Source organism: Monodelphis domestica, chromosome 1 (genome assembly GCF_027887165.1).
Source record: "Monodelphis domestica isolate mMonDom1 chromosome 1, mMonDom1.pri, whole genome shotgun sequence".
Lineage (NCBI taxonomy): Eukaryota > Metazoa > Chordata > Mammalia > Didelphimorphia > Didelphidae > Monodelphis > Monodelphis domestica.
The window spans coordinates 469,919,790-469,991,878 of record NC_077227.1 but is presented as its reverse complement, the minus strand read 5'-3'; positions in this window follow the sequence as shown (position 1 = coordinate 469,991,878).

The window sequence follows — 72,089 nt, the reverse complement described above, 5'->3', positions numbered from 1 at the left end:
TAATAAAACACCAATAATTGCTGACCTATAAGCCTACTCTGCCAACACAAAAGTTTTATGAGAACCATCTATATAGAAGTCAAGAGCACCCTAGATCCAATTAATAGGAAAAAATTGAGATTTCTCAAGCATTAACCATCAAGTATATCTTTGCCATTTCATAATTAACTGAAATGGAGAGAATACAAGAATGCATTGTACTTATTGTTTGTTGGCTACAAAAAAAATAATTTAGCTTCTTAGAACAAAATTCTACCTTGCAGTCTCTCTTATAACAAGAAATTTCCATCTAAACCTCACATACATTTCAGAATCATTGGAGTATTTAACAACAACAAAAAAAATCCTGTTCAGTGACTCCCTAGTAACAAATATTAAGTAATGCATAAAACAAGTAAAGTATAAAACATACTTGCCAAAGGTATTTGCCAAAGTGATAAATGAGATCCAATGCAAAGCATGGGTGTAAGAGGAATTGCCGTGTCTTCAGTTGAGCTTTGAGCTTTGTAATTGTTCAAGGAGTTTGGGGTGTCCATCCACATAGGAAAGTCTGAGCAGATGAAGAATATCTATTGCCCAGATTTCAACCCATATTTAGATGGACACTCTATAGTGCTTGTCCATCAACACATACATCTGGTATGAATGGTACCATTTGGGAAGAGAGGGCTAGATTGCCTTCTAGAAATTGTAAGTTCCTTTCCCAACTGTAAACTTCACATGAAAGCAAAGGTGCATCTTTTTTAATTCAAATATTCTATAGATGGTGCTATATGGCAATGAGATATGGGATGCAATTGTCTCCAGATAATTGAAAGTGAATATCACACAGAAGGCAATGGAGAGTTTAATGATGGATGTGAGCAGACGATAACACCAAACTCCAAAGGACAGGCGAAAAACATGTCCACAAAGAATTGTATAATAAATAGTAAGAAAACAAGGGAAGGTCATATAGATCTTGTGGTCTGAGAGGGTGATTAGATAGAGAGCCAGAGTGCTTTAGTGGTTCTTCACAATGTAAGGTGAAGAAGTCTCCAGCATATTGGATAAAATCCCTGTGGTGAACTTATGGAAAGACACACATGAGTCACTGAGGATGAGAAGGCATGAGTAGATTGAAGTCTGAATGGAGGGAATTGTACAATCCTTGAGATCACAGTATCTGAGTCTAAGCTGGGTATCATACTGAACCCAGTCTGTGATGGAAAGAATTCCCCCAGCCTTCTCAAACGTTCACAGGGTCACAGATGACATTTAATAACAGCACAGAAGTTCCCAAATCCTGCATGCCCAACAAATACATTTTAATGGGGGTCATAATTTGCTAAGCAAAAATCATTAACAATCTTGCATTTGCATTAATGATTTACCTCTAACAATTCAGCTGATTTTGAATGGTGATAAAAGGTATCTGGGCAGGGCATAAATGGTCATCTGCAAATGATATATGAATATATTTCCATTTATAGACCCAAACATAAAACACCTCCCTAAGAGCTCTCTAGATAACACCGTGCACTATAGAGAAGAATTCTATACAAGAAAGGCCCACCCTGCCTCTCAAACTTAGTAGTTTAGTTCCTGGGTTTCCCCAGAAGCATTCATTATGAGATGACCGTAAAGTTGAGGCACAGACCTGTCCTAATTTCAGTCCTCCAGGCAAGAGGTTGTTATGGCTTTAAGTTGAGGCTATAAGAATGGGAAGGAAGGGGAAGATTTGAGAAATGACTTTCATATAGTTATTAGCAGCTACCTATGCAGATCATTCTGTTGCTGAGGGTAATACAAAGATAATAAGTAAGATAGGGTCTTTAATGTCAGAGAGTTTACAATCTAATTGGGGAAGGAGGATGATAAGGCCCGCACAAATATATAGCAATTTTAATGCAGGTAAAGCATGGGTGCAGATGTCACCCAAGTCATCTTTGCAGGGGAAGAAGACAATAATGTTATATGGAGATAAGAATGCTGAATATACTTTCAGAAGTACTCCAAAAACTAAGGACCTTGAATAAGACATCTAACTTCCTAGGGTCTCCATTTCCTAACCAATAAAATGAAAAAAAAGCATAATAGATTATATCTTGAGTCCCCTCTAGGACATGTAGATGGCATAACAGATGGAGCATTAAGTTTGGACTCAGAAAGACTTAAATTCAAATCTAGCCTCAGACACTTCCTAGCTGGGTGACCCTGGACAAGTCACTTACCCTCCATTGCCTAGCCCTTAACCACTCTTCTGAGTTGGAACACATACACAGTATTGATTCCAAGACAGAAGGTAAGGTTTAAAAAAAAAAAAAAGCTACCTTGATTGCCCATTGCCTAAGGCAAGGATACACTGGTCTATAACTGCACCCAAAAAAAAAAAAAAACAGGGGCTAGTTCAAAAGTCTAAAGAAAGGTGTCCAACACCTACCAGCTTCCCACCAAGTCCAAAGGTGTATTTTTCTAACTCTGTTGTTTTCTTTCCATTCTCCAACTTGTTCTCACTTTCTGAAATGAGTCTTTGGCCTCCTCTGCCTCTGTGTTTGTACATGCTTTATTGACATTTTCCTAATGTGATTAAAATGTCACTCGTCCTGCCAGCCCATGACTTAACCAAGAACAAGAGGTTTTTTCCCCTTCTTCAGATTTTCAAAAGGGCACATGAGGTTCTGTCTGCTGCACACACCCCTGTGAATGATTCCAACTGCAGTTTGGACCCAAGGGTTACATCCAATCCACCAGACTGCATGGGCAACACCCCAGAGCAGGACCTTTAAATAACAGGATTCTGATGTGGGCTCTTCAAAAGTCAGTCAGTCAGCAAGCATTATTAAGCACTTACTTTGAGAAAGGTTTTCTCTCTTTTCCGTCTGTCACTCTCCCTCTTACCTTGGCTATATCATCCCCTAGAGGGGAGCAGCAAGGGGAGAGAGGAACTTATCTTTCTCTATCACTATGCAAGCCTCCAGGGATAAACACGGAAGTTAACTGTGGGGAAGCCATGGCAACTCAGTTCTATTCATTTGGGACCCTTAAAAACAAAAAGTTTGACAAGTTGAATTGAACTGAAGAACAGAGTAATAAGAAAGAAAAGGGCCCTGGGTTTGGGGTAAAAGGACCTTGATTTAAATCCCAACTAATCCCAATAGAGGAGCATGAAGTAATATTTTAAAAAATTACATCTGGAGTTAGATTCAGGTTCGATTCCTAGTTCTGCTACTTATTATCTTGAGTAAATCAACAAATTGATTGGTTTCATGAATTTTTTTGCTATTTCTTTTTTTCTTTAAAAATATTATTTGTCATATGGGATGGCTCTCTGGGAGGGAAGGGGGAAGGAATCCTAGGAGAAAGTCTAGTGATGACGTCAAAAAATACAAATAAAAGTATGGTTTTTTTAATCTCTCCTCACACCCAGCAAATTAAGAAATATGGCAAAAAATGGGGCTAGTCAATGTTGGAAGAGTTGTAAAAAAATAGGTACACTGGGGTATTGTTGATGGAGCTATGAAATAGTAAAACAATTTTAGAAAGCAATTTGGAATCATAAAAATAAAATGGCTAAAATGTCCATATCCTTTAACCCAGAGATTCCACTACTAGGCTTATATACTAAGGTCATATTGGCAAACCTATGGCACATGTGCCAGAGGGGGCTGCTCCATTGCCCCTCTCCACTGCAATTGAGGACATTTTTCACATCACCCACCTTTCTTCCCAGCAGCCCAATGGGAGTGCTTCCTTCCTCCCCTGTCTGGGATAAGGGCGTGACTCACAAGTGTCATGAGTGCAGTTTAGGTACTTTGTCTCTAAAAGGTTCATCATCCCTGTACTAAGAAGATCATTGATAAGAACAAAGTCCCCATATACACCAAATTATTTTTAATGATACTTTTTGTGGTAGTAAAGAATTGAAAGCAAAGAAGTGCCCACTGACTAGAAAATGGCTAAACAAATTGTGGTATATGGATATACTTACCGTGAGATAAAAAAACAACTGAAATGGTGAATATACAGAAGAAACAAGAAAAGACTTATAAGAGCTGATGTAGAGTAGGGTAAGCAAATGTAAATAGAAAAGAACAGCCGCCATACATGAAAAATGATTGTGAAATTCCAAAGAACAAGCATGGTCCCAAAGAAGATATGAGGAGTCAGCCTTTCCCTACTTCTCCACAAAGGTGGGAGGTCTATGTATATGGAATATTGCATTTATTTTCATGTTGCCTCAATTCATTGATCTGTTTTGCTTATTTTTTCTCCCTCTTCTTTTTTAATATGATATTTCATATAGATAATGTGTTTGTATGTGGAATATTGCTCTCAGTGGAGGGGGAGAGGGGATGATCCTGGGGGAAATTCTGGTGATGAAAAAAATAGCAATAAAATCTACTTTTATTTTTAAAACAATAGTTGATATTAACATGGTTGGTATAAATTTGCTAAGAACTACCCCTCATAACAATGCTGTGAGGCAACAATAACAAAGGCATTATGTTCCTTTTCTCATCTACCCCTGACATTTCAAACCTTTGCAATCTGGCTTCAAGTCCTGCTACTCACACACAACTATCCTCTCCAAGATCATCAGCAATCTCTTTATTGCTGAATCCAACAACCCTTTCTTAGGCCCCATCTTTATTGACTTCCCTGAGATATCTGACACTATTATGCCATGCCTTCTGTCTCACTTTTATCTTTAAGTCCCTATTAATTAATGCCAGTGCTTATCATATAATAGACACTTAATAAGTTTTTGTTAATTGAGACTGAGAAGATAAAAGATTTTTTCAACGTGGTCCACAACTAGTATATATCTGAGATAAGAATCAAATGCCATCCTTCTAGATTCTCTCCCCTTCCTGAGTTTTAACGCTATTTCTGTCCTGATTCTCTCACTTCCAGTCAGTTCCTCTCTACTCATTGTTCTCTGCAGGCTCATCATCTATGTTCCTGTAGGTGGTTATACCTTAAAGCTCTATCCAAGTCTTTTTCCTCTTTTCTTTCTTGCTGATTCTGCCAGAAGCCATATGTTTAGATATATTTAGCTATCATCTCTATGCAAATGACTCCCATCTTTCATCTCTAACTAGAGCTCCAGTACTGAATATCTAAATGTCTACTTGGCATCTCCACTTTGATGATGATGATGATGATGATAGCATCTATGTAGTACTTAAATATTTATAAAGCACTTAACAAATATCATCTCATTTTATCCTCACAGCAATCCTGGTAAATACTGCTATTATTATCTCCATTTTACAGATGAAGAAACTGAGGCAAATAGCTGTTAAGTGACTTTCCCAGGGCACAAAGTGTCTGTGACTGAACTTGAAATCAGGTGCTCATGATTCTTAGTCTTGTTCATACTCTACCATACCACCTAACTGCTACATGCATATAGATGTACATACAACTTGGATACTTCACACTTAACATATCAAGAAATGAACTCAGGAACTTCCAGGTAAGCATGGCGGCAGTCTAGACGCGGGACACTACCTCTCCCCAGTACCCAATGAAATAGACTACCTCAAAAGAACATGGAAATCACTTTCAGAAGAACAGAGGGACTCAACAGTAGGGCACAGCATTGAAGGTACATGGGGTTTGAGCATTTCCACATTATAAGGGGGTGAAAAAGCTCCCACCCAAATATGAGCTGATCTACCCTCCCCCACCACACCTACAGAGCCAGAGTCAGAGCCAGCATACCAGAATCAACGAGTGAGTGAGGGACACGTCTAGAGTGAGCAAGGGGCACCTCTAGGTCCTTGGGAGCTGACTAGGACTACCAGGGATGTACCCCTGAGATCAGTTACACTGGAAACCCCTGCATACTGGGGAGTGCAGACCATGGGTGCTCTTGCGAACAGTGAAGGCTGCGGAGATTCGAGAGCTTGCCTCAGGCAAAAACCTTGCTCCTTAACTCCATGAACAGAGAACCTGCCAATCTCACTCAGATTTCTGAGTAAAAAGGGAAGGAAAAATGACCAGAGGGGTGGCTAATTATGCCCAGGACCAGCAAACATCATCCAAGAAAAACAGGAAGAAGACATTGACCCTGGAAAATTTTTACAGAGGGAAAACCCAAGCTACAGAGGAACAAGAGGAAGAAATTCAAACAAAATCAAAACTTTCCCCCTAAAATGGAAATTGTCCACAAGCTCTGAAAGAAAACAAATTGGAGATTATCAAAAAGACGGAAGCCTTCTGACAATAAAAGTGGTAAATAATTCAAAGAGAAAACAACAGTCTAAGGGACAAGAACTCCAAATTGGAGAAACAGCTGGAAGCCACAAAAAGCAGGATAGGCCAAACTGAAAATGAAAAGCAGTCTTTAAAGACCAGAATTAGGCAACTGGAAGACAATGGTCTCAGAAAACATCAAGAATTAATAAAGCAAAGTCAAAAGACTGACAAAATAGAAGAAAACATAAAATATCTCACTGACAAGGTGACAGATCAGGAAAACAGAGGAAGGAGAGACAATTTGAGAATCATTGGTCTACCTGAAAAGCCAGAAATAAACAGAAATCTTGACATCATAATACAGGAAATCATCCAAGAAAACTGCCCTGATGTTCTTGAATAAGGGAGCAAAATAGACATTGAAAGAGTTCATAGAACACCCTCTACACTAAATCCCCAAAAGACAACTCCCAGGAATGTAATTGCCAAATTCCAGAGCTTTAAAGCTAAGGAGAAAATTCTACAAGAAGCTAAAAAAGAGACAATTCAGATACCAAGGAGCACCAATCAGGATCACACAAGACCTGGCAGCTTCCACACTAAAGGACCTCAAGACCTGGCACACAATATTCAGAAAGGCAAGAGAACTGGGTCTTCAAAAAGAATCACCTAACCATCAAAACTGACTATATACTTTGAGGGGAAAGTATGGGCATTCAACAAAATAGAAGATTTCCAAATATTTGTAAAGAAAAGACCAGAACTCAGTGGAAAATGTGATACCCAAGCACAAAGAGCAAGAGAAACATGAAAAGGTAAATATAAAAGAAAGGGAAAAAGAGAAAAATGTGGCTTTTTTAATTCAAACTCTCTTCTTTAAGGGCGACAATTAGATCAAATTACATATATTAATATATAGGGAAAATATTATTTGTAACTCTCAAAAATTGTATTCATTATTATAGTAATTAGAAGAATCACTCATAGGAAAAGATTGGGACATTAAGGGCTATAAGATGATATACAAAAAAGAAAAAGAAAAGGGGGGGGGAATTGATGACAGTACCAAGAGATACTTGAAGAAATAAAATAAATACAATAATCTTTTATACACAAAGATACACATGGGAAGGGGAGAGGAAGAGTACTCTTATAAGAAGGAGAAGAAGAAATTGCTAATAGGTAATACTTAAACCTCACTCTCAGTGAAATCAACTCTGAGAGGGAAGAGCATCTAGATCCATTCTGATCCTGAATTCTATCTTATCCTACAGGTAAGGGAGAAGGGGAAACTGGGGAGGGGAGGGGATGGAGTAAAAAAATGGAGGGTAGGAGAGGGGGGGTAGGGAACTTAATAGAACCTAAAAAAAAGAAAAAGGGAAGAAAAAGGGAGGGACCAGAAAGAGAAGCATATCAAGGGAATAGAGGGATTGATTAAAACAAAACCACTGGTTTAAAAGGATATAGCAAAAGAAGAAAGGACAGAACTAGGAGAGGATAACAAAATGCTGGGGAATACACAAGTGACAATCATAAATTTGAACGTGAATGGAATGAATTCACCCATAAAACATAGATAAATAGGAGAGTGGATTAGAATACAAAATCCTACTATATGTTGTCTACAAGAAACACACCTGAGGTGGTTAGATACTCACAAGGACAGAATTAAAGGTTGGAGCAAGACCTATTGGGCCTCAACTGATAGAAATAAGGCAGGAGTCACAATCATGATATCTGAAAAAGCCAAAGTAAAAATAGACCTGGTTTAAAGGGATAGGGAAGGTACATAAATCCTGATAAAAGGGAGTAGAGACAATGAGGAAATATCATGAATCAACATGTTTGCACAAAATGGCATAGCACCCAAATTTCTAGTGGAGAAACTAGTAGAATTGATGGGGTAGAACTATACTAGTGGGAGACCTGAACCTACCACTATCAAATTTAGATAAATAAAATCAAAAAATTAATAAGAAAGAGGTAAAAGAGGTGAATGAAATCTTGGAAAAATTAGAGTTAATAGATATATGGAGAAAAACAAATAGAGACAAAAAGGAATAAACCTTCTTTTCAGCAGCACATGGTACATTCACAAAGATTGACAATGTACTAGGTCATAAAAACATGGCATACAAATGCAGAAAAGCAGAAATAATAAATGCTAACTTTTCAGATCATGAGGCAATAAAAATAACGATCAGTAAGGGTACATGGAAAGTCAAATCAAAAATTAATTGGAAATTAAATAATATGGTTCTCCAAAATTGGTTAGAGAACAAATCATAGAAACAATTATTAATTTCATTGAAGAAAATGACAATAATGGGACATCCTTTCAAACTTTATGGGATGCAGCCAAAACAGGACTTGGGAGAAAATTTTTATCCTTGAGTTCATATAGTAAAAATTAGGGAGGGCAGAGATCAATGAATTGGACATGCAAATCAAAAAACGTAAAAGCGAACAAATTAAAAGCCCCCAGAAAAAACCAAATTAGAGATCCTAAAAATTAAGGGAGAAATTAATAAAATCAAAAGTGATAGAACTATTGAACTAATAAATAAGAGTAGGAGCTGGTATTTTGGGAAAAAAAACAAAATACACAAAGTACTGGTCAATCTAATTTTAAAAATGAAAGAAGAAAAGCAAATAAACAGTATTATAGTAAAAAAGGAGGACCTCACCTTCAATGAAGAAGAGATTAAGGCAATCATTAAAAACTATTTTGCCCAATTATATGGCAATAAACAAGGCAATCTAGGTGATATGGATGAATATTGACAAAAATATAAATTGCCTAGATTAACAGAAAAAGAAGTAGAATTCTTAAATAATCCCACATCAGAAAAAGAAATCAAAGAGGCTATAAAAGAACTCTCAAAGAAAAAATCCCCAAGGCCTGATGGATTCACAAGTGAATTCTATCAAACATTCAAACAACAGCTAGTCCCAATACCATACAAACTATTTGATATTATAAGCAAAGAGGGAATTCTACCAAATTCCTTTTATGACACAAATGCGATACTGATTCCAAAGCCAGGCAGGTAAAAAACGGAGAAAGAAAACTACAAAACAATCTCCTTAATGAACATAGATGCAAAAATCTTAAATAGGACACTAGCAAAATGACTCCGGCAAGTGATCAGGAGGGTTATTCACTATGATCAGGTAGGATTTAAACCAGGAAAGCAAGGATGGTTCAGTATCAGGAAAACCATCCACACAATTGAACATATCAACAAGCAAACCAACAAAAATCACATGATTATTTCAATAGACCCAGAAAAAGCCTTTGACAAAATACAACACCCATTCCTATTGAAAAACACTAAAAAGTATAGTTATAGAAGGGTCTTTCCTAAAAATAATAAACAGTATATATCTAAAACCATCAGCAAACATCATCTGCAATGGAGATAAACTAGATGCATTCCCAATAAGATCAGGAGTGAAACAAGGATGCACATTATCACCTCTATTATTTTGCATTGTACTAGAAACACTGGCAGTAGCAATTAGAGAAGAAAAAGAAATTGAAGGCATTAAAATAGGCAAGGAGAAGACCAAGTTATCACTCTTTGCAGATGATATGATGGTCTACTTAAAGAATCCTAGAGACTCAACTAAAATGCTAGTCGAAATAATCAACAACTTTAGCAAAGTTACGGTATATAAAATAAACCCACATCAGAAGTCATCAGCATTTCTATATATTTCCAACACAGCTCAGCAGCAGGAATGAGAAAGAGAAATCCCATTCAAAATCAACTTAGAAAATATAAAATATTTAGGAATCTATCTGCCAAGACAAACATAGGAACTATATGAACACAACTACAAAACACTTTCCACACAAGTAAAACTAGGTCTGAGCAATTGGAAAAACATTACTGCTCATGGTTAGGATGAGTTCACATAGTAAAATGACCATCCTATCCAAACGTATTTACTTATTTAGTGCCATACCCATCGAACTTCCAAAAAACTTTTTTACTGAATTAGAAAAAAAAAACACAACAAAGTTCATTTGGAATAACAAAAGATCAAGGATACCCAGGGAAATAATGAAAAAAAAAATATAAAGGGAGGTATCCTTGCAGTCCCAGATCTCAAACTATACTATCAAGCAGTGGTCATTAAAACAATTTGGTACTGGCTAAGAGACAGAAAGGAGGATCAGTGGAATAGACTTGGGGTAAGTGACCTCAGCAAAACAGTCTATGACAAGCCCAAAGATTCCAGTTTTGGGGACAAAAATCCACTATTCGACAAAAACTACTGGGAAAATTGGAAGACAGTATGGGAGAGAGTAGGTTTGAATCAACACCTCACACCCTACACCAAGATAAACTCAGAATGGATTAATGACTTGAACAAAAAGAAGGAAACTATAAGCAAATTATGTGAACACAGAATAGTATACATGTCAGACCTTTGGGAAGGGAAAGATTTTAAAACCAAGCAGGACTTAGAAAGAGTCACAAAATGTAAAATAAATAATTTTGACTATATCAAATTTAAAAGGTTTTGTACAAACAAAACCAATGTAACAAAATCAGAAGGGAAATAACAAACTGGGAAACAATCTTCCCAACAAAAACCTCTGACAAAAGTCTAATTACTCAAATTTAAAAAGAGCTAAATCAATTGTACAAAAAATCAAGCCATTCTCCAAATGATAAATGGGCAAGGGACATGAACAGGCAGTTCTCAGCCAAAGAAATCAAAACTATTAATAAGCACATGAAAAAGTGTTCTAAATCTCTTATAATCAGAGAGATGCAAATCAAAACAACTCTGAAGTATCATCTCACACCTAGCTGATTGGCCAACATGACAGCAATGGAAAGTAATGAATGCTGGAGGGATTTGGCAAAGTTGGGACTTTAATTCATTGCTGGTGGAGTTGTGAATTGATCCAACCATTCTGGAGGGCAATTTGGAACTATGCCCAAAGGGTGATAAAAGACTGTCTGTCCTTTGATCCATCCATAGCACTGCTGGATTTGTACCCCAAGGAGATAATAAGGAAAAAGACATGTACAAAAATACTCATAGCTGCACTCTTTGCAGTGGCAAAAAATTGGAAAATGAGGGGATGCCCTTCAATTGGGGAATGGCTGAACAAATTGTGGTATCTGTTGGTAATGGAATACTATTGTGTTCAAAGGAATAATAAAGTGGAGGAATTCCATGGAGACTGGAACAACCTCCAGGAAATGATGCAGAGTGAAAGGAGCAGAACCAGGAGAACAACGTACACAGAGACTGATACACTGTGGTACAATCCAATGTAATGGACTCCTCCATTAGTGGTAATGCATTGATCCCGAACAATTCAGAGGGATGTAGGAGAAAAAAAAAACACTATCCACATTCAGAGGAAAAACTGTGGGAGTAAAAACACCAAAATACCCAGTGGAATTGTGCATCGGCTATGGGAGGAGAGATTGAAGGGGAGGGAGGAATAGAAATGATTTTTGTAACCAAGGAATAATGTATGAAATTGACCAAATAAAAAATGTCAAAAAAAAAAGAAATTAACTCAGTCTCTACTTCTCTTAGAACCTCTTCCTAAATTCCTTATTTTTGGACAGAGTAGTACCATTCTTCCTTTACAACCTGGGGATTCATCTTTAACATTCCACTCTTTCACTCCACAGGTCTAGTAAATTGCCAAGTCTTATTGATCTCTCACCAGTGCTATTCTAAGAGCCTCCTACTTGGTTTTCTTTTATTCAATCTCTTATTCTTTCAATCCATCTTCCACACAGCTGCCAAGTTACTAATTACAAATTACTAAGTCGAAAACTACTCATCTGACTTCTCACTGTTATCAGTGTCCCTACTCCCAAGAAACTTCAATGGCTCCCTATTGCTCTTAGAATAAATGAGAAACCCCTTCTACACATAGAACTCTTCACAATTTACCTACAGCTTATATTTCCAGACTAATTACTAAGAGAGGTATCATGGCACAGTGGATAAAGAAGTATCCGTGAAATCAAGGAGACAGGTCCTCTGACATAAACTGGCTATGTAACCTTGAGGAAGTCACTTCATCTCTTAGTGTTCTAAACAATTCTCCAAGAAAATAAATTTCATAGAAGGAGATGCCCTGAATTGGTAAAAAAAAAAAAAAAAAAGCCTTCTCATATTGAAGTTCCATATATCAAGGAAATCATGGGCTTAGTCTCAATCTTTATTCCAAATTACACATCAATCTCTTTTATGTGCTTCCTGTACTATTTTCTTTGATGGTGTCTGTGTGTATATAACATCAGTGGATTTTTTATTTATTTATTTTTATTTTTAAATTTCATTCTCTATTTATTTATTTTTAAATTTTATTTAATCAATTTAGAAAATTATTCCTTGGTTACAATAATCATATTCTTTCCCTCCTTCCCCATCCCCATAGTCAATGCACAATTCCAGTGGGTATTACATGTATCCTTGATCAGAACCTATTTCCATGTTGTTGATGTTTGCACTAGGATATTCATTTAGAGTCTCCATCCCCAGTCATATCCCCCTCTACCCAAATAATCAAGCAGTTATTTTTCTTTGGTGTTTCTACTCCCACAGTAGAACAGTTTTCCTCTGAATGTGGATAGTATTCTTTGTCGTAAATCCTTCCAGGTTGTTCGGGATCAATGCAGTGCCACTAATGGTGAAGTCCATTATATTCCATTGCACCACAGTATATCAGTCTCTGTGTACATTGTTCTTCAAGTTCTGCTCCTTTCACTCTGCATCAATTGATAGAGGTCATTCCAGTTCATATGGAATTCCTCCATTTTATTATTCCTTTAAATACAATAATATTCCATCACCAACAGATACCACAATTTGTTCAGCCATTCCCCAATTGAAGGACATCCCATAATTTTCCAATTTTTTGCCACCACAAAGAACACAGCTAAGAATATTTTTTACATATCTTTTTCCTTATTAAATCTTTAGGGTACAAACCCAGCAGTGCTATGGCTGGATCAAAGGACAGACAGTCTTTTAGTGCCCTTTGGGCATAGTTCCAAATTGCCCTCCAGAATGATTGGATCAATTCACAACTACACCAGCAATGAATTAATGTCCCAACTTTGCCAAATCTCTCCAGCATTCATTACTTTCCATTGCTATCATGTTGGCCAATCTGCTAGATGTGAGGTAATACCTCAAAGTTTCTTTTGATTTGCATCTCTCTGATTATAGGAGATTTAGAACACATTTTCATGTGCTTATTAATAGTTTTGATTTCTTTAACTGAAAATTGCCTGTTCATGTCCCTTGCCCATTTATCAATTGGGGAATTGACTTTTTGTATAATTGGTTTAGCTCTTTATAAATTTGAATAATTAGGCATTTGTCAGAGGTTTTTGTTATGAAGATTGTTTCCCAATTTGTTGCTTCCCTTCTAATTTTGGTTGCATTGGTTTTGTTTATACAAAAACTTTTTAAATTTGATGAAATCAAAATTATTGATTTTATATTTTGTGATTTTTTCTAGTTCTTGCTTGGTTTTAAAGACTTTCCTTTCCCAAAGATCTGACATGTACAATATTCCGTGTTCACATAATTTGCTTATAGTTTCCTTCTTTATATTCAAGTTATTCACCCATTCTGAGTTTATCTTGGTGTAGGGTGTGAGATGTTGATTCAAACCTACTCTCTCCCATACTGTCTTCCAATTTTCCCAGCAGTTTTTATCAAATGGTGGATTTTGGTCCCAAAAGTTGGGATCTTTGGGCTTGTCATAGACTGTTTTGCTGAGGTCACTTACCCCAAGTCTATTCCACTGATCCTCCTTTCTGTCTCTTAGCCAGTACCAAATTGTTTTGATGACCACTGCTTTATAGTATAGTTTGAGATCTGGGACTGCAAGGCCACTTTCCTTTGTATTTTTTTTTTCATTATTTCCCTGGATATCCTTGATCTTTTGTTCTTCCAAATGAACTTTGTTATGGTTTTTTCTAATTCAGTAAAAATGTTTTTTGGTAGTTCAATGGGTATGCCACTAAAAAAGTAAATTGATTTGGGTAGGATGGTCATTTTTGTTATGTTAGCTCATCTTACCCATGAACAGTCAATGTTTTTCCAATTGTTTAGATCTAGTTTTAATTATGTGGAGAGTGTTTTATAGTTTTGTTAATTTAGTTCCTGTGTTTCTCTCGGCAGATAAATTCCTAAATATTTTATATTGTCTAGGGTGATTTTAAATGGAATTTCTTTTTCTAATTCTTGCTGCTGAGATGTGTTGGAGATATATAGAAATGCTGATGACTTATGAGGGTTTATTTTGTATACCGCAACTTTGCTAAAGTTGTTGATTATTTTGACTACGTTTTGGTTTGATTCTCTAGGATTCTTTAAGTAGACCATCATATCATTTGCAAAGAGTGATAGCTTGGTCTCCTTATTGCCTATTTTAATACCTTAAGTTTCTTTTTATTCTCTAATTGCTACTGCTAGTGTTTCTAGTACAATGTAAAATAATAGAAGTGATAATGGGCATCTTTGTTTTACTCCTGATTTTATGTGGAAGGTTTCTAGTTTGTTCCCATTGCAGATGATATTTGTTCATGGTTTTAGATATATAGTGTTTATTATTTTTAGGAAAGACCCTTCTATTCCTATGAATTCTAGTGTTTTCAGTAGGAATGAGTGTTGCATTTTGTCAAAGGCTTTTTCTGCATCTATTGAGATAATCATGTGATTTTTGTCAGTTTGCTTGGTAATATGGTCAATTATGTGGATGGTTTTCCTAATATTGAACCATCCTTGCATTCCTGGTATAAATCCTACCTCATGATTACTTGATGGAGTCTTTTTGCTAATATCCTTATTAGGATTTTTGCATCTATGTTCATTAAGGAGATTGGTTTATAGTTTTCTTTCTCTGTTTTTGACCTGCCTAGCTTTGGAATCAGTACCATGTTTGTTTCATAAAAGTAATTTGGTAGAACTCCTTCTTTGCTTATTCTGTCAAATAGTTTGTATAATATTGGGATTCATTGTTCTTTGAATGTCTGATAGATTTCATTTGTGAATCCATCTAGTCCAGGGGATTTTTTCTTAGGGAGTTCTTTGATGGCTTGTTCAATTTCCTTTTCTGATATGGGGTGTTTAAGTATTCGATTAATTACTCTGTTATTCTAGGCAATTTATATTTTTGTAAATATTCATCCATGTCACCTAGATTGCCATATTTATTGCCATATAATTGGACATAATAATTTTTAATCATTGCTTAATTTCCTCTTCATTAGAGGTGAGGTCTCTCTTTTCATCTTGGATACTGTCAATTTGGTTTTCTTCTTTCCTTTTTTAAATTAGATTGATCAGTACTTTGTTTATTTTATTTGTTTTTTCAAAGTACCAGCTTCTAATCTTATTTATTAAATCAATAGTTCTTTCACTTTCGATTTTATTAATTTCTCCCTTAATTTTTAGGATCTCTAATTTAGTCTCCATCTGAGGATTTTTAATTTGTTCACTTTCTAGTTTTTTTAATTTGCATGCCCAATTCATTGAACTTTGCCCTCCCTAATTTGTTAATATATTAACTCAAAGATATAAATTTCCCCCTGAGTACTGCTTTGGCTGTATCCCATAGATTTTGAAGGAATGTCTCATCGTTTTCATTTCATTCAATGAAATTATTAATTTTTTCTATGATTTGTTCTTTAACTGATTTTGGAGAATCTTATTGTTTAATTTCCAATTAATTTTTGATTTGCCTCTCCATGTACCCTTACTAGTTATTATTTTTATTGCATTGTTATCTGAAAAGGTTGCATTTATTATTTCTATTCTTTTGCCCATGTTTGCCATCTTTTTATACCCTAGTACATGGTCAATCTTTGTGAATGTACCATGTGCTGCTGAAAAGAAGGTGTATTCCTTTTTTCCCTATTTATTTATCCACATATCTACAAACTCTAATTTTTCTAAGATTCCACTCACTTCTCTTACCTCTTTATTATTTATTTTTTCATTTCATTTATTTAGTTCTGATAGAGGAAGCTTCAGGTCTCCCACTAGTATAGTTTTTCCTTCTATTTCATCCTTGAGCTCCACTAGTTTCTCCTTTAGAAATCTGGATGCTATGCCATTTGCTGCATACATGTTGAGTACTGTTGTCATTGTCTATACTGCCTTTTATCAGGATGTAATTACCTTCCCTGTCTCTTTTAACTAGATCTATTTTTACTTTGGCTTTGTCAGATATTATGATTGCAACTCTTGCCTTCTTTTTATCAGTTGATGTCCAATAGATTTGGCTCCTTCCTCTTACTTTTACCCTATGTGTGTCTGCCTTCCTCATATGTGTTTCTTTTAGACAGCATAGGGTAGGGTTTGGGTTTCTAATCCACTCTGTTATTCGCTTGTGTTTTATGGGTCCATTCATTCCATTCACATTCAGAGTTATGATTACCAGCTGTATAATTCCCAGCATTTTGAATTCCACTCCTAGTCCTGCTCTTTCTTCTTTCACTTCTACACCAATGTTTTGTTTTTAATCAGTCCCCCTAATCCCCACCTTTATTTGAGTTCCCTTTCTACCTCCTCTCCCTTATTATTCCCCTCTTATTTTCTTTACAGTCTTTTTAAACAACCCCCTACCCTCTCCTCCCCTTGTATTGCTTCCCTCCCCACCAGTTCATTTGCTACCCTTCTACTTCCCTATAGGGTGCAAATCAATTCTCTGCCCCAATGTATTTGATTGTTCTTCCCTCTTTGAGTCAATTTAAATGCACAGAAGAATTGAGTATTTCCTATCTCCAGCCTCTTTACCCTTCCAGTGTATTGATGTTCTCCTCCCTCCCTCCATGTGCTTCTTTGTGACATAGAAATTCACCCCATTTTTTTCTTTTCCCATTTCCCTTAGTATTAACCTCTTTTTAAAACTCTAACTGTATATATATATGCATTTATGAATACATATATCTCTATACCTATTTATGTCTTGACATTTCATCCTATACACTTTGTCATTGTTCCCTCTAAGTGTAATTCTTCTAACTGCCCAGGTGATAATAACCATTTTTTAAGAGTTACCAATGACCTCTTTTCTTTTGGGGATACATAACACTTATATACATATATAAACACATATATTTATTAATACATATATATATGTGTGTGTGTGTGTGTATGTACATATTTATGTCTTGGTATCTCAACCTCTACAGTTTGTCACTATTCCCTCTAAGTATAATTCTTCTAGCTATCTAGGTGATAATCACAATTTTTAAGAGTTACCAATATCCTCTTTTCTTATAGGGATACATATAATTTTAACTTATTGGGTCCCTTAAAAAAAGTTTTGGGGTTTTTTGTTTTGTTTTGTTTTTCTTTCCCCCCCCCCCCATTCTTAAATAACTTCTGATGATTCCCTTGAGTTCTGTTTTGGGGCATCAAATTTTCTGTTCAGGTGTGGTCTTTTCTTTTAAAATGCTTGGAATTCTTCTATTTTATTAAATGACCATACTTTCCCCTGTAAGAATATAGTCAGTTTTGCTGGGTAGTTGATTCTTGGTTGTAGACTTAGTTCCTTTGCTTTCCAGACTATCATATTCCATGCCTTTTGGTCCTTCAGTATAGATGCTGCCAGATCCTGTGTTATCCTCACTGTGGTTCCATGGAATCCAAATGATTTCTTAGCAGCTTGTAATATTTTTGACTTGGTCTGATAGTTCTTGAATTTGGCTATGACATTCCTGGGTATTGTCAGTTAGGGATTAAGTACAAGTGATGATCTGTGGATTCTTTCAATCTCCACTTTTCTCTCTTGTTCTAGAATATCAGGGCAGTTTCCTTGGATAATTTCCGGTAGGATGATGTCCAGGATTTTTCTTTTGTCATGGTCTTCCAATAGACCAATGATTCTTAAGTTGTCTCTCCTGGAATTATTTTCTAAATCTTCTGTTTTGTGGATGAGGTGCTTCATATTTTCCTCAATTTATCAATCTTTTGATTTGTTTTATGGTGTCTTGCTACCTTGTGAAGTTGCTTGCTTCTAATTGTTGCATTCTGGTGTTTAAAGTCTGAATTTCATCTCTGGCTTTTTGGTCATCCTTCTTCTGATATTTCATCTCCTTTGTCTCATTTTCAAGCTGATTAGTTTTGGCTTTCAAGACACTATTCTCTTGTTTTAGTTCAAGTGCCTCTGTTTCCAGACAACTTATCTTGCTTTTTAAGTTCTTTTCCCAGTTGTCTTTAACTTCTCCTAATTGTGTTTTGAATTGTATTTTGAGTTCTTCCAAAGCCTGTGTCCAATTCACTGGAGTTTGTGTTTTTGCTTGGTGTTCCTTGATCCTACTCTGTTTCATTTGTTCTTTGTTCATTGCCTGGATTGAAGCTGTTGATTGTAATTTAGTTTTTTCTTTTTCTGTTGTTTGCTCGTATTTGCCTTTCCTTTTCCCCCTCTAGTTGCCTCCACTCTTGCTCCTCTCATTGTGTGCTGGATCTGTGGGTTTGGGCTTTTCTGTCAGCCTTCACTTTTTGAGCTTAGCAAGGCACTCAGAGCAATCTGTGGGGACAGGGTATTGAAGTTTGAACTTCCCTGCCCTCTAAAGGCTTGATGAGATTAAGCCCAGTTGAGTTGAAATTGCAGAACTTGGTGTGCCCTGAGGCCAATACCTGGGGGTGGGGGTGGGGGCAATATGGAGTGTCTCTGCTGCTGTGACTAGGCTGCCTCCTCTGTGCTTCTCCTAGAGCTGCCTCCCAGCCACTAGTGTTTGGAGCCCTGAGCCTGCAACAGCTTTGCCCGCAAGGTCCTCCCTCCAGGCTAGTGCCCTTGCCTGACCAGAGATTACAGTCACTGCTGGAGGCTCAGTGATGTAGGTGGATGTGGGGTCCTGAGACCTTCCTTCTTCCTTCCCCTTAAACCTGAGTGTTCTTGAATTCAGACTTCTGGGAGTGTATCTTTTAAGTTGAGTCCAGCAGGAGGGTTCCTTTGCTCTGTCCTGTTGTTAGGTTTGGTTTTTAGTCCCCTAGGAGCATTTAGTTTTTTTATCAGTAAGGAAGGGTTTTCAGAGGTCTGAACTTTCATTGTCTCTATCCCCCCCATCTTCTCCTATACTATTTTCTGAACATGACATCCCATCCCCTACCTTCAGGTCCTAGAATGTTCTCTTGCCTCTCTTCTATATTTTGTAAGTCACACTTCCCTTTATGATTCAGTTTGTCAGCATTGGCAAACATTTTCAAGATGACGTGCCCAAACTGCCTCTTCAAGTTGACTGTGAGCCTTGACATTACCCCAGACAGTGGAGAGAGGAAGTTCTCACATTGGGTGGCTGGACAGAGGGCCAAGGCATACAAAGAATATCCTCAGGCACTGTATAGAGGAAGAATGGAGCAGCCCCCTCCATGATGCCCTAGTACCTGTGCCACACCTTTGCCATCATGGGCTTAAGTGCTATCTCCTTCAAAAGACCTTTCCTTATTCCCACAGTTTGTAAAGTCCCCTCAACCTAATCACCATGTGTTTATTTTGTATAAATCCTGTATTTATCCATGTATGTGTTATATGTATTAGTTAAATGCAAGCTTCTCAAGGCAGAATTTTTGTCACCTTTGTTTTCGTATCTCCACTCCTTAACCCACAAAAGATGACTTTAAAAAAAAAGATTTACAAGTATATGTTTATAAAGATTTAAATGCAAACCAGTAAATTATAATCATTGCTATATTCTCCCTGATGCTTAATATTTATATTATATTACATGTTGTGCTTCTATATTAAAAACCAGTCTCTTTTAGTAGATCTGTTGAATAGGCATTTCAAGTTTTGTTTTAATTATCCACTGCTTGAACAGTTCCCTAAGGGCATATCTTCTGGCTCACCAGGCCAAGGCTTGGGCTCATCCTCCTTCCAGGGAGGTCATATTTTCCAAGGCTACCAATGAAGGTATTTCCACCAGGTTCCCCTCCAAAACTAGGAGCATCCATCTCAGGATTACTGTTTAGTACTCTGATGCTCAGAGAAAACAAATAAAAAAGGCTTCCAAGGACCCAGAATTAGTCTCTCTTAGTTAGCATGTGTTTAAAGCCACTGTAACAACCAGGGAGAGAAGGGTGGGGGTGGGGGAAGATTAAGAAATACCAGAGAAAGAGAACTACATACCACACATTCCAGAGATAGGAAGGAAAAGACAGAACCCCAAGGGTGAAGTCACTCCTTTTAAGATCTATGGAGTGGGGGTGTTCTTCCTAGCTCAGTAGCCAAGACTGTGACATAATTCTTCCACCATTAGAAAGTAGCACATGGAACCCAGCTAGAAATCTGTGGTTGCACTTATCTTTCATCAAGAAACACACCAGAAAAGGCAAGGGAAAACATGTCACCAAAAAAGACTCAGATCTAAGGTTCCAATTCCAAGCATGTTCAATGGGGGATATACTCCAGTTAGAGACAATGTGATAGGGTTCATCTAATTATGCCCATTATACAGTGGTTAACATTTTATGGAGTAGATAGAGAATTATTTATTGTTATTATAACACTGTAGAAAAAAAAATAACCTTTCTCTTACCTCCCTCCATTCCCTGCCCTATCTGTTTCCCAATGCTCATGAATGGATTTTGTTTTCTAGAAGACAAAGTTTTTCATTCTTCAATGAGAAATCTTCAAATGTTGATACCCCTGTAAGAGGAAACACTCTGATTTTGACTCCAAATCAAATTACTTTTGGCCCTGGACTAAATCTTAGAATTTAAAATAGATAGAATTTTGTTCAGTCCCATTTTTTCTTTAATTTTCTTTATTTGTTTGTTGGTTACATTAAAATAACTAATTAACTCCTTCCTGTTCCCTCCCCCAATAGATAAGGCATCATTTGACAAAAAAAAAAATGATAGATGTATATATAAAACAATGTCTTATTTATTTCTATTTATCAGTTCTTTCAATGGAGATGGGCATACACATTCTACAAACAGTATTTATATTATTGTATATTATGTTCTCTTGGTTATGTTCATTTCAGTCTTCATGATTTCACATAGGTCTTCCCATGTTTTTCCAAAATTAACCTGCTTGTCATTTTTTACAGAACAGTAGTATTTCATTGCAATCATATGCCATAACTTATTTAGCTAGTCTCAGGTTGATGGGCATCCCTTTGATTTCTAGTTCCTTGCCACCACAAAAAGAGCTTCTATAAACAATTTAGAGTATATGTATTTTTTTTTCATTTTTTTTCCTGATCACCTTAGGAAATATTATTTAACAAATGAGGAAACTGAGGGCAAGCAAAGAGAAAGTGATTTGGTATAGATTATGTAATTAATGACCGAGCTGGTACTAGAACTCAGAGCTAGAGTGAAGTCTAAAACTTTATTATTTACTACCCCTTTGTTCAGTGTGATTCATAAAAAAAGAGTAATTATCTCATTTCAGATCTTTTCTTGAGAGCAGATAAATAAGAGGAAGGAAGGAAGAGCATTTCAAATTGGATAATCAAAGTTAGGAATGAAGAGCATGGAAAGTGGTAAAGATGGAAGAGGGGGAAATGGAAACACCTAAGATAAACTTTGGTTGTGAGCTGTAAGCAATGTCTCAGGCACCCATCAATTCCAGCATTTAGAGAAAAAAAAGATCTAATTCTACATTTTACCCTCCAAAAGTTACAAAATGAAGAAACCCACCAACCCATTCTTCACTTCTAAGGGGGCCAACGTACAAACAGACTCACTATTTATTTCTGAACTCATAATTAAGAACAGGGAACTTCCCTTTGCTCTTTTCATTTAAGGAAAGAAATAAATGGTCATTTGGAAGTGGTTCAAGAGGACCTGCCTTATTTGAATTCTTAAGCTTACAAAAGGGGGGAACAATTGCATGTCTATTCACACGCACCAATCATCTGAATCCCCTGACAGGGAAATCGAAAACTCCATCTGAAGCATTTTTCAATATATGTCACAACTGTTGTAAAACTTAAATGTGGTTAATTTCAACCATCTGGTTTCTGTATTTGCAAAGTAAACCTTCACAAAGGCTCAGAATTCTTTCCCCAATTCCAAAATGTTCTCACAAGCACATTTGGAAAGATGAACTAAGCCAAACCAAGGGGTGGGAGGGAGTGGAAGGGAAGAGAGAGACTAACACAGACTAGAGTGTTAGAAACACAGGGGGGGACAGATAGTAGAGAAAGAAATTAAGACAGAGAAGGCATCAGCCTTCTCTGGGAAGGAAGGAAGGAAGGAAGGAAGGAAGGAAGGAAGGAAGGAAGGAAGGAAGGAAGGAAGGAAGGAAGGAAGGAAGGAAGGAAGGAAGGAAGGAAGGAAGGAAGGAAGGAAGGAAGGAAGGAAGGAGGGAAAAAATTTAATCCTAAAAGAAGAGAAACTAAATGAAGTCAAATTTCACCAACTTTAGGCATTTACCACTTTTTCAGCTCCTTTGGATAGACAGTGGAATCATGAGCCAAAGATAGTGAAGTTCTCTCCAGATGTAGGGCATGATTTCTATTTTAGTGCAGAGGACCCAGTAGAAAATCATCACCCACCATCACCATGTGTCCCACGAACAGAAGGAAGGAAGTAGTCATAGCCAAAGTTAGGCTCAAGTTTGCCAAAAGGCTGACTACAAATCTCTTGCTGACACTGAAAAGCATTCCTCTGTGCTGGAAGGGACCTTGGAAATCACCTATTATAAGCCCTTCATTTTACAGATGAGTAAAGTGAGGCCCAAAGTCACTTAACATCTCTGGTCTCCACCATATGAGAAGGAGGGTGATATGTGGCAACAAAGAGAGATTCCCATTTTTTCTCTTTGGAAGGATTTCAGACCCATGATTGGATTGAAATATAGTTTCACAGAATTTTTCTTTAGTGGTAACCCAGATGCTAAGCACATTGTACAATCTGGAGACAAGGAGGCTCCCCTTGGCTTACATGATGTCTTAGACAAATCTGAGCCAGGGCAAGATACCCTGCCCCTGCCTTTATAGTGAATATAAGATCTAAACCCACTAACTTCCCTGGAGAAGAAATAAAGCTGAGGAGATCTGCTTAGGGTCAATAATAGCATGTGATCAGGTTAATAGAGTTGTAAGATAGCCCAGAAAATGGGTCATTGGGGCGGAGTGGGGTTAGGGAAGAAATGTAGTTGCCTATGGTCCTCCTCCATAAACCCAGTGAAAGAGAAAAGCCAGCCCCTGGCTGCCTTTTGTGAATAGTGCAGCTTTTACAGAACACAGAGATGCTCATTGGAGCTACAATGTACCCAAAAGCACGTCATGGTTGAGTGGGAGGGGGGCATTGAAAGAGGAGTGGGGAAAGAAAGAACTTGAGCTAAAAGGAAGATTAGAGGGAGAAATTACATAGCTCCTGTCCCAGCCAGCTGTTCCCTCCCTTCCACTAGCCATTCCCAGCAGTCTGCCCAGGAACATCCACCCCCGTATCCCCAGAACCTATCTGGGGAGTTGCTCACAGACCAGAAGACCACAGAGAAAGCTGACTTGTGTCTCTCCTCCCACAAGCCCTTCATACTGGCCTTCCCGGGAAGCAACCCAGAAAGGACATTTAAAAAATCATTTCCTGAACACATGCAAAGAAAAAAAAAATATGCAAGCTGTGTCCACGTGGCAGGATTTCCAAATGCCTTCCATCAGCAACACAACCCACCCCCCATACTTTCAGTTGGCCTCCATTGCCTGTGGGGTCTTCTTGAAGCAAGTATCCCTTTCCCCCCATCTCTGTCTCTATGTCCACTTCCTCTCTCTTACTTTATTCTTTCAACTTCTTTCTATTCCATGTTTGCCTCCCTAGCTTGGTATCCCCCCTTTCTTCTCTCTCCTCCCATTTCATTCTCCCCTTCTCTTTATTTTCCTTTCCCTGTCTCTCCTTTCTCTCCCTCATCCTCTTTTATCTCTTTCAATAACTACCACTGTCCTTTTTATAACAGAGGACAAAAAAAATAAATATGAAACCTGGAGACAGGAGAAAGAGAAAGATTATGCACCATTAGCTTAAGAGTCATCAACTGATTTGCCATGTCTTATCATCCAGATTTCATATATTGTGTCAAAATTTTCCTTTGGAAGGAGAGACAACTCTTCAAATCATTCTGGCCCCATCCCCTATTACTACTTGATAAATGTTTTCACATTATCAGAACCCCAAAGGATAATTCTTTTCCTAGTATGGGGAAAAGTTTTGTCTATCATTCTCTATTGTAGACAAAACAAGAAAAATAGGTGTTAAGTAGTTCCGACTTCTTTGTCATCCTTTATCATCATCTCATCTATGCTTAGCAGTGTGTCCTGGGTTCTTAAATATTCCTCTTGTCCCCAATAAACCTAAAGAGCTCCTCTTTTGTAGTCCTTGACATTTATCATCCTCAGGCAGTTCATTTTAAGAAGGAGGAGGAGAGAGAGAGAAGGAGGGAGGGAGAGAGAGAGAGCTTACCTAAGTGGTGTAGTAAGTAAAGGAAGATTGCAAAATGATTCTGCCAAATAAACTGCATTTGATTGACAGGGACATATGACAGAGAATCACATGAGAGCTTGGGTCAAGATTCTAAGGTCCCAGCTGAAAAAAAAATGGACTTCTGGGGGAAGTTTGGAGGTAGCTGTGATTTCCATCTTTCTACAAGTTTTCTGGCCCTTTTTGGAGATACCAGCTGAAGAGGAGAAAACCTGCTTGAATTGGCAGCTGGCAGCTAGAAGGAAGACCAAAGAAGAACCATCACTTCTCCTCTGGACCTACTTTGGACTTTACCTCTTGGATCTTGGCTCATTTACTGGACTCTGTTTGTGAGGTTCTGTTTGTGGGAAACTTAACTTATCCAGCCTAGATAAGTTAGCCATTAGGCTATTATTAAGGGAATTTAGGTTCGGGAATAATATTAAGAACTTTTCCTACTACTTTGTTACCCTCCTTCCTCTCCCTTTCCCCATCAATGAACTTAAAATATTTAGATGTTTCCCTCTTGTCTTTTCCCCTTAAACAATCCCATACTCACAGTGGTAAATGGTGGCTATCTATCAATGAATTGGCAATCAGAGGCATCTTAGAACAACAGCTCCACCCCAAAGGTCTCTGGTTCACTGACTTCAAATACAAGGGCATACCTGTGGCTTCAGGTTAACAAACTCAGATTTTCTATACCCAGTTTGCAGAGAAGTATATCTGAAAACAATATTGCTTGACTTGGTGGAAATCTTAGAATGCCAAGGCACCCCTATTTGGGGACCAAAGCAAACTGAAAAGAAATCAGGACAGGTTTTATATATGTATTCTTCAGTCATTTCAGATGTGTCCAATGGTTTGTGACCCAATTTGGGGGTTTCTTGGCAGAGATACTGAAATGCTTTGCCATTTCCTCCTTCAGCTCATTTACAGATGAAAAAACTAAGGCAAACAGGGTTAAGTGACTTTCCCAGGGCCCCACAGGTAATAAGTGTCTGAGGTCACATTTGAACTCAGGAAGACGAGTCTTCCTGACTCAAGGCCCTGCACTCCATCCACTGTACCACTTAGCTGCCCTATTTTACACATAATTAATAATAATTATTATTATATTATATATATTATTATATATATATTATATAAAAATATATAAAATTAAATGTCCACTACATGTCAGACACTATGTCAAATCCTGGGGATTCAAATAAGAAAAAGACAGTACCTACCCTCAAGGAGCTTATTCTCTGGAAGAGGAAGACAACACTCAAAAGGAATCTGAAAAAAGGGAAGAGGTATGGTGAAGTCTAGTCCAGGAAGTACATCCTGGCAGGAAATGAAGGAAATGAGCATTTGCCTGCTTTAAAAAGAGGCTTGAGGATTAGTTCTTTCCTCAGCCTTCCAAACTTCTAATCACAGAGGCCAAAAGGTACCGAGAGGATACTGATGACAGACGTATGAAAGCTGAAGCAATCTCACTGGATGATGCATTTCTGGATAATGAAGTTTCTTATGAAGTCCATTTCAAAAGAGTGTGTATGGCTTAATAATAGGCTCCAGTCACCAGAATATTTCCCCATTTAATCAATGATACTGGCTGGTTACTTCCTGCATTTGTGAATAGGCCAAAGTTGCATTATGTCTCTGGGCCTCAATTTCCTTATCTGTAAAATAAGATGTTTGAACCAAATGCCCAATGTACTTCTTTCTAGCTTTAGTATTCTGACCCTACAACTGCATGTGAACTAAGAAGTCAACATGCAACTAACAATGTATCCTGGTCTCCAGAACAGGCAAGCCAATCTAGCTAGCTGAAGCTACAAGATATCCTAAGCAAGAGAAAAAGGGAAGACAGGATGTGCCATCATGCAAATCAAATCACTAGGAGTCCCATCTCAACCATCACTTCCAAAGACTGGTCAGATGCCACCAATGAGCAGGGGCGATAGTCCCTGAGTCCTCAGAAATCAAATTCTTGCCATCTAGGTCCTTGGTACCGTCAAATGTTTCAACATCAGAAATAGATATGGTTTTGTAAGTGAAAATGACATTAGAATATTTTTTCAGATGACTATTGATGACTGATTGCTCCATCTGAAAACTGCCTGTCCATATCTTTTGACCATTTGTCAGTTAGAGAATGACTTACAGTTTACAAATTTGACCTCTACATATCTAAGAAATTAAACCTTTATCAAAAACACTTCTGTAAAAAAAAAATCCCCAGCCTTTTGCTTTCCTTCTAACCTTAGGTGCATTGGTTTTATTTGTTTAAAACAAACTTCTTTTTAAAATGACAAACAGGATAATTTCAGAAAAATTAGGAAGGACTTAAACTGAAGCAGAAGTAAGTGAGTAGAGTCAGAAGAACACTGTATAGAAGATTAGCAATATTTTTTGATGAACAACTCTGAATGACCTCATTAGTTTCAGCCATGTAACCATCCAAGACAATCCTAGAGACTCAGGATGAAAAATGCCACCTGCCTTCAGAGAAAGAACTAATGGAATCTGATTTCAGACAAAAATATACTATATTTCACTTAAATTCTTCTTTGCTTTTGTTTGCAATAGCTTCCACAAAATGACTAATATGAAGAAACATTTTACATGATTGCACATGTAAAATCTCTATCAGATTTATTACCAACTCCAAAATTGAGGAGGAGGAGAAAAGGGAGGAAATAGAGAGAGAATTTAAAATTCAAATTTTTAAAAATCTAATTTTAAACAATGTTTTTACAAGTAATTAAGAGAAAATAAAATATTTTATTAAAGAAAAAAGATATTAGAGAGGCAAGTTTTGGCCTGCTTTGTACTGTAAAGATCATGGGACTTCCCCATTTGACTTGAAGTTGAAAACTCCCATCTATATTGCTTTCCCCTTTAAATTGTAAGTTCCTTGAGTACAAGGATCATCTCCAGTTTTCAATTTATATTACCAGTGCTTACTACAGAACTTTATATATGGCGCACATTTTATAAATATTTTTTCATACAATCTTTCATTCATGAATGACAGAAAAAATAACTGTCATCCTAAACTGAATTCAAAATTAGACCTTAGAAGCCATCTATTTCAACATCTTCATTTTATAGAGGCCAAATGTCCAACATGGGGGGAAATACTTTCACTGTCTCTGGTTAGATCACATCTGAATTAACTTGTTTCCTCCTGGGAATCACATTTTAGGAAAGACGTTGACAAAGTAGGGTATTTCCAGAGGAGAATGAGCAAGGTAGTGATAGAATGGAAGATCATGACAAATAATGAACTGATATAGAAGACAAGTCTTTTGAGGAACATAATAATTGTCTTTAAGACTTTGATGAGCTATTATATGTCAGTCAATAAGTATTTGTTGTGTTTACTGTGTGCCAAGCATTTTGCTAAACAAAGAAGACACAAAAAGGGGCAAAAATTGAAGGAACTGACAGTCTAATGAGAGATAATATAAATAACTAGATGTATATAGAATATATCTCTATATTAAAAAAGACAGAGAAAGATAAGGAGGAAAAGCAGAAGGAGGAGAAAGAGAAGGAGAAGGAGAAGGAGAAGGAGGAGAAGGAGAAGGAGAAGGAGAAGGAGAAGGAGAAGGAGAAGGAGAAGGAGAAGGAGAAGGAGAAGGAGAAGGAGAAGGAGAAGGAGAAAGAGAAGAAGGAGAAGAAGGAGAAGAAAGAGAAGAAGGAGATGGAGGAGGAGAATTAAAGTTAACCCCAAAGAAGAAGGCACTAACTAGCAGTAGAAGGTCCCAAGAAAGATTTCCTACACAAGGTGAGATTTTAACAGAGTCTTAAGAAAAGAAAAGTTGAAAGGCAGAAATAAGAAGGAAGAGCATCCCAGAAAAAAAGGGGGGGGGATAGCCCATACCAAGGCATTAAGGTGGAGATAGAGGGTAATGTTCAGTTCAAGGAGCATCAAGTAGGTAAATATAGCAGAATTTCAGAACGTTTGAAGGAAAGTAAAATATAAGGACTAAAAAGGTAGGTGTGAGTCAGATTGTGTAGGGACTTAAAGGCAGTAGAGGATTTTTTATTTGATCTTGGTAGTAAAAGTCAATGGAATTTATTAAGTGGGGATGTGGGTTGACACAATCAGACTTGGTCTTTAGTGAAAAAACTTTAGCATGTGAGTGGAGGATGGATTAGAATGAAGAGAAATTTGAGGAGCAACGACCAATTAGAAGGCCATTGAAATAGTCAAAGCAAGAAGTAAGAAGGACCTTTATCAAAGTTGGTAGCTCTGTGTATATAAAGAAACAAATGCATGTGGAAAATGTTATGGAAGTAGAAGTGAGTGAGAGGAAAGAAAATGGAGGAATAATGTAGGTGGATTTCTCTTCTTTCTTTTTTAATTAGATTATCCAGAACTTTATCTTTTTTATTTGCTTTTTCAAAGTACCAGCTCCTAGACTTATTTATGAGTTCAATAGTTCTTTTACTTTCAATTTGATTAATTTCTAGGATTTCCAATTTAGTTTTTATCTGGGGATTTTTAATGAGTTCTTTTTCTAATTTTTTAAGTTGCAAGCCCAATTCATTGATCTCCCTCTCCATTTTGTTGTTATAGGCACTCAGAGATATAAATTTTCTCCTGAGTACTGCTTTGGTTGAATCCCATAGATTTTGATATGTTGTCTCCTCATTGTCATTCTCTTTAATGAAGTCTGTAACTGTTTCTATGATTTCTGCTTTGACCCACTAGTTTTGAAGAATTAGATTATTTAGTTTCCAATTAATTTTAAATTTGTCTTTCCATGGATCCTTAAGTATAATTTTTACCACATTGTGATCTGAAAAAGTGGCATTTATTATTTCTGCTTTTCTGCATTTGTTTTCAATATTTCTATGCCCTAGTACATGGTCAATCTTTGTATATGAACCATGTACTGCTGAGAAGAAGGTATATTCCTTTTTATCCCTGTTCAATTTTTTCCAGATATCTATTAACTCTAATTATGCTAACATTTCATTCACTTCCCTTATTATTTCATTCACTTCTTTCTTATTTATTTTTGGTTCAATTTATCTAGTTCTGAAAGGGGAAGGTTGAGATCCCCCCACTAGTATGGTCTTACTATCTATTTCCTCCTTAAGCTCCTTTAATTTCTCCTTTAGAAATCTAGATGCTTTAGAAATATTATGCTTATTGAATAAATGTTTAGTAATGATATTACTTCATTGTTTATAGTACCCTTTAACAAAATGTAATTTCCTTCTTTATCTCTTTTAATCAGATCAATTTCTACTTTGGCTTTGTCTGGTATCATTATTGCTACTCCTACCATTTTTACTTTAGATGATGCATAATAACTTCTGCTCCATTCTTTTACCTTGAATCTATGTGTGTCACCCTGCCTCAAATGTGTTTCTTGTAAACAACATATATTGGGATTCTGGTTTTTAATGCACTCTGCAATCCACTTCCATTTAATGGGTGAGATCATCCAATTTACATTCAGCATTATGATTACTACTTATATATTGCCCTTCATCCTATTATCCCCTTTAGATCCTACTCTATTCCATTTCTCTCTGTTCCTCCTCACCAATATTTTGTTTTTCATCACCCTCTTCCCCCTTCCCTTCAATTACCTCCCTCTTCCCTTTTCTTATTCCCCTTCTACTCCTCCATTGAGTAAGATAGAATTCTATACCCCACTGAGTATACTTGTTTTTCCCTCTCTGAACCAATTAAGATGAGAATAAAGCTTAACCATTGCCTGTCACCATCCTTATCCTTCCCTTTCTATAATGATTTTTCACACCTCTTTATGTTATATAATTTACCCCATTCTATCTCTCCCTTCCCTTTTCTCTCAGAGCAACCTTCTCTTTCAGCCCTTGAATGACTTTTAAAAATATTTTCATATGCATACATATCATATCATATATACATATCATTCAATATTATCACATTTATATACACATCATATTATCATATACCATCATATACATCATATCAGCAGCAGCAGCTTATTTCTCCACCCGCTTTCTGAGTAAATCCCTTCTATCTTCTCTACTACCAAGAGTAATTTTTGAGAATTATAGAAATACTTTTTCCATGTAGACATATAATCATTTTGACCTTAAAAAGTCCCTTAAATTTTCTCTTTCTTATTTACCTTTTGGAGCTTCTCTTATGTCATGTGTTTGGACTTCAGATTTTTGGTTTATGTCTGACTTATTGCTCAGGAATGCTTGGAAACCATTTATCTTATTGAATGTCCATTTTTCCCCCTGAAAGAATAAACTCAGTTTTGCTGAATAGGTGACTCTGGGTTATAAACCCAAATCTTTTTGCCTTCATGATATGATATTCCATGCCTTTTGATCCTTTAATGTAGCAACTACTAGGTCCTGTGTGATCCTGATTATAGTTCCATGGTATTTGAATGGTTTCTTTCTGGCTACTTGAAGAATTTTCACCTTATCTTGGTGGCTCTTGAATTTATCTATTATATACCTGGAAGTTATCATTTGAGGATTTCTTTCTGGCGGTGACCTGTGAATTCTTTCAATTTCAATTTTATTTGCTTATTCAAGGACCTCTGGGCAGATATATTCAATAATTTCTTGTAATATGATGTCCAAGGTTTTTTTCTTGATCATGGCTTTCATGTAGTCCAATAATTCTCAAATTGTCTCTCCTAGATCTATTTTCTATGCCAGTTGTTTTTTCAATGAGATATTTCATGTTTTCCTCTGATAATAAATACATTTCCTCTGATAAAAAATACATTTTTATTCCTTTGATTCTGCTTTATTGTTTCTTGATTTCTCGTGAAATCATTAGTTTCTAGATGGCCAATTCTGATTTTTAAGATCTTATTTGCCTCTGTCAGTTTTTGGTTCTCCTTTTTTAATTGGCCCATTTCTTTTTGCATCACTTTCATTTCTTTCTCTTTGTATCATTTTTCTTTCTTCTTGAATCACTTTCATTTCTCTTCCCACTTTTCCTCTGCCTCTCTTCAAGAATTTGTGTCAAATCCATATTTTTCTTTTGAACTTTGCATGTATTTCCTTTGCTTTCACTGTCCCCTTCAGTGTCTGTACCTTGCTCTTTGTCTCCATAGAAATTTTTCAAAGTTAGGTGCTTTTTTGTTGTTTTCTCATTTTTCCTATCTAATTATATGTAAGTTCTGTTTTCTGGGAAGTTGGGGTACCCTCTTAAATTTCAGTCCTGCTTGATGTTATTCTTAGCTTATTTCCTTAATCTGAGGGCTGAGAGCTCTTTAAGCCCATTCCCCCTGATGATTCAATATGTACATGACATTCTCAAAGAATTTAGCTACGAAAAAGGAAAAAAGATAGAGGATGATAATTACAGATTGTTGAAACAATCTAGGTGGTTTTTAAGGATGGGCGAGACATAAGGCATCAAGGAAAGAACCAGTAGATAAAGAAACAATGAAGATTATAGAGTGGGTATGACAAAGAGAATAATATGCTTGAGATAAGGGGATGACCTGGGATCCTGGGTAAATGTAGAGTGGTTTGCCTTCACAAAGAGAAAGGTTACTTTCTTTAACAGAGGCAGGAGTGAAAGGACAGATGGTACAGGAAGATTTCTGAGTGGTGTTAAATGAGTAAATGAGGAGAGGGGAAAAGGGAACTCTTAACAAATAGTCTTATTTTCCCCCTGAAGTTGGAGACAAGCCCCTCAGCTGAAAGAGTAGAAGAGACTATGGTGGGAGATTTGAAGAAGAATAAAAGGGTATGCAATAGCCACTGTGGTACATAGGACAGCAAGCCAAAGAGGAAGATACAAAAGGATTACCTTGTTATCATGAAGGTCTCATTTAAATTATGTAACATAAATTTGTAGTGGACCAAATAATTACTGTTTTTTTTATTTTTACCCGTCTCTGTTCTGGAAAACAAGATAGAAACCAAGGATATGCTGTGCAAGTAATCCAAGATTGAGGCTTGGCAAAGTGTGAAGAGTGGCAGAAGAAAAGAAGAAGAGATTTGAGAGTAGTGAATAGTGAAGAGTTGAACTAGTTCATTAAGAGGTTGAGCCAGGAAAGGGAGGAAAGCCTAGCTAGTATAGACATTATGGTCTGGGAAAAACACAAGATGTGGAAGAAGTGAAGATCATGGTGAGAATGAAGAACAGGAAAAGGGATGGTAGGGCACAGAAAGGGATGGAATGATAAGAGATTATGATCAGATAAAGGCATTTTGGAATTCATGAACATGAAAGTAGAGAACTTAATGGTGATGGAAGATCAAGAACATGAGCAATTCTGTGTGAGACTGAAATGGAATAGAAGAATCAAATATGAGTAGCAGCTCATAATTGAGAGCCAGACCCAATGATGTGAGGTCCTCAGTTTAAATCTGGCCATTTACATATATTATCTCATAGACCAGCTAGGTAACTTAATGAATAAAGAACCAGGCCAAGAGATGGGAAATCCTGAATTTGAATCTGGCCTCCAACACCCTTGTCTGACACACAGGTCACCTGTGTGACCCTAGGCAAGTCACTTAACCCCCATTGCCTAGTCCTTATGACTCTTCCACCTTGGAACTTAATACACAGTATTAATTCTAAGATGGAGGGCAAGGGTTAAAAAAAGGATCATTTATGGACTTTGAGTGATTAAGGACCTGGGAAATTAAAGCATTTGGAGGGAGATCAAAATGTATAAGTTCCCTAGTACAAGAGCAGAAATTAGAGGGATGAAAATGACTGTGAGCCAAATGCTGGATTCCCTGAGGAAGAAAGGAGAATACATCAAGGATCCATAGATAATGGTCACCAGAATCTGGATTATATAGCATGAACCTCAAAATATTAAGCTATTGCCTAGAGATGGTAGAGGGAGAATTTGGACGTGGCAAAATAAATTCTCATTTCTCCATCATAATTAGTGAGTCAGAGATTATGAATGAAAGTATAAATAGTACTGGAAAGAGTGATCAGGGATTCAGGAAGGAATCAGGGCTCAGTGAATTCCAGAAGATAGAAAGAATAAGAATATAAAATGTTTTAAGACAAAAAGAAGTTTGTTCATTTTGGAGCAGGCATACAAGAAGGAACAGTGGTAAGGCTGTGAAGACATGGCATGGAAGATTGTGGGGTTGAGGAGAAAGGAAAGAAACATAAGCATTTATTAAACACCTACTCTGTACTAAGTGCTTTACAAGTATTCTCACTTTTGATCCTCACAACAACCCTGGGAGATAGATAGATGATGTCAACCTGGAAAAACACAGAACTACTAAAGTAGTCAGCAAAATCATATCTTTAATCAGGAAAGAGATAGGTCCATAATAATCAATCACTACACAGAGCCAAGCTCCAAATAGTACACAGAATCGAAACCAAGGGGCTCTATGGACAATATCTCTGGAAGAAACACCAAGGCAGATGATTCTCCAAAGAGTGACAGAACTTGGGGTCTTATATACCTTTTGAGGAACAAAGGACTGGGAGGTATGGTTGATTGACTTTACAATGGCTACAAGAATATGAGAATTCCAAGATAGGATTATCAAGGAGAGATCAAAGCTTTACAATAGATAGCCAAGGGCTGGGCTCCCTGGGAGAGGACTTTAATACAATGGGAGAAACTACTAAGACAAAAAGGATACCTAAGACTTGATTGCATGCTAATCTTAACTAAAATGGGATCATTAAAAAGGTCTGTTGTTCAGTCTGAAACAGGTGAGCCTGGGACTTCCCTCCCATCAAGTTCTCAGGGGACAGGGGCAGGTTATGAAAAACCCAGTTGACAATGACATTATTATACCTATATTACAGGAACTTGAGGCAGTAAGAAGTTAAGTGACTTATCCAAGGTCAGGCAACTAGAAATTAAAGTGAATGGGGAAAAAAGAGAGTGAGCAATTGGGATAGAAAATAAGGTTCATACATTGGCAACCAGAATAGTAAGTGTTATATAAATGTTAGGTATTATTTTCTTCATCATCAAAGCCATTATTGGGATCAGATAAGATGCCAACCATTGAGGAAAGAGTCCAGGCAGAATGACAGTATTTGGAGAGTTCTTTTGATAAAGGTAACCTGATCAGATTGTTCAAAGTCTTCCCTCAAGATTCAACATGCTGGGTGTGATGTTCCCATGAGGTCCTAGAAAATCTATCTAATAGAAAGCAGAAGCAAGCAAAGTCCGAAGAGAGATCAGAAAGGAGGCAGGAGATGGCAATGTAAGATAGACTAGTTGAAGAAGCCTCTGGAGACAAGGATGGAATTGAGGACATAGGTAACCAGCCATATAGAAGCACCTCTGAGTGCTAGTTAAGTTACCTGGTGGGAAAAGATTCTGCTTTTTTGTTGGGAAGACTATAAAGGGGATTCTTGGTCAGATACCATATCATTTTGCCTAGATGTCCTCTAAGATCCATGCCAATTCTGACAATCTCAAATTCCTTTAATAGCAAGATAAAGGCCTTTTACTTCACATTTAGAGGGTAGGATCGGACCCTGTGATTTCCTTAGCAGAGAGAAATCCTGATTGAGAAATCTCTATACTAACGCAGGTAGGCACCTTCCTTACAATTTATAATTTCAAGGTTATCTAATGCAGGAGGGTCAGTATCACTGCCAGACAAAAATGTAATTGGGAAATGTTTAACAGCATAAATAAAAAATACAACTGTTTTTGTTATTGCTGTCATTTAATTATTTCAGGTCAAATCCAACTCTTCACAATCACATTTGGAATTTTCTTGGCAAAGATACCAGAGAAACATTTCCTTCTCCAGCACATTTTCCAGGTGAGAAAACTGAGGCAAACAGGTTAAGTAATTTGCCCAGGGACACAGCTAATAAGAGTTTGAGGGACTTCCGGTTAAGATGGCGGCTTAGAGAAAGCTGAAGTTCAGATCTCCGGAAAACCCTTCCCGACCGATCTCAAACTAGAAGCTCCTAAGGCGCCGAAATTCAAAACGATCAACAGCACAGACCCTGGGAACCCTCCTCCTGGACCTGGACCCGGTTCAAAAGGTACGGCTCCCCTTAAAAGCCAGAACCCGAGATCCCTCGGACCTCAGGGGTAGGAGCGCAGAGTCCAAGGCTCCCGGAAGCGGCAGCCGCGCCGGGCTCAGAGAGCAGGGTCTGAGGAACAACAACCCTCAGGGTCTTCTACCCAAGTCCCAGTCCGGGTGAAAGTTACTGCCTGGGGCTTCCGCTGCAGAGAGCCGGTAGGTCCGGGTGAAAGTTACTGCCTGGGGCCTCCGCTGCAGAGAGCTGGTCAAAACAACAGCAACCCTCAGGGCGGGCAAGACAGCCTCACGGGCTGGATCCTGCTATCCAAGTCTCAGTGAAAGTCTGTGCTCTCCGAGCTTGGGGAAGCGGCAGCCCATCCCCCCGCAGGCCCACGAAACAGCCTCACGGCCAGGGATTCTGAAGGCAACTTCCGGAAATCGAGCCAGGGGGAGAGTGTGGCCTCGTGGTCCGACCCTTCCATTCCAGTTCCAGTGAGGCATATTCAGTTTAACCCAGGGAACGCTCATAGAACCAACATCTGCCCAGGACTAAAGCCACTGATCACCAGACAAAGACAAGAAAAGCCAATCCTCCACGTTCAGAGATGACAAATTCCACAGAAGCACAGAAGCCCCAAAATACCAAGAAAAATAAGAAGAAAGGGGCGACTCTGGACACATTCTATGGAGCCAAAATACAAAATACAGAGCAGATAGAAGAAGATATACAAGAAAATTCTCCAAAATCTTCCAAAGGAAATAGAAACTCTCCACAAACCCATGAAGAATTTGAATCAGAAAGGACCAAAAAGATGGAAGCCCTCTGGGAGGAAAAGTGGGAAATGATGCAAAAGAAATTCATGCATCTACAAAACCAGTTTGACCAAACTGTAAAAGAAAACCAGGCTTTAAAGCAAGAACTAATAAAGCAAAGCCAAAACACCAAGAAATTAGAAGAGAACATAAAATATCTCACCGACAAGGTGATAGATCTGGAAAACAGGGGGAGAAGAGAAAATTTAAGAATAATTGGACTCCCAGAAAAGCCAGAAATAAACACCAAACTGGACATGGTGATACAAGATATAATCAAAGAAAATTGCCCAGAGATTCTAGAACAAGGGGGCAATACAGCCACTGACAGAGCTCACAGAACACCTTCTACACTAAACCCCCAAAAGACAACTCCCAGGAATGTAATTGCCAAATTCCAAAGCTATCAAACAAAAGAAAAAATCCTACAGGAAGCCAGAAAAAGACAATTCAGATATAAAGGAATGCCAATCAGGATCACACAAGACCTTGCAAGTTCTACGCTGAATGATCGTAAGGCATGGAACATGATCTTCAGAAAGGCAAGAGAGCTGGGTCTCCAACCAAGAATCAGCTACCCAGCAAAACTGACTATATACTTCCAAGGGAGAGTATGGGCATTCAACAAAATAGAAGACTTCCAACTTTTTGCAAAGAAAAGACCAGAGCTCTGTGGAAAGTTTGATACCGAAAATCAAAGAGCAAGGAATACCTGAAAAGGTAAATATTAAGGAAAGGGGAAAAATGTTATCTTCTTTTACTCAAACTCTCTTCTATAAGGACTACATTTATATCAACCTATGTATACTAATATGTGGGGAAAATGTAATGTATAAATAGGGGGTAAAGAAAGACCAAATAGAATAATGGTTCTCACACAAAGATTCACAGGGGAAGGGGAGGGGAAGAAAACTCCTATAAGAAGGAGAGGAAGAGAGGGGGGGGGGGTTACTTAAACCTCAATCTCAGGGAAATCAACTCTGAGAGGGAAAAACATCCAGATCCATTGGGATCTTGAATTCTATCTTACCCAACAAGGGTAAGGAGAAGGGAAAACCAAGGGGGGGAGGGGGAGAGGGAGAACAAAAAGGGAGGGAAAGAGAGGGGGGAGGGGGAGGGAACAAAAAGGGAGGGACTAAAAAGGGAAACATCAAGGGAGGGGACAAGGGGGACTGATTCAAAGTAAATCACTGGACTAAAAGGTAGAGCCGAAGAAGAAAAGGTTAGAATTAGGGAAGGCAATCAAAATGCCAGGGAGTCCACAAATGACAATCATAACTTTGAACGTGAATGGGATGAACTCACCCATAAAACGTAGACGAATAGCTGAATGGATTAGAATCCAAAACCCTACCATATGTTGTCTTCAAGAAACACACATGAGGCGGGTTGACACCCACAAGGTCAGAATTAAAGGATGGAGTAAGACCTTCTGGGCCTCAACTGATAGAAAGAAGGCAGGAGTGGTAATCATGATATCTGATAAAGCCAATGCAAAAATAGACCTGATCAAAAGGGATAGGGAAGGTAATTATATTTTGTTAAAAGGGACTCTAGACAATGAGGAAATATCATTAATCAACATGTATGCACCAAATAATATAGCACCCAAATTTCTAATGGAGAAACTAGGAGAATTGAAGGAAGAAATAGACAATAAAACCATACTAGTGGGAGACTTAAACCAACCATTATCAAATTTAGATAAATCAAATCAAAAAATAAATAAGAAAGAGGTAAAAGAAGTGAATGAAATCTTAGAAAAATTAGAATTAATAGACATATGGAGAAAAATAAATAGGGATAAAAAGGAATACACCTTCTTCTCAGCACCACATGGCACATTCACAAAAATTGACCATACATTAGGTCACAGAAACATAGCACACAAATGCAAAAAAGCAGAAATAATGAATGCAGCCTTCTCAGATCACAAGGCAATAAAAATAATGATTAGTAATGGTACATGGAAAACCAAATCTAAAACCAATTGGAAATTAAACAATATGATACTCCAAAACCGTTTAGCTAAAGAAGAAATCATAGAAACAATTAATAATTTCATCAAGGAAAATGACAATGGCGAAACATCCTTTCAAACCTTTTGGGATGCAGCCAAAGCGGTAATCAGAGGCAAATTCATATCCCTGAAAGCTCATATTAACAAACAAGGGAGAGCAGAGATCAATCAATTGGAAATGCAATTGAAAAAACTCGAAAGCGATCAAATTAAAAACCCCCAGCAGAAAACCAAATTAGAAATCCTAAAAATTAAGGGAGAAATTAATAAAATCGAAAGTGATAGAACTATTGATTTAATAAATAAGACAAGAAGCTGGTACTTTGAAAAAACAAACAAAATAGACAAAGTACTGGTCAATCTAATTAAAAAAAGGAAGGAAGAAAAGCAAATTCACAGCATTAAAGATGAAAAGGGGGACAGCACCTCCAATGAGGAGGAAATTAAGGCAATCATTAGAAATTACTTTGCCCAATTATATGGCAAGAAATACACCAATTTAGGAGAAATGGATGAATATATACAAAAATACAAACTGCCTAGACTAACAGAAGAGGAAATAGAATTCTTAAATAATCCCATATCAGAAATTGAAATCCATCAAGCCATCAAAGAACTTCCTAAGAAAAAATCCCCAGGGCCTGATGGATTCACCTGTGAATTCTATCAAACATTCAGAGAACAATTAACCCCAATACTATACAAACTATTTGACATAATAAGCAAAGAGGGAGTTCTACCAAACTCCTTTTACGACACAAACATGGTACTGATTCCAAAACCAGGCAGGTCAAAAACAGAGAAAGAAAACTATAGACCAATCTCCCTAATGAATATAGATGCAAAAATTTTAAATAGGATACTAGCAAAAAGACTCCAGCAAGTGATCAGAAGGATCATTCACCATGATCAAGTAGGATTCATACCAGGGATGCAGGGCTGGTTCAACATTAGGAAAACCATCCACATAATTGACCACATCAACAAGCAAACTAGCAAGAACCACATGATTATCTCAATAGATGCAGAAAAAGCCTTTGATAAAATACAACACCCATTCCTATTAAAAACACTAGAAAGCATAGGAATAGAAGGGTCATTCCTAAAAATAATAAACAGTATATATCTAAAACCAACAGCTAATATCATCTGCAATGGGGATAAACTAGATGCATTCCCAATAAGATCAGGAGTGAAACAAGGATGCCCATTATCACCTCTACTATTTGACATTGTACTAGAAACACTAGCAGTAGCAATTAGAGAAGATAAAGAAATTGAAGGCATCAGAATAGGCAAGGAGGAGACCAAGTTATCACTCTTTGCGGATGACATGATGGTCTACTTAAAGAATCCTAGAGATTCAACCAAAAAGCTAATTGAAATAATCAACAACTTTAGCAAAGTTGCAGGATACAAAATAAACCCACATAAATCATCAGCTTTTCTATATATCTCCAACACAGCTCAGCAGCAAGAACTAGAAAGAGAAATCCCATTCAAAATCACCTTAGACAAAATAAAATACCTAGGAATCTATCTCCCAAGACAAACACAGGAACTATATGAACACAACTACAAAACACTCGCCACACAACTAAAACTAGACTTGAACAATTGGAAAAACATTAACTGCTCATGGATAGGACGAGCCAATATAATAAAAATGACCATCCTACCCAAACTTATTTATCTATTTAGTGCCATACCCATTGAACTACCAAAATACTTCTTCACTGATTTAGAAAAAAACATAACAAAGTTCATTTGGAAGAACAAAAGATCAAGGATATCCAGGGAAATAATGAAAAAAAACACATATGATGGGGGCCTTGCAGTCCCAGACCTCAAACTATATTACAAAGCAGCAGTCATCAAAACAATTTGGTACTGGCTAAGAAACAGAAAGGAAGATCAGTGGAATAGACTGGGGGAAAACGACCTCAGCAAGACAGTATACGATAAACCCAAAGATCCCAGCTTTTGGGACAAAAATCCACTATTCGATAAAAACTGCTGGGAAAATTGGAAGACAGTGTGGGAGAGACTAGGAATAGATCAACACCTCACACCCTACACCAAGATAAATTCAAAATGGGTGAGTGACTTAAACATAAAGAAGGAAACCATAAGTAAATTGGGTAAACACAGAATAGTATACATGTCAGACCTTTGGGAGGGGAAAGGCTTTAAAACCAAGCAAGATATAGAAAGAATCACAAAATGTAAAATAAATAATTTTGACTACATCAAACTAAAAAGCTTTTGTACAAACAAAACCAATATAACTAAAATCAGAAGGGAAACAACAAATTGGGAAAAAATCTTCATAGAAACCTCTGACAAAGGTTTAATTACTCATATTTATAATGAGCTAAATCAATTGTACAAAAAATCAAGCCATTCTCCAATTGATAAATGGGCAAGGGAAATGGATAGGCAGTTCTCAGATAAAGAAATCAAAACTATTAACAAGCACATGAAGAAGTGTTCCACATCTCTTATAATCAGAGAGATGCAAATCAAAACAACTCTGAGGTATCACCTCACACCTAGCAGATTGGCTAACATAACAGCAGAGGAAAGTAATGAATGCTGGAGGGGATGTGGCAAAGTAGGGACATTAATTCATTGCTGGTGGAGTTGTGAACTGATCCAACCATTCTGGAGGGCAATTTGGAACTATGCCCAAAGGGCGACAAAAGAATATCTACCCTTTGACCCAGCCATAGCACTGCTGGGTCTGTATCCCAAAGAGATAATGGACACAAAGACTTGTACAAAAATATTCATAGCTGCGCTCTTTGTGGTGGCCCAAAACTGGAAAACGAGGGGATGCCCATCAATTGGGGAATGGCTGAACAAACTGTGGTATATGTTGGTGATGGAATACTATTGTGCTCAAAGGAATAATAAAGTGGAGAAGTTCCATGGAGACTGGAACAACCTCCAGGAAGTGATGCAGAGCGAGAGGAGCAGAACCAGGAGAACATTGTACACAGAGACTAATACACTGTGGTATAATCGAACGTAATGGACTTCTCCATTAGGGGCGGTGTAATGTCCCTGAACAACTTTCAGGGATCCAGGAGAAAAAAAAAACACCATTCATAAGCAAAGGATAAACTATGGGAGTGGAAACACCGAGAAAAAGCAACTGCCTGAATACAGAGGTTGAGGGGACATGACAGAGGATAGACTTTAAATGAACACTCTAATGCAAATACTATCAACAAAGCAATGGGTTCAAATCAAGAAAACATCTAATGCCCAGTGGACTTACGCGTCGGCTATGGGGGGTGGGGGGGAGGAAAAGAAAATGATCTATGTCTTTAACGAATAATGCTTGGAAATGATCAAATAAAATATATTAAAAAAAAAAAAAAAGAGTTTGAGACCAGCATGCTATCTGCTGCACCACCTAGCTACTCTAAAAATACAATGCAACATAGATAACATTAATTCGTGGATTTCTAAGTCTATATGAGTATAGCAATCCTTGCCCTAAGTGATTAAGTAATTTGCCTCTAGTCACACAGCTATTACAAATCAGAGGCAGGACTTTATCCCAGGTCTTCCAGACTAGCTGCCTTTACACCACAGCATGCAGGCTTCCTATAAAGCTTAAAAAGGCCCCTGGGAAAAGATGAAAGTAACTGATGTTAGCTTTAGAATGAGTTTGAGTAGGCAGCTAGGTAGATGGAGAATCAGAGGGCACTTGACCAATGAATACTGGGAGATATGGAATGTTTATTTTTCCAAGAGAAGAGAAAGAGAAATAGAAAAAGATTTCTGGGGCTTGATAAAGACAAACCACCAATTTTTCAATCTGCCACATATCTTTTTCAGGCTTTTTGTAAAGTTCAAAGGTCAAAGAAAATTTTTTTTTCAAAATTTTCTCCCATGTTTTATCATTGTTATTAATCTACCCTTAGTTTCTCTCTGCATCTTAAGAAAGGGAAAGTTCCATGTTTGTGTAAAGACCTTCCTATACACATCTTTGTCTTGGTAACTCTCACCAACTCCATCTGATACACTCATCCCACATTCCTTTCCCAAGACCTTTTGACACAATCATTCCCTTTACTGACCATCCATCTAATAATCAGTTGTTCATCTTTCCTTGAACTGCCCAACTTCCTGAGAACTGTAAACCCCAGAGTGAAAGATTTTCAACCATCTAAATACCAACCTATACAGAGTTCAACCTATTTTAGGAGACTTCTCCTTTAAGAATCTGGTTCTGTGAGCTTCTAAATGAATAGCTGTCTCTGCACTAAATTTAATTCTCATCAAATTGGACAGTTCTGGTAGAATAGGTTGAATTTGTTGGCAAAATATTTGGAGCTACAGGGCAAGAATGAGTTTGAAACAATGTCACTTTGACTCTGAAAAAGAGAATTCAAAGCATCTTAAGAGAATATCCAGACATGAAAAACATTCTTTTCCACATATGGGGGTTTTGACCTGGATGAAGATCTGTTTGAGGGGAAGAGAACTTCTCTGAGAGCTGTCAACCTGCTTATACTAATTTTGAAATGCTAGTCATTCCATCACAGGGAAATTGATAGTCCATGTGGCCCACCCACAGGAAGTCATTTGAATGTTGTAATAATGAAGTTACATCCTAATCTTGGAAAACCATAAAGATAGGATTCAGGTCCTTGTCATCTAAACAAGTTCTCAGGGAGAGAAAACACTGGAATTGAAACTAGGAATCTGAGGGCCTAGACTGTGTTGTCAAACCTATGGCATGCATGCTGGCAGGAGCTGCTCCCTTCCCCCTCTGCACTGAGCCTGAGAACATTTTTCACATCACCCACCCCTCTTCCCAACAGTCCAATGGGAGCATATCCTCCCTCCTCTGTCTGAGATAAGGGGGTGTCTCACATGCCACATGAGGGTGCCGTTTGGGCATTTAGTCTCTAAAAGTTTAGCCATCACTGACCTAGGACAATCTTCACAAACTGTATTGAATCAGGTAGCTTAGACTACATTGTGCCATTGGTTTAACTATTATCTCTAATACACACACACACACACACACACACACACACAGATAAATACTGATTAGTGGAAATAAAGTGGTTGTATGCATTTGAATTCATACTATTTCAAGTTATTACTATGTAAAATATGGTATCTGATGTTATCCAGTCTAAATATTCAGGGATAATTTGAATAATGCACTCAATTCAGGGGATTCATTATCTGTGTTAATAGTACCAATCTGCATAAATGTATATGTTTGTGTGCATGTGTGTGTGCATGTGTGTGTGTTTGCACCTATGTGTTCAAGTCCAAGGTCTCCCCAGAGCTTCATTCCTACAGCACCAATCATTGTTGTTCAGTTGTTTTTCAGTCATGTCCAACTCTTCATGACCGCATTTGGGGCTTTCTTAGTTTGTCATTTCCGTCTCTAGCTCATTTTATAGATGAAGGAACTGAAACAAACCAGGCTTAAGTGACTTCTCCAAGGTCACACAACTAATAAGTATCTGAAGCTGAATTTGAACTCAGGTTTTCTTGACTCCAGACCATTGTGCCACCTAGCCACTACGACTAAAATATACTCTCTCCTCACCTTGGCCTCATAGAATTCCTCTCTTTTTTCAAGATACAGTTCAAGCACAATCCTTCCTGATCTCTCCCCTCAATTGCTAGTACCCTCCCTCTCAAACCATCTTGCATTTGGCTAATTTGTATGTGTTTATATTTGGTCTCTTTTCATTTAGTATGTTTATCCTCACAGATGCCCTTGTTATCCCCTTTTTTGGAATATAAGCTTTTAGTATAGCGGGTGTTTAATTCTATATATTAGTGTTCCCACTGCCATCTGTATAGTGGTAATATCCAAAGGATATAGGGGCTATGCCCTAAGGGTTCCAATGATAAGAGACCTTTGTATATATAGAGAGACCTGAAGAGAGACCTTTGTATATATAGCATGTGAGCATACGGGCTCCCAAAATAACCAGGTGATAGTGACTTCAGGAGGGAATTCACTTAGGTTGTCTCCAGAAGTTCTTCATCTATAAAATAAGGGCAAAGGAATGCCTTTTCTACTTTCCTTTCAGTATCAGAAGCTTGCCAACATCACTGGGCAAAGAATACTGAGCTTCTAGTCCTTGGTCTGCCTCTATCTTGTTCTGTGACCTTGGGTAGCTCATTTAATCTCCTCTGGACCTCAGTTTCCCCATCTGCAAAGTAAGAGGTTTGACTAGATGAGTTCTAAGCTAGGAGGTAGCTAGGTAGTATAGAGGATAGAACACTGAATTTGGAGTCAAGAAAACTCAAGATCAAATCTGATCTCATTCTCTTACTAACTGTGTAACCTGTTATGCCATCAGGTCCTAGGTACCTATCCCTGGGAAATTTCACCGTACTGCAGAGCCAATCAGCCTTGTTATCAATACTCCCTAGTTCTCTCTGAACCATGAACTCTTTAACACCTCCATCTCTTCATCTCTCACCTGACTGCACTGTTTTGACCTTCTATGAACATCACAGCCCCAGAACTGGGTACCTTCTTCTCGCCCTGCCTCCTTTGACTTCCTTTTGTGTAATATTTTCTTCTATTAAGATCCTTGAAGGCAAATCTTTCTTTTCATATTTGTTATTTGTATTACAAGTACTTAGCACAGTGCCTGGCACACAGTAGGTACTTAATAAATGTTCACTGACTAATTGAATGACCTTGAGTGAGTAATTTAACTTCTGTATGCCTCAGTTTCCTCATCTATAAAAATGGAGGGTAATGGTAGTCCCTATGGCCCAAGATTGTTGTAAGGCTAAAATGATACCACTATTTGTAAAGAACATTGCAAACATTAATGTACTATATTCAGGATAGTCATTATCATCCAAAATCCCTTCAATCTCAAACAGCCTGACTCAAGAAATCTTTCATCTAGCTAGGAATGGGTTATATAGGGAGTGGTCCACCACAGGATTAAGGGAGCAAAGTCAGCCCTTGAATCTGATCCTGAGGACCACAACACAATCCTGCAATTTGACTGGGAGCTGTGTGAGGTTTCCTAAAACACAGTTCCTATCCCCCAACCCTCTTCCCACTCAACGTGACTGGCCCCTGAGTTTTAGAATCTAGCACAGGGTGTGAGCAGGCTACTCGCCCCTCTTCCCTCCCATGGTTCTCTGCTGTGGTGACTCAGGACCCTGGGAGCCTGGGCTCCCCAGTGCTCATCCCTCCCTGTCAGTGTGGTTCTTTTTACATAGGCTTACTCTGCCCCCTAGCGGCCCTGTTTCCACTCCATCGGGAAATGCTACTTATTCACATCAGAAGCTTCATGACTTCTGGGTCTCACAGTCCTCATCCAGCACTGGGATAATTTGGAAAAGATCATGATCTCTTCTAGTTCTGAAAGATCACACATCCCTCTCCTCCCCTCACGTGTTCAGACCTTGAATAGTGCAAAGAATATTAAATTTTCAAGTTCCAATTCCATTACTTCTTATATGTATGGCTTGGGAAAGTCTTTGGCCATCAGTTTCCTCTTCTGAAATGAAAGGGTTGAACTAGATGATCTCTAAGGTCCTTTGAAGCTCTGATCAAATTTTTCTTGATTCCACCGATATTGTCTTCAGCCAATATTAACATGCATGGCCTCAGACAAAGCATTTAACTTCCTTGGACTTCAGATTGCTTGTTTGTAAAATATGGGCATTGAAATAATTGTCTTCTAAGATCTCTTCCAACATTAAAATTATGATCCTTCAGTCTGGGGAGAAAAAACATGGGACTTATCCCTCAAACAGGAGGTTTTCTGAACTAGACTTACTTATATAGAATTAGCTAGGTTGCTTTGTACATAGAATCAAGAAGACTTCAGTTTGAATTCTGTCTCATACACAGAATAGTTGTTTTATGCCTCAGTGTCCTTATCTGTAAAATGGAGAAAATAATAGCACCTGCCTCTCAGGGTTGCTATGAGGATCAAATGAGTAACATATGTAAAGCAGTTTGTCAACCTTAAAGTGCTATAGAAGTGAAAAATATTTATTGTCATGGTAGTTGTTGTTCATCCTTTGTTTCAAAGAGGACTTGATAAAATCACAGGTTGATGTCTTGACTTGGGCATGAATTGGATTTAAGTGAGGCAGAGTTGCCCAAGCCTCACTTGCCCTCCCAGAGTCATTGAAGTCCAATGATAAGATGGAAGTCTGGATGACTGGTGATGGCACAGGATGCAGTGGATGACCTTGGAATCTTCCATGTCTGACCAAGTTCTAGGCCCTCCATCCAACACCTGCTTCATCCACTTTCTTGGCCATTGGAAGAAATTATTCTCATTTGCCCATTCCACTAGGATTAGTCTTTACAGCCTTGGGGCACATCCTCCTCTAACACACCAGTAAGTTTGAGGTCTGTTGGTTACCTTCAACTTGGTTTAATCTATCTACCAAGATGGGTTTTTTGAGGTGTGGTCACTGAGCATGCTACGGCTTCTTGGAGCCACAGGTGAGAGTTGGGTGAGAGGTAGACACCAAAGATAAATGAACACTCCTGCAAAAGACTTGGCAGACAGACATGCTAGTCCTCCCTGCACACTCCATATACCCCAATAGGAGTAGTAGTGGTAGTGGTGGTGGTGATGGTAGTGGTACTAGTTTCCCTCTCCATATTAGAATAACTCTCCATTTCTTGGTTATATTTCCTGATCCTAATGGTATACCTCCTGAATATCCCTCTAGAAATATTAATCATATCATAGGTCTCTTACTTTGCATTCCCTTTCATGTGCCCTTCCTCCAAAGAAAAGCCAATCTAGTCTAATCTCCTGGGATGGGGCCTGGCACAAGAACTTTCCAAACTCATCATGTACTTATCACAAGGTATAACAGAAAGGATATCAGGTGTTAGGGGGCCTGGATTTGTTTACCACCCAGTTATATGCTTATTTCTTACAGAGAGGACTATTTGTATACCTTTATTACATGAGAAAATTTTCTCAGGTTAGACTGGTGCCTGTGTAGTGTTGGGCCTAACTCTTCATGTTGTTTCTCAGCATAAGTGCTTGGGATTTGAGTTAAACATCCTAGTTTTGCCCCATCCCCAAAAATTGTAAGGCCATTAATGAAATAAATCTCAATGTTATAAAAAACCTTCATTTTCCTTCCCACCCCTAGAGTATTCTTTCTCTTTCTTTCCATTCTTTTTTCTTTTTCAAAAAATTATTTTTAATCATGCAAAACACACTTACATATTGCTCACTGTTATAAGAGCACATGCATACATAACCAAAACCCCAAAATAAGACCATAAATACACTGATGAGAAAGATGACAAGATGACTCCAGCAGTTCTAATCCTGGATAGCATTCCTCATCATGTCTTTTTGGATTATCCCAGATTACTGCATTTCTGAGAGTAGCCATGTTTTCAGTTGATCATCCTGCAATAATGCTGTTACTGTGTACAGTGTTCTCCTGGTTCTGTGTATTTCTCTCTCCATCAGTTAGTTCTTGCAGATCTTCCCAGCTTTTTCAGAAACGATCTTGCTTATTATTCCATCACTAACATGTACCACGATTTGTTCAGCCATTCCTCAACTAATGGCCATCTCCTCAATATCCAATTCTTTGCTACCACAAAAAGAGTTGCTATAAATATTTTTGTACAAGTAGGTCCTCTCCCCTTTTTTTGTGATCTCTTTGTAATACAGACTCAGTAATGGTATTACAGGATCAAAGGGTCTGAAGAGTTTTATAAGAGGGTTCTGGATTTAAACAACTGGCCCTACCATTTAATACCTCTTTGATCTTGGACTTCACTTTTGGGGAATCTAAGATTCTTAAACTATATAATGATACAATTGGACTAGATTATCCCTAAAATCCCTTTAAACTCTTAATTCTATGAGCAATGTATGCTACTACTATGAATCTCTGTGTCTTAATATTGTACTGTTTAGTGGCAGGGGAGATAGAGGAATAAAACACTGCCCCTGCCCTCAGGAAAATGTCTGAAAGTAGGATGGCACCCATTTCCCCAAACCGTAGGCCAATTTTCACTGTGTTTGATTCCTCAATGGAAGGTCTCAGGCAAACCAGCTAGTCTCAGTCTCTGAAGATATGGGATGAGATTAGGGGTACCTTTAGCTCACGTATAGGTTCTCCACAAACCTTATGCACTTAAGTTTCACATCAGAAGCCAATATCCTATACCTCTGGTTCCATTTGAAGTCTTACACTTTACAGCCCTGGAATGCTCAGCTCTGGTTTGAGCATAGGAATTCTGAAGAAACATGATTTGGAGTCAGATAAGTCCTGGTTCTCTTCCTTATCACCCAGGAGGCTGGGAACACATTGCTTTCCCTCAGAACTGTGATTATGACAGAACGATCAGAGCTTTGCTTCAGTTGCAAAATTTAGAGGGCACTCATACTCCTTTAATGGCTAGAAATACACATGTTTTATAACAAAAGAACAAAATATTTAGTTAAAATAGGAAATTATCAGGTAATAGTCTGTGCCCAAAGATATCTTTCCCACCCCCCAAACTCTGCCTCACCCCACCCCTCCCCAGACAGAAATCTGCCTCAAGGTTCCCTTGAGTCTCTTTTCCCTTTTCCCTACAACTGCCTTGTCTTCAGAAAGGGGCATATAAAAGAGAGGGTCTTTCTTCCTACCCCAGAGCCTTATGTCTCAAGGTATGGGCCTCAAAAATGGGGCTCAAATTTTTTAAAAATAATTGATTTGGAAAAAAAATAATTGATTTTAGGTCACTTTTCATACTCCATACTCTGGGTGCATTTTGTGGTATTCAACCTGGGAACCAAAATTGCTAGTTATGGGTGTGCCCCTCTCTGGACCTTGATTTCCTCATCTGTGAAAATAGGATTCTATTCATTTCTAAGGTCCCCAGACGATCTAAGTCCTAGGACCCTGTGAAGGAAGAGCATCATTAAAATGAATTTCCTTCTAATCACAGCTAAGACTCTAGACAAAGGTGATTCTGTCCCCTTTCCAAAATGGTCATTCACCAGATTCTCTCTCTGCAGCATCCCCTTGTTCTCAGGCTAGAAGCCTGTTGTCTTTGTCACACTCCCTCAGTGTAGTTCTGATTCCTTCTTTGCTGCCTCTAGTTGTCCTGAAGCAAAAGCTACTGCATGCTTGTTACTTAGCAGCTGAATCTAGAAGCTCTCCAACAGTTTTTCCTAGAAGAGATGTCCCCAGCCCAGCCTTTACCAACCACCTTAGAAAGGATCCAGCATCACAGCAGTTTTACAATGACCCTGATTGGCTCAAGAAGACTTCTATCCACACAATGAGTAGATCAGCATGCCCAGAACAATGCATAGCAAAGAGCAAAGGCATTCAGAAATAAGGGAAGGCTGAATCAAGAGGAGAACTCTAATCTCATGTCTCCATTTCCTGACCTACATAGGATCAACCATTTGTTGGAGGATATCTGGAGGCTGCCTAGAAGCACCAAGTATTACAGCACCAAGAATTACAGGAGGACATAACACAAGAGCACAGGAATAAACAAAAGAGGACTGGAGGACTGTTCAGCTATTTGAGGGAAAGAAGATTAAAAGAAGGTGAATAATAATAACAAATGGTGGAAAGAAGGCAGAACCACTCGACTTCCCTTTTTTTTTTTCTGATTTCCATATTAAAAAGAATAACATTTGGGCTCTGAAGGTCAGAAAGAGAAAAAATGGTTAGTAGAGTTAATACCCAAGATAAATAAGGAGATAAGAGAAGCATTTAGTACAAGAAGTTCACACGCCTTTAAGTGACTCTCATGTCCAAGGAACTGACTTGGCCCTGAGTTTACAAAGGCAAAAGTAAATCCATTTCTACCCTCAAAGAGCTTCCATTATATAAAGAGAGACAAACTGTACTAGACAGACAAAAGAGATGAATATAAAAACTGCATGTAGAAGGTGGCATTTAGTATGAATCTGGAAGGAAACCAGAGAAAGGAAGAGGTAGAGAAGAAGAAGTAGGGGGACTATTCTAGATATGCCTGGCAGAGCCAGTACAAAATCTTGGATGAAGGAAAAGGTGTGTCCTATGGGAGGAATAGTGAGACCAGTTAGAACACAGAGGTAACTGGTGACACAAATAGAGTACTAGGCCTAGAGTCAGGAAGACTTGAGTTCAAATGTGACCTCACACTCTAATGATATGATCCTCTAGAAGTCACTTATTGTCTATTTACCTCAATATTCTCGACTGTAAAACGAGGATGATAATAGCCCCTCCTTCACAGAATTGGTCTGAGGATCAAATGAGTTAATATTTGTAAAAGCACTTAGCATGGTACCTGGCACATAGTAGGTGCTATTTAAGTGCTTATTCCCCTTCCCTATTTGGGTGGACTGTGGCATCAATGGGAGTATTGTGTAATAAGGCTGGAAAGATAACATTTGGCCATGTTGCTAAGAACTACAGGTACCAAATAGAGTTTGTGTTGGATCCTGGAGGTAAATAATTATTGGAATTTATTGGTTAGACCTTTATCTGTAGCTGTGTCGATATTGCCTTGGAGAGGGAAGAAGCAAGAGGATCAATTTGAAGGCTAGTGCAATAATCAAGGCAATAGGTGAATGAAGTCTTGAATTAAAGTAGAGGTCAGATGAGTAAAGAAAAGGAGTGTTGTAGAGACAGAAAATGACAAAATTTGGCAAATTCTCTTTATCATTTAAAGCCATCAGGTCCAGAACTATTTCCCAGGATATTAAAAGAATTGACAGGTATGATTACTGAGCCCCTAAGATCTTTGGAAACTGGCATAGAAAAGAAAAAGAGCCACAGTTTTTTTTTTTTCTGATCTCTAAGGTCCTGTATGACTCGAAATCAGTGATCCCATGATTTGAGGAAGGACAAATATTCTTTTTTCAAGAAAATAAATGAGGGTGGAATCTGAAAACTATAGGCTATTGAGTTAAACTTGGGTTCCTAGTGAAATGATACAATGTGACCTCTTGGAAAAGGAAAGGAAAACAAAGACTACTAAGAGCTCACATCATTTTTAAAAAATTGTATCTCCCTATCTTATTCAGGCTAGAAGTTCAAAGACCACTCATAAACCTGTTCCCTTTTGTTAAGATTAAAATTTGCCAAATTTGTGGCAGGTAAAAATTAGTTTCTCTCTGCAAGGAGTATTATATTTTTAGAGGTTTATTAAAGATTAAGAACTTAAGAAAATACAAGTAAGAAAAGCACGTGCCTAGCTGGGCCAAGAGGCCCGTTCAATTTCACTTACATCATGAGAGACTCGTCTGCAGAAGCAGAAACAAGAAGAGACCTCAGTAGGCTTTTACAACCAATTAAATTGAAATTTTGATCTCACCCAGGTGAGGATCTCAGTGAAATTAAAAAGCATTCTGGGACGTGGCCAAGGACTTCTGGGGATTGGAGTCCAGGGTTCAAATCTCCATTTTTAAACTTTGTTGATTAGCCTAAAAGCTTTGGCCTGCTTCATTTCAGACCTGGATCAGTTTCCTGTCCATAAACAACTTAGTGCCCCTTCCTCCTGTTTTTGCTCCTGAGAGCTCACCATTTTGGTGCTGATCTTAGTGAAAATACCTGATCAACTTTGGCCTTTCTGCAGCTCAGAACTGAGCTCAAGCAATTCTATCAGTGTCGCATCCTAGCAGTAAAAATTATAGGTATGCACCACCACTCCTAGCTAGCATTATTACAAGTGCACATCATGTCAGACTAGCCTTGATTTCTTTGATAATGAATTTAATAGATAACCTGGTATAACAAGGTAATTAATGAGCATCTATTAAGTCCCTATTATGTTCTCTCAAGGAGCTCACAATCTAATGGAAGAGACAAAATGAAAGCAACTAGTTATAAATAAGCTAAGCTATATATGTAATAAATAAGAAATAACATATGGAAAGTATTACAGTTAAGAAAAATTGGGAATGGCTTCCTATAAAAAGGGTGGGAGGGGGTTAGCTAAGACTTGAAGGAAGTCCGAGAAGTCAGGAGGCAGAGATCAGGATGGAGAACAATTCCAGACATTTGGGACATCCAGAAAAATGACCAGAGCCCAGAGACAGAATAGCTTGTGTGTGGAACAACAAAGAAGGCAGTGTCACTGTATCAAAGAATGTGTATGGGAAGGCGGAAGTAAGATATAAGAAGATTAGAAAGGTGAGGAGAGGGGAGCCAGGTTATAAAGGGCTTTGAATATCAAGTAGAAGAATTTTTATTTTATCCTAGATGTGAGAGAGAGCCAATGCAGTTTATTGAGTTAGGGGAGAGTGACTTGGTGGTTTACCTCATTTGTGGGGAAACTTTTTATAAAAATCGTCCGTCCTTTTGGACAAAATAGAGAAATGTGAGTTAGTTGCTCTCGGTGGATTTAGAGTTGGGTGAATAAGCAAACCCCAAAAATAGTCATTGATGAGTCAACCTCAGATTAGAGACAAGTAGAATGTTCTAAGAATGTAAATCAGCCTGGACTTACTCAACATTTTACTTAATGACTTGAATAATGGCATAAAGTACCAAATTTGAAGATAATGCAAAGCTAGGAGGCAAAGCAAATACATTAGAAGATGTAGTCACAATCCAAAGAAGCCTCAATAAGATAGAAGAAGGAGCCAAATATAATTGGATGAAATTTCATAGGGATAAATGTAAAGCCCTAACCTTCAGCATCAAAAAATCAATTTCACAGTTTCAACATAGAGAACATTTAGCTAGAGAAAAATTCATGCGAATACAAGCTCAGGGTTTTTTGAAAGTGTCCATGATTGTGTAAACATGAGAATTGCCACATGAGCAGAGAACCAGGATCCATTTAGTCAAATATCAATTTGTTCAGCATTAATTCTGTATCCCTATAATGTGCTTACCACATCATTATAATTGTTGCTGTTTGTAGCTTATCTCCTTGATAGAATTTAGGCTGCCGAAGGGTTATGTCTTAGTTAAACTTCATATCCCTAACTGCACTGATCTTAAAAGCCCTGCACAATGGAAGATGTAATAAATGCTTAAATGAATTAGTACTTCAAGTTTACACAGTAGCTTACAGTTTACAAAAATATATTTATACCATATCACCTTATTTTATCCTCATGATAGCCCTAAAAGAGAATGAGGTCAGGAATTACTATTCCTCATTCTACAAATACAGAAATTGAAACTCAGAAACATTAAGTAATTCACCCATGGTCATACTGCTAGTGATGGAGCCCAGACTAGAACCCTAGTCTCTTTACTCTGATTCTATTCTTCAAAGCCTAACTCTAATCACAATGCTTCCATTAAGCCTTCTTTTCCCATTCTCTCCCACAATAATCTTGCCTTTAGCTTCTATCTACAGAAAAGAACATTATTGCTAAGACAAAATCTTGCACACAAAATAATTAGAGAACAACTTAATATAGAATTGGATTGTACGTTCCTCTTGTCTCCCCAACTATTCCCTAAATTCTATGAGAGCAGTATAAGGATGATATTAGAAAATAAATATTATTAGTTTCGAGATAAGAAGTAGAGTGGGTGGCTTGAGAAAGAATTGAAGTTTGAAGCAGAGCTGAGAGTGTGTCCATTTCAAATGTTGACAGTTATAGCCATTTTTCTGTGTCAGTTACTCTCTCTGGCAGTTGGCAGTTGGTCTCTGGCAGTTGGCAGAAACACACACTCAGAGACTCTCACTCTCAGGGCTAGCGGAGGTAACGTCTTTGCCTCTCTCTGTGTGTCTGAAGGAAAGAAAGGAGCTTAGTGTTTTCTTTTTCCAACTTGGGAAACACTATTGACTATCTATTTTTGTCTTCATAAATTGGTTTATATCTGAGAAGACCAAAGAAAGATCTGGTCTTTTGTCCTAATGTGATTCTTGTTGAGACTCAACCAGCTAATCTTTGTTATTTTATAACTGGAAGGCAAAGTTAAGAATTATAAGGATAATAGTGGTAGGCTTATTTAGAATAGTATGAATTTGGGTTAGTCAGATCAGGGAGGATTAGTGTAGCCTGTGAAACACAGAAGAAGTGTTTCCTTGTGGAACCAGGGAGTTTATTTGGGTGGATTTAGAATTCCTTAGAATTAGAAATCCTTGTTTTCCTAATATATTTCAATAAATATTTTTTTTATAATAACAGTCTCTTTAGAGTCCTTCAACCCGGCCCTGAAGGGAAGTTCACATTTGGGCTTCACTTCATCACTGAAGATACTTTTTATTACATCTGTCAAAAGTATCTGAACAGTTTTGAAACTGTATTGGCATAGTTTTCCCATCTATTTTTTATAACTCACCATTATTATTTTTGTATTCCTCACCAGTCCCAGAACAGTGCTGAGCAGATAGGAGATGCTGATAAATAACTACTGAATTCATGGATCATCTTATTTACCACATAACAGATATATAAATGCAAAAATGCAACATAGAATTTAGATTTGGAAGGACATTAAAGATCATACCCAAACTTCAACAATGTCAAAATGAGATGGTTAAGCTCTCTATTAGCCAGACAGGTCTGACTGATATTTAAACCTAGAGAAGCAAAGAGATGGTCATCACATGAATACTAAGTTTGCACTATTAGAGCTCCTTCACCAACAGTATAGTTAGTATGTGGGTGACATTTCTATATGATTATTTAATGAGCAGAACCTCCATTAGTTCTTTATAAGACAGGTCAATCAATCAACAAGTTTATTATGGAACAAAGCACTTTGTTGGCATTAATCATGATTTGGCCTCTAAAATGGGAAAATTTGGACTCTAAAATGCAAACACTGATTATACAAAAAATAGGTGTTTTTCAGACATGGAACTTCTATGAACCCCAAAGATCCAGGAGTGCCTAATCCTGGGATATAGACATTGAGGCAAAAACATAGGGAAGGAGAAGGGGGGGAAGACCAAGCATCCAATAGGTAAAGTGAACCAAATGTTTCACAAGGTGTTGCCAAGATCATAATGGAGAAGCCAATAAATATGGAATCAATGAGGAGTTAGTTTTCAAAATCATATGGTTGATAGAAATATAAACTCTTAGTGAGAGTGGATAGAGTTAGTGGAGAAGAAGGAGGCAATGTGGTGACAAAAGTTGTCTGCTAATCATTGCTTGAATCAAAGACTGAGTTGACCAGATGATAGGCATATAAGATTAAGAGCTAGAAGAGAGAGTATAGTTCAACCTCCACATTTTACAGGTTATGGAAATGACTCTCAAGCTTCTGGCCAAAGATGACTGCTCAGACATGGACATAAAACTCAGCTTTCACATATTTAGTCCAGGAAAGCTCTAAAAATCTTACTAAATCATATAATGATCAAGAAATTCAATGAGAAACTATAATAAGTGATTTATTCTACCCCAGAACTACACAAAATGTAAGCCAGAAGCCCATGAACAATAGAAAAGGAAGCTACTCAGCCAAATCAATGCCCATACTCAAACAAGTCTACAACTTCCCATCTTGATGAGAGCCTGGCCAGAGATTCTTACAGCCTATATGGCTTTGTATACTGAGACACAAGAGTAGAATGATCTCTCCCCAAAAAGTCCTTGGCTGACAGAAGTTCACAGGATGTTCCTTGGAAGAAAATAAAAATGGCAATAGTTCATGTGGTACTGGCAGGATTTAAGGCTAGAAAATTCCAGGCCTAGGACTCTGTGGTCTCAAGCACCCTGTTCTGAGATGGCATAAAAGTGTCTTGAAGATCCAGAACTCCAAACTTCAAAAGATCCGGGAGATCTAACACTGGGAAGTAGAGATCAGTGCAGAAACATAAGAGACCTGAGGGAGATCAAATAAATTGACTATCCCACCCTAGAGCATAACAAGAGTCAAACTCTAGCACAAAGCCCCAATTCAGGAATTAAAGCTGGAGAGATGAATATCTGAAGAAAATATCAATCCCTAAAAAGACTCATAATAGATCCAAAAATACTCAAAAATCTAACCAAAAAGGAGAGATTTACTACACAACAACTGAAGGTTCAGATTTGGGAGTGGAGGGAGAGTGATTAATTTTCCATAAAGACTATATAAATATCTAGAAGAAATGAAGCAAGAAATGAAACTTAAATAAAAGATCTGGAGGAAAAAAACCTTAAAAAAGAATAAATAAATTAAAACAGAAAGTCTTAACTTTACTCAAAAAACAGATTCCCTGAAAATTAGAATGGATTAAATAAAAATTACTGACTCTATGAGGCAGCAAGAAATATGCTAACAAAATCAAAAGTTCGAAAAATGAAAGGTATATGCTATTGAAAACAATTGACCTAAGAAAGCAGGTAAGGAGAGATAATTTAAGAAGCACTGAATTCCTTGGAAGCTAATATGAAGGAAATATGAAAGAGTTGATTTCAGAGAATCCTGGGAAGTGTGAACTGATGCAGAATAAAGTGAAGCAAACCTGGAAAACAATTTAAAAATGACATGACTATTATAAAAAATAATTTGAAAGGTTTGATAACTCTTGTCAAATCAGTGACCAAACACATCTACAGAGGGCCTATGATAAAGCATTCTATTCATGTCTTGACAGAGCTGTGATGGAATTGAAGAGAGGAATGAGGTATCATTTTTGGACATGGACATTGTACTGTGTTCAGTTATGCTTATATGTTACAAGAGGTAAGGTTGTTTTTCTCTTTTAAGTAAAGCATTGAACGTAGGGAAAAGAAAGGTGCTGATGACCATGACAAAAAAAATAAATAAAAAGAGAAAGGAACAAACAAACAAACAAAGGAATGAAGGAAAGAAGGACAACCAGGTTAGAGTCATAGACTGTAAAATACTGCCAGGAAGAGTGATAATACAAGAGCTAATTATGTAGTCAATGCTCAAGTGGATCGATTACAGTAAGAATTAGAAAGTATCTATAAATAGAGAAGAACAAATAAAAAATCTGGAAAAAAAGAAAAATTTTTATGACTTGATGCTAAGGGCCTCAAGGAAGATCAGGGGAAATGGAGAGATGAAGACAGAGGAAATTCCCTTCTCTGGGCATTATTTCCCTATCTGTAAAATTAGAGAAGTGTACCAAATCATCTCTAAGTTCTCTTCTAGTTCAAATCCTATAAATACAAATCTCCAGTTGACCATATGACTTTCCTTTATTTACAGAAAAAGAGAAGTCTCTTGAAGGACAGTAGAACATTTCCAAACTAGTCTGTGAAGCCCTTTCCTTCTTTTTTAACCAAGTCAGAAGAGAGCACAAATAGAGAGACCCATTCAACTCAATTCAACCAGATCCAGAAAAGGAACTTCTGTGACTTATGATCTATATGGCTATGAAATGAAGAAATGGAAAAGGAACATGTTTAATTTTCCAGGTCTTCACCCAATACTTTTTCTTTTTTTTAAAAAAAAAAGATTTATTTATACACTTTGTTTTGACAGTTTCTAACAAATATCCAAACCAACTCCACTACAAAGTACATTTCCTAAAAATAACCTTTTGCATTGGCAACATACTATTGATGCTGTGTTTTTTAAATTTGCTACTGATTAGGTACATTCATTGTTATTTAGAAACAACATTGTTGCTTCTCCATGTTGACTTTATTTACTTTGTTTACATTGTTTACATTTTTTTTTACATTGTGCACATCGTTCTCTTGGCTCTGCTTTTTTCACTCTCCATCCCTTGATACAAGACTTTCCATGTTTCTCTGAATCCCTATTATTTTTGGTTCTTTACCAAACAGTAATATTCTATTATAGTCACCTACTACAAACTGTTCCACTGTCCCCCAATATCTTTTCAACTGTAGGTAGTAGTAGTAGTAGTCTCTCGGTAACCGACGATTGTCTTTGTGCGCTTTCATCGGGGTTAGGATAGATGAGTGTGCACAAAGACACCTGTGCGTGAAGGAGATTTAAGTGGAAAAGTCGATGCACAGAGACAGTCCCACTCTCTCAGCGTTGGAAGCCTGGGTCCAGTGACACGAAAAGTCGTTACACCTGGAGACTTCCTCAGCTGCATTGGATGGCCGTTTTGTCTTTTGTCCTCCAACACACCCTAAGCACTCCACAGTGCTTTGCTGCGTCGCCCTCTCAGCCATTGAACCTTCTTATTGGTTTCTTCCACCTGTTCGGCCGAAGCAGTCTTCACATGCTGGGTGAGCAAAGCCCTGGTTCACCAGGGGTCGATGACCCAATGGCTACCCTCACAAGGTTTAGCCGGCCTGTCAAAGCCGTTGCCCGGAGTATGGCCACTGCCTCATGCTAGCAGCTACTAGGAGCCACAAGTGAGAGCTGGGTGTCAGGTGAGGGTCAGAGGCTGGAGAGGTGCCCTAGGAGGGCATGACAAGCCCTCCCTACCAGAGATACTACTCCTCCCTGAGCACCCCATATACCCCTCAACTGTAGGTACTGGGTACTAATTCAGACATAATCACACGTACCTCCTTCCAAATGATTCGTACTCTGCCTATTCATTGTCAACCATAAGATTCAAGGTTGATATGAGTCAGAAAATCCATCTAAGAATTATTATCCAACACACATTCAATCAACAATCATTTATTAATTGCTTACTTTGTGAAATGCATTGTTCTAGGACCTGGAAGAGATATAAGGATAAACAAGTCATGGTCTTGCACTCAAACAACTTAGAGCCTAACAGTATCAACAATATAGCAATGTTCATATCTCAACAATTCCTTCAACACTTTGTCCTCAGTTCTGACCAACCCAGTAACGTTACATGATACCAGAGGACTAATGATGAAAAATGCCACCCATATCCTGATAAAGTGGTGATGGATTAAATCTACAGAATGAGATACACTTTTTAGATACTGCTCATGTGGAGATTTGTTTTTTTGCTTGATTATGCATATTTGTTATAAGGGCTTGTTTTTCTTTTTCTCAATGTTGTGGGGAAGGTGAGAAGGAAAGAAATTAAATCTTATATACTGAAAATAAATTAAATTAGATGTTAAAAGAAAAGAAATCTTCCAAACTTAAAAATATCTACTATGGCTTGAACTCCAGTAGCATAGACCTCAATAACCCAACATCACCATCAAGTCATAATGAACATCAGGGATAGACTTTGGTTAAGTGGCATCAATAATGTATCGATAGTACTGAAAATTTGACATTGAAAATGTTGCATAAATATATCAATACATATGCACCCTTCCTTCAATTTGATTCAACAAATGTGTCAGTTTGGCAAGTCACTATGCTAGGTATTCAGGTAATGAAAGTAAAAAATAAATACTGCTTGTCCTCTAAGGGCTTGTGGTCTACTGGGAGAATACTAAATGAACAAATACAAGGTAATTGGTAGCAGGAGAGAGAAATAATCATAGGCATGATCAGGAAAGGTTACATAGAAGAGGTAGTGGCTGAGCTGAACTCTGACCAAGGAAGAGATAGAAGTTGTACATTCCAAGCAAGAAAAAAATATGAAAATGCACAGAGGCAGGAGATGGCATGTCAATTGTTTGGCTAAAATGGAGAGAGCTTGAAGGGCAGAAATGTGAAATAAGACTATAAGAGCAGGCTTTTGCCTTCCAACGCCAAGTTATAGAGTTGATGGTGGTGTTCATCCTTTGTTTTCAAAGAGGATTGATGACATCATAGAGTGATACCTTGACTTGTATATGAATTGAAGGCAGTGTTGCACAAAGTTGCCAGTCTCATTCCCTTCCAGAGACATTGAAGTCCAATAGTGTGACAAGAATCAGGATGTCTGAGATGTCCCAGAATGCAACAGATGACCAATTTTGGATGGCATTATTGAGAGCTGGTCAAACTCTAAGCACTCCATGACATCAACTTCAGTTGCCTTCATGGTCATTGGAATAAATTGCTCTTGCATGACCATTCTGCCAGGAAAAGTCATGATATGCTTGGGATAGACATCCTCTTAACTCACCAAAAGATTTGAGGCCTGTTCCAGAATAGGTAGCCACTGAAGGTTTGTAAAGAATAAAGTAATATAGTCAGGTCTGTTCCTTAGGAAGAATTATTCTGGCAGCTATGTGGTAGGTAGGTTGGAGTGAGGAAAGATATTTGCAAAATAACTGCACTCTTTCTGGGATCGATTGTTCACAAGGTGGAAAGTTTGCAGAGCAAGAAGGAACTGATTAGATTAAATTCCTTTTGCTTGACTCCCTTAGAGGATCAGCTATGAATTAGTTGTCACAAGTAGCACTTTACTTTTTCCCCTAGAGTCTTGCAGCATTCAGTTTTGACATCTAACAGTCCTAACCATGAGGCAGCCCATTTCAGTCTCTGTTTTAGCAACACAGCTGTTTGTGGTATGTGCCTCAAACTGACGGCTCTGTGTTTGGAATGGTTTCCTGGAGACCTCGGCATGCACCATATTGGACCAATATCATGAGCTAGAGAGCATAAATGCCAAATAGCTCCCCTGTAGATTGTGATCCCATGACCTCACAGCTCAAATCTCACACTTGTCATCTATCCTGAGTACCAACTGTGTGCTTCAGCCCTGCACTATTCTTTTCTGCTAATGCTGAAGAAGCTTCAGGCTTTCCACTCAAGGAGCACATTGTCTAATTATAAGGCATACATACAGGAAGCAGAGATAGGGACAGGATGGATGTTAAATCATGTGACATAGCCTAAAAATTCTAAATAAAGTAGTTTGGAGAAGGAAGAGACATCTTCAGGGGACTTGAAGAGAGTAGTGTAGGACTTGAATAGTTTAGAGTATAAGCTCCTTCAGGGAGGAAATGTCCCATGTGATAGCTTTCTATTTTAATTAATTATTCTTGCTTATAGACTGCTAACTTAATTTCTTGCTCCCTAGTGAAAAAATACAACTGCTATTGAGTACTCTGTACATTTTGATGCATTGGGTCAAAATTTTAGTTGCTATTTCCAAGTTATGATCTTGCCTCAAAAAGGTCATGTCACTTCTAAGTGACTCAGTTTCCCCTACCTGTAAAAGGTAGAAATTGTAGGGTTTCTCTGAAAAAATTACTTTGTAAAATTAAAACAGTATACAAATATGAGTTATTATTTCCACTAGACCAGTGAAGAGCCTTTTAGAGACAGAATGCCCAAAATGAGAGCCTCCCACACATATGAGCTACCCCCTTAACCTAGACAGGAGAAGGAGGAAGCACTCCCATTGGGCTACTGGGCAAAGGGGCAGGTGATATGAGAAATGTCCTCATGTGTGGTAGAGAAGGGGAGGAGAGTAGCCCCCTCCGGCACTAGTTTAATGAAAGCAGGGGCCATGTCATTTTCAAACTTTTATCTCCATCAGTGCCTAGGACAGTGCATTGTGCAAGAGGAAGATAATAAGCGTTTGCTGAATAAAATGAGGGTGTTGAACTTGATTTCTAAAGCCCCTTCCAGATCTAAGCGGTTCAGCTTAAGAAATCAAGTTCGACATTAAAACCACTAAGAGCATTCCATAAGGCATTGAAGAAGCATCAAATTTGAAATCAGAAGCCCTGGGATGATATTTTGGTTCTCCTCCTTCTCTACTGGCTTGACCCTGAAATAGTCACTTTATTTCTCTCTTTGTTCCTTCACTTCAAAAATAAAGTGGTTGGATTAAATTATCTCTAAGGTTTCTTCCAAATCTAAATCTGGGGAATGATCCTCTAATCCTAGAATGATTCAGGCAAACAGAGTTGGTCTAGGTTGGTTCATAAAATCCACCATATGGAACGGTGCAGGGTGTTTCTATCTGAAAGAATCCTGAAACTTTATAGCATAGTCCTCAAGCTGATTCTAAGCAAATGAGGTTCACTACAATGTACACTTTTTCTATCCTTGAGGACAAATTTTTGCATCCTTAATGACTAGCATAATGCCTTATTCATAGGCGGGGCTTAACCAATGCTTATTGGATTGGATTGGATGAGATGGGATGGGATGGGATGGATAATGTTGTGACCAGGACACAGTTTCTCCAACTTTCGTTGCCTTACTGAAAATTGAAACAGACCTGCAGAATCATAAAGTTTGTTACAGTTGTGCATTGTGATCGTACTTTTTCCTTCATTATAAATGCTAGTTGCAATGAGAAGAGGAATTGACACAACTCTTAATGATGTAATTAAATCTTTAGAAAGACCAGCAGCCAAACTAATGAGCATCCAGCTCTCTCTTCCCAAGAGGGCATCTCCACCCAGCTCAAGCTTACTATGAGTAAAGAGGAGCAAAGGAGCTTCCTTGAAGATAGAGAATGATGTTAGCTGACTAAAACTAGGCTAAACACAGAATTCCCGCAAAGCCCAGGTATCAGGGGGTCTGGTTTGGAGAGAGTAGTCACCACAGAATCAGAGGGTATGTGTTGGTTGGAATCCCTTATCAGGAAGCCAAAGTTCAATTCACCTGTGAGCCAGTTAACCTTATTTTATTCTGTCATCACAGCCTGGCCACAGATTGAATCCTGACCCTCACTGAATAAATGATTCAATGACAACACATTCAAGCAATTACAATGTGTCAGACACCATTTTAAGTACTAAGGCCACAAATATAAAATCAAGACAGTCCCTGCCTTCAAGAAGCTCCCATTGCTCCCCTCAATAAATTATCCGCTGCTCACCTCAAACTGTATTTACTCATTGCTTCCTGGATACTTTCCACCCTCCCTGAATTTGGTTTTTTTTAACTATATTTCTTTGTTACAAGAGAAGCTTTTTTGGTTTGGGGAGGGGAGAGGGGGAACACGGGATGTGAAGCTGGAAATGACTGTTATATAAAAATGAAGCAGATTTATAAGATTCCTTCCTGCTCTCACAGTCTGTTTCTAAGAAGACTTTCCCTGTCAGGAAGGTAGAATTGGGATATGGCTCTGCATGATGGAACCTCTCATGCATCATCAGCCTTTTAGATCCCTGGGAGGAAATGTAGCTTGGATCTGCATACACACCAAGGCCTCTCCCAGGCCCAGGTCTGAGCCATTTGGGTCATGTTTATTTTGTGTCAGATTGGACGTAGAGAGGCCACTGAGGCCAAGCTGTTGCCAAAACAATGTTTAAAACGTCTCTGGAAAATGTGCGGCAGTTTCTTTTTCCATGAAAATCATGTTTAGTCTTCCAGTCTGAACAGCTCAGTTCCCCACTTGCTGGGAGAGAGCCGGATAAATTTTCCCCTAAGGAAGGTAGAGAAAATGGAGCACAAACCTTGAAAACAGTGACTATAGCAACATGGGACATTAACATCACTTGCCTATGTTATGTTACCTTAGATGAGTCACCCACTCTTGCTGATTCTTCATACTCCCTGCTCCTCGCTAATGTAACAAAAGCCCATATTCTCATGAAAATAATTAAAATAGAAAATGCTGATTTCTTTGAGAGGCTGCTGGTTATGCTTGGCACAGAACCATCTGTATACAGAGCTAGTTCCATAGACTTTTACTAAATGGATTTCTCCTCCTGGCCTCAAGTTCAATGAGGAGTCACCACTGCATCTTACACAGGTCTCCCAGAAGAAATGACAATGCTTTCCTGGGGGAGTGTGTGGTGGGAGTGAGGAAGTCTTAGATGATGGAGGTGAGTTAACAGTTAGTATAGCCATATAAGGAATCAAAGGGAGAAGCAAATTTGGACATCTTAATTAAGCCCAGCATGACTCAATTCTTGGAAACAGGCTGAGAAACTATTTAGAAATGGGTCAAAAGGTTAGCTGATAAGTAAATAGAGATAAAGGGAGACAGAGACCAACCAAGAAACTGCTTGGAAAAGATTGCTTTGCAAATCTTTACATTTGCAAACATTTACAAATTGTTTTACAAAGGGTTCAGTGGAATGAATCTCAGGTTTGGAATTAGAAGGCCTAGATTCTACTCCTGACAGTCACTAACTAGGTAGCTTTGGTCAAGTTATTTCCTCTCTGTGGACTTTGTTTTCTCATGTGTGAAATGAGAAAGTTAGATTTTAGAGCTAAGATTTCCTTCTGACTCTGTCATGGAATGATTCTGTTATTCTATAGTTGTGTTTTGTTTTTTTTCTTTCCCAGTATGGTGGGTTTCTGTGTTCTTTCTAGTAAGAAAAAGCTAGGAAATAAAGTTGTGGTAGCAGACTTTGAGACAGACTTCTATAGAAAGAGACAAGTGTTTGGAGCTGGTTAAAAGGGTTTCTGGGAGATATCGTTTCAAGCTGATAGACAGTGTTGTCTTCTTCCCATCAGGAATGAACTCTGAGAGACTATTACAGAAGTGGTTCTCAGAGATAGAGGGGATTTGGAAACTAAATGCTAAATGTGGGAGACCAGAGCAGTGCACAATAGTGGGAAAAGATGAACTCCTAAAAAGAGATCTTCCATCCAGTGGATGGTTGAACTGTGGATCGACCAGACAAATGCCCCCTTCAGTCACCAAAGCATATGAGACAGTAACATCCAGATTTGGAAGTATCAGACACTTAGTAAATGTTCCCTTGGTTGGGAATTCAGGCAGTCAGTTAAGTGCTGCTTCCCCTCCTCTTTTTCCATATGTTTGAATATTTAAATCCAGAGTTTTCTTTCTTTTGATTGGGGGTGGGAGAGTTGGGTAAATGCTGTTAAATACTATCAAAGTTGAAGAAAGCAATGGAAAATACTTCTGGCTCTGGACTCAATGAACTTGGCTACAAATCCTACCTCTGCCACTCTGTGACATTGGGCAAGCAAGTTAACCTTTCTGGGCCCTACTTTATCTTTAGTTAGAGATTGGACTAATTGGTCTATAAGGTCCCTTGTAGCTCTTGATCTATGATTCTATGCACCAATTTTAAGCAACATGTTTATTTGAGAACAGGAACTGCAATAGAAAGGAATGATGTTTTACACTGGTATATGGCCATACAAGTAGCTTCAAGTCCTGCTCCAAAACTGCCAGTATTTCTCCTGACTAGAGGATGTGCCTAAGAGAGGAAGAATCATATGGTTTTAATTTATTCATTTTTAAACAAACTTCCCAAAACACAGAACAAAATTAGACAGTGAATTGCTTAGTTTGTTTTTCTTTTTGCTTTTGCCCCCTACCTTTAGGTTAAAATGAGTCTGAGTTCCACTTGTCCATTTGGTATCCAGAACAATACTGGGCAGTCATCATAGTTTCCTCATTCATTCTTTCCCTTCTGCCATATAGAAAAAAAGCCTGTTTTCATCCAGCTTCTAGTGAGTAGGAACCACCTAACCACCTAGTGTGAGAAAAGGTATGGCCAAAACAAAGCCAATAAAGCTGACATTCCAACAGTGGGAGCCAGATGAGGGAGTACTCAATGCATCACCCACCTTTAAAACTAAAGCTAGAGAGATGCAAATGTTGCACTATTATTCTACAGCTTCTTTCACTCAGCATAGTGGGCTAAGGGTCCCTTCCAAATAAAAGAAGAAGAAGAAGAAGAAGAGACTTAGAAAATAACATCTTGATGACCCAGAAATCAATATAACCTGCAAAAATGGCATGCCCTAGTTCCATATCATAAAACTATTATTGATTTTTAAAAAGACACTATTAGGGAGATTTAAAGTCATGAACTCCCTCAGAAACATTATTCTATAATATAGTGGGTTATGTTGTCAATGGAGTAATTCTTATTGGAATCTTAAAACATAACTCATTTCAGTAATATTAATCCACTAATATGGGCATCATTCATTCAACAAACATTAATTAAACTCCTACCATGCCCTATGCTTGACAATGCAGATATATCAGTCAATAAACATTTATTAAGCATCAAAAAGGCAATGCCTACACTCAAGGATATTGTAATCTAATGAAGGAAGAAAACATACAAAAGGATGCTGAAAAGAGTCATAATAAAGTCAAAAGAAGTACAGCCTACAGCTTATGAAAAATGAAAATATAGCTATCTTATCTTGCATAATCTCCTTAAATGAAGGCTTTAGGAAGTTAAGGTTAAATTCGAGGGTCAGAGAGGATATTGAAAATACTGATGAGGTCTAACTACCAAGACCAATGCATTCTCTTACAGTTCTGGATCTATGATCCCATGATTCTATGATACCAATATGCCAATGAGGCATAATCCCTGCTCTCAAAAAATTTAAATTGTAACAATGGGGGAGATGGAAGGGAACAGAGAAATACACAAGCAACTACAATACCAGAAGAGGGGGATGAATGTAAAAGAGGAGCCCATGAATTATACATTGAGACTCTGAGATAACACTTCAATTTCAAAGTCATATGTGAGTATCCTACTATATAGACCACTTGGGAAGAATGAAAAATTAGAAGAATTTGGAAAAAATATCACCAACTTGGTATGGAATGATGCATGGATGGGTGGATGGATGCATAGATAATGAAAAATATTTATTTATTAAAGATTTATTAAAGTGCTAAGGCAAATACAAAAATAAGATAGACTCTACCTTCAAAAAATTTAGATTATTTTTAAGCCCTTTGGAATCAATACTGTATATTGGTTCCAAGGCAGAAGAATGGTAAGGTTGAAGCAATGGGGTTTAAGTGACTTGCCAAGAGTAACATAGCTTGGAATTGTCTAAGGCACCTTTTGTCTGAGCACCTACCTGCCCCCAGGAGTTTGGATTCTAATAGTATTGCAATGATGGGGGAATTAAAAGTATCCAGACATCTGCTGGAGTTCTTGCTGCCAAAAACCAGAGTCGTGATGTCTTTTTAACTTGCATTAATAATAATCCCATTCTTCAAAAAGGTGATAGAATCAAAAAGTGGAATTGCTCTTCTGAACCTAGTTCTGACCAACAAGAAGGAAATGATTGTTGAAGTAGATACTACAGAAAGGTAGGGGCCAAATAATACCTATTCCATTGAGTGCATTACCAAATAGGAGAAGAAATATGAACAAAGTCTGAAATAAACCCTATTCTTAGGGAGAACAAATTTCAAAAGTTTCAGAGCAATAAATGGATTTGACTATTAAGGACAACAAAAAACCAGGGTTCTTTGCTTATTTTGTTTTATCTATTTTAAGGCAAGAGTAAGATCAAATAAAAGATAGAGCTAGTCAGTAGGACAGGTGAATATATAAGAAAGACAATGCAGAACAATCAAATCTTATTGTGCCTGGTTTATCTTCAAAGAAAGGCTTTTTGATTGAAGTTAAGTTAAAAATTGTTACTAGGAAATGCAAAACCACAAGATAAAAAAGGAGAAAGGCAGATAGTTTCTAACTTCTCTAGGTCAAGCCACCAAACCCAAATATACCATATCCTAGGCCACTGATGGGCAACCTTTTGAGGTTAGTGTATCAGAATTCACCAAAAAAACAAGCATAACTCCAGTGGTATGTCACTTTGAGAAAAACACCATAATTTTGCAATATTTATAATTTAAATAACAAAAATGTATAATTGTAATATATAACTGTATTTAATAAACCAAAAACTAATTATTTAATTTACCTGCTTAGTGACTTTGTTCATCTGCCAGTCGGTTTCTTTTGTTGGTTTTGATATTATTTAACTTGTGTGTGGTGCCGTGAACTAAGATAAGTGATGGGGAGGGGAAATTCTTTAACCAACCTGCCTATTAGTGACATTTTTGTTGCTGAATTTCATTGGCTAAATCTTCAATTGAAGGTTAGTATTTTGTACACTTCAAGCCCAAGCAAGTGCTACTAACTTCATCTATCAATCTCTTTCTTTTGTTGGTTTTCATATTAACACTGTGAATAAGGTCTCACAAAAGTACATAGAGGGAAAAACTGTGAGTAAAGTCATTGCTATATTTTTCAGGGTGCTAAAAGTGTCTGGTAATGGGTTCCAGGCACTCTTCTGTTGCATGTGGGCCAGAGCCCTGCCCAGTCTTCCATTGGCCCAGCCTGGCTCCACCCCTCCCCTTCCCAGCCTGCTGGCCCAGAGGGCTCCTCAAGAGCAACAACTGCAGCCCACCAGTTTGCCTGCCTGCACACACTCCTTCCCCAAGTGCTCCTTCTCCCAGCCTCCCTCTCCCCTATGAGCCCCATGTGCCCCAGCTGCCTGGTGTGCTGCCTGCTGCTTGCCCCACCCACCCCTGTGGCCAGCATGTGGAGCAGCCCTCCCCCAGGGCTGGGCTGCTGCATGGTCACTGCCAAGACTTTGGGTGCACAGCTCCCCAGGCAGTCCCTGAGGTGCACTGAGCCCATATATGGCTGCGTGTCATCAAAAATGTATACACATGTCAGCACTGACATGTGTGTCATAGGTTCACCATCATGGTCCTAGGATATAAAAGGAACTGGTAGATATAATTGCTGGGCCAGTCAGTGATAAAAATGGAAGATATGAGAGATACTCCAAGAGTCAAGGAAGAGGGCAAGTAATGTACTACTTTTTAAAGGGATGGGTGGTAGGAGGGAAATGAAGATATAACTTGCAATTGGAGGCAGTTGATGTTGACTTTTATTCCTAGCAAAACGATAGAACAGATTACAAAAGGAATGTTTTGAGCACCTACTATATCAAGGGAAACAGTAATCACTAAAATTCAGTGTTTCATGAAGAAAAAAATCACACTTACCTACTAGCCCCAAAGTCACCAAAATGAACTATGGTAAACCTACCTGCTTCTCATTCCCAGACTATTCCCACCCACCAGTCTGTAGCATTTTTTGCATTAATTTTAATGAGATCTTTTGTTTTTAAATCAACTCTTTTGAAAGCATGCCACCCTCCTCCCCATTCTGGGAAGCAATCTATAATAAAGAATTTTAAAAGAGTTCAGCAAATCTAACTAACATATCAATAAAGTTGAATATATGCAATGTTCTTTACTCATGATTCCCCATTTCTGCAAAAAAGGAGAAAAGGAGATATCATTTCATATCTCTTCTTTGAGACCAAGAGTGTTCATTATGATTTCATAGCATTCTATTTTGACTACTTTCTTGTTTTTGTTTCTATTTACATTGTTGTAGTGAAGTATATTATTTTCCTGTTTCTGTTTATTTCTCTTTGTAACAGTTCATATCAGTCTTTCTGGGTTTCTCTATATCTTGCAGAACCATAATATTTCATGGCATATGATTTATTTCCAATTCTTTGTGACTTTAAAAAAGGTGTTGCTCTAAACATGTTGGTATCTATGGGGACTTTATATTGTTGATTTCCTAAGCATTTATGTCTAACAGTAAAATCACTAAGTCAAAGGACATGGCCATTTTAACCACTTTCTTTCCAAAATTCCAAATAACTTTCTAGAATTATTTAGCCAATTCATAGTTCCATCATCAGTTTATTAGTGTATCCACATTCTCACAAAGCTTTAACATTAACTATTCTCATATTTTATCATCTTTTCCAATATGTTGGGTATGAAATAAGACCATAGAATTAGTTTTTTTTATTTATTATTAATAATTTGGAGCTTTTATATGGTTGTTAGTAGTTTGCAATTTTTCTTTTGAGACCCATTTTCATATCCATCATTCATTTCTCTATTGGGGAATGACCTTTTGTCTTACATATTTCTGCTATTTTTCTGTATGCTACTCCTTCCTCCATGTTCATTTTACCTCATGTATCCCAATTATCAGAAATAGGAAGTTTTATCCTCTCCTTCCTTCAAAATTTCCACACTAGTATATTCCTTTTACTCTACTTTCTTTTTGCCCTTTTAAAATTCTCAAAACAGAAAAACTCTACTCCTAGGTCTTCTGTTTATTTATTATTATTATTATTATTTAATTTCTCCAATACCATTTGAAACATTAGCATTCTGAAAGTATTTTTTCTTCTCCCTCTCATTGTATTAACATACAGTACTTTCTAATGGCTCAAAAATTTTACCTTTCCAGTTTTCTTTTGACTCTAATATTTATACTGCAAAATTCCTGCTAAGTTCTAATCTTTTCATCTGGAATGATTAAAAGTTCTCCATTCCATAGTCAAACAAGTTGTGGCATATGGCTGTAATGAAATATTATTGCACCATAGGAAATGATGAACAGGGTGAGTTCAGAAAAAAACTGGAAAGATTTATATGAATTGATGCAAAGTGAAGTGAGCAGAACAAGAGAACAGTATATATGGTAACAGAAATCCTGTGCAATGATCAACTGTGAAGGACTATACTATCATCAGCAATACAAGGTTCTACCAGGTCCAAAGGATTGTAATGAAGGGAGAGAAATGAAGTCTCCCACCATTAATTTCAAGACCAGAATGTGGTAGAGATGGAATGTAGCCAAGGGATGAAGAGAGGGGATAGATTGGTTTCCCCTCTTCCCTGGTAAACTCCATTCTGGTGGCTTTCAGATTCACAGGTTACTGTTCCTTCAGAGATTTGGTTGAAACAAAATTTAAGACAGAACGCTTCTCTCTCCCTGAGGAGAGAATGTAACTTTCCTCCCCCCCCCCAAATTCCCAATTTTCTTTCTTGAACACTATGAAGCATGCACTGGATTTAGTAAATGGTTATTTATTCTAAAGGAAGATATGAAAGGTAGGGCAAATGAATTGTGGGATAAGGTAATTGGGAAGGTGGAAATAGGAAGTGCTTAATAATAACAAATGAATTCCTTCTCCCCAAAAATCCTGCAGGGTCAGGCTTTGCCTACCTGACACCCTGGAGTCAATTGTGAGAGTTGTCCTGACTCATAGCTGGCCTAACTATTATCAAGTTCAAGGACTGTTTAGATTTCTGCTTGTGGTGAATAGCTTTCTGGCAAAGTCCTATTCACTCTGGTTTGTCTTCACTGGATACTGGGGTCTGGCTTCACAGGAGGATGCTCCAGGCTCTGAGGTTTGCTCAGATCAACCTCTCTGGTGGGCTTCCCAAAGAGAAGTGAGTCCAACTGTTTGGATCTTCTCAGTTTCTCTGTTCCTTCTCCAGAATTCTCTCTCCTTCCTGGCCTTCTCCCACTCGAGATGGTCTTCCAGCATAATGAATTATTAGGGACTTCCTATTTCCACCTTCCCAATTATCTTATCCCACAATTCATTTGCCCTACCTTTCATATCTTCCTTTAGAATAAATAGTTACTAAATCCAGTGCATGCTTCATAGTGTTCAAGAAAGAAAATTGGGAGTTTGGGGAGGAGGAAAGTTACATTCTCTCCTAAGGGGGAGAGAGAGAAGCGTTCTGTCTTAAATTTTGTTTTAACCAAGTCTCTGAAGGAACAGTAACCTGTGAATCTGAAAGCCACCAGAATGGGGTTTACCAGGGAAGAGAGGGAAACCAATCTATCCCCTCTCTTCATCCCTTGGCTACATTCCATCTCTACCACACTCTGGTCTTGAAATTAGTGATGGGAAACTCTATTTCTCTCCCTCCATTACAGGATTCATGATAGAAAATTCTATCCATAGCCAAAGAAGAAACTGTTGGAGTCTGATTGAAGATCAAAACATTCCACTTTTTACCCAATTTCCTTCAGGGTTTTTTTTCCTTGTATGTGTGATACATGTCTTCTTTCATGGTATGAGGAATATAAAAGTGCATGACAACACTGGTATAACCTATATCAGACTATTTACTACTTTGGGGAGGAAAGACAGAAAGAGGGAAGAGAAAGAGGAAAGGAGTTTGAATAGCAAAATGTCAGATTTAACAATTGTTAAAAATTATGTAATTTTTTTAGAATTTTCCAAATTTTAAGAATAAAAAAAAGTTTAAAATAAAGTCCTCTATTCCATTAAAATTCCATTTTCATCCCTCTAAGATTATACTCATCTTTGCATGGTAAGGTATTCTTGCTGTAAACCTTTATCTTAAGCCTTTTGGAATATATTCTTCTGTTGTTTTGATATTAAATCTCTTTATCTCATTGAGGCTAGAACTGTAACAGCTATT